Source organism: Tachypleus tridentatus, chromosome 3, assembly GCF_004210375.1.
Source record: "Tachypleus tridentatus isolate NWPU-2018 chromosome 3, ASM421037v1, whole genome shotgun sequence".
Classification (NCBI taxonomy): Eukaryota; Metazoa; Arthropoda; class Merostomata; order Xiphosura; family Limulidae; genus Tachypleus; species Tachypleus tridentatus.
The window spans coordinates 117,317,466-117,389,554 of NC_134827.1; the positions used below are offsets into that span (position 1 = coordinate 117,317,466).

The following is a 72,089-nucleotide window of genomic DNA, read 5'->3' on the forward strand; positions in this document are numbered from 1 at the left end:
GTAGGTAAAATTTTAAAATAGTGTTAGTGACAATAGTTTTAGGTAAAATTTTAAAATAATGTTAGTGACAATAGTTTTAGGTAAAATTTTAAAATAGTATTAGTAACAATAGTTTTAGGTAAAATTTTAAAATAGTGTTAGTGACAATAGTTTTAGGTAAAATTTTAAAATAATGTTAGTGACAATAGTTTTAGGTAAAATTTTAAAATAGTGTTAGTGACAATAGTTTTAGGTAAAATTTTAAAATAGTGTTAGTAACAATAGTTTTAGGTAAAATTTTAAAATAATGTTAGTGAGAATAGCTTTAGGTAAAATTTTAAAATAGTCTTAGTAACAATATTTTTTTTGAAATTTTAAAATAGTGTTAGTGACAATAGCTTTAGGTAAAATTTTAAAGTAGTGTTAGTGACAATAGTTTTAGGTAAAATTTTAAAATAATGTTAGTGACAATAGTTTTAGGTAAAATTTTAAAATAGTGTTAGTGACAATAGTTTTAGGTAAAATTTTAAAATAATGTTAGTGACAATAGTTTTAGGTAAAATTTTAAAATAATGTTAGTGACAATAGTTTTAGGTAAAATTTTAAAATAATGTTAGTGACAATAGTTTTAGGTAAAATTTTAAAATAATGTTAGTGACAATAGTTTTAGGTAAAATTTTAAAATAGTGTTAGTGACAATTGTTTTAGGTAAAATTTTAAAATAGTGTTAGTAACAATAGTTTTAGGTAAAATTTTAAAATAGTGCTAGTGACAATAGTTTTAGGTAAAATTTTAAAATAATGTTAGTGACAATAGCTTTAGGTAAAATTTAAAATAATGTTAGTGACAATAGTTTTAGGTAAAATTTTAAAATAGTGTTAGTGACAATAGTTTTAGGTAAAATTTTAAAATAATGTTAGTGACAATAGTTTTAGGTAAAATTTTAAAATAATGTTAGTGACAATAGCTTTAGGTAAAATTTAAAATAATGTTAGTGACAATAGTTTTAGGTAAAATTTTAAAATAATGTTAGTGACAATAGTTTTAGGTAAAATTTTAAAATAGTGTTAGTGACAATAGTTTTAGGTAAAATTTTAAAATAGTGTTAGTAACAATAGTTTTAGGTAAAATTTTAAAATAATGTTAGTGACAATAGCTTTAGGTAAAATTTTAAAATAGTCTTAGTAACAATATTTTTTTTGAAATTTTAAAATAGTGTTAGTGACAATAGCTGTAGGTAAAATTTTAAAATAGTGTTAGTGACAATAGTTTTAGTTGAAATTTTAAAATAGTGTTAGTGACAATAGTTGTAGGTAAAATTTTAAAATAGTGTTAGTGACAATAGTTTTAGGTAAAATTTTAAAATAATGTTAGTGACAATAGTTTTAGGTAAAATTTTAAAATAGTATTAGTAACAATAGTTTTAGGTAAAATTTTAAAATAGTGTTAGTGACAATAGTTTTAGGTAAAATTTTAAAATAATGTTAGTGACAATAGGTTTAGGTAAAATTTTAAAATAGTGTTAGTGACAATAGTTTTTAGGTAAAATTTTAAAATAGTGTTAGTAACAATAGTTTTAGGTAAAATTTTAAAATAATGTTAGTGACAATAGCTTTAGGTAAAATTTTAAAATAGTCTTAGTAACAATATTTTTTTGAAATTTTAAAATAGTGTTAGTGACAATAGCTTTAGGTAAAATTTTAAAGTAGTGTTAGTGACAATAGTTTTAGGTAAAATTTTAAAATAATGTTAGTGACAATAGTTTTAGGTAAAATTTTAAAATAGTGTTAGTGACAATAGTTTTAGGTAAAATTTTAAAATAATGTTAGTGACAATAGTTTTAGGTAAAATTTTAAAATAATGTTAGTGACAATAGTTTTAGGTAAAATTTTAAAATAATGTTAGTGACAATAGTTTTAGGTAAAATTTTAAAATAATGTTAGTGACAATAGTTTTAGGTAAAATTTTAAAATAGTGTTAGTGACAATTGTTTTAGGTAAAATTTTAAAATAGTGTTAGTAACAATAGTTTTAGGTAAAATTTTAAAATAGTGCTAGTGACAATAGTTTTAGGTAAAATTTTAAAATAATGTTAGTGACAATAGCTTTAGGTAAAATTTAAAATAATGTTAGTGACAATAGTTTTAGGTAAAATTTTAAAATAATGTTAGTGACAATAGTTTTAGGTAAAATTTTAAAATAGTGTTAGTGACAATAGTTTTAGGTAAAATTTTAAAATAGTGTTAGTAACAATAGTTTTAGGTAAAATTTTAAAATAATGTTAGTGACAATAGCTTTAGGTAAAATTTTAAAATAGTCTTAGTAACAATATTTTTTTTGAAATTTTAAAATAGTGTTAGTGACAATAGCTTTAGGTAAAATTTTAAAGTAGTGTTAGTGACAATAGTTTTAGGTAAAATTTTAAAATAATGTTAGTGACAATAGTTTTAGGTAAAATTTTAAAATAGTGTTAGTGACAATAGTTTTAGGTAAAATTTTAAAATAATGTTAGTGACAATAGTTTTAGGTAAAATTTTAAAATAATGTTAGTGACAATAGTTTTAGGTAAAATTTTAAAATAGTGTTAGTGACAATAGTTTTAGGTAAAATTTTAAAATAATGTTAGTGACAATAGTTTTAGGTAAAATTTTAAAATAGTGTTAGTGACAATTGTTTTGGGTAAAATTTTAAAATAGTGTTAGTAACAATAGTTTTAGGTAAAATTTTAAAATAGTGCTAGTGACAATAGTTTTAGGTAAAATTTTAAAATAGTGTTAGTGACAATATTCATAGTAACGTTTTATCCAAAATAAACGTGTTATTATTAAACAAACAGATTAAGTTTAACTACTAATTCAGAAGCCTGTTGTATACGTGATAAAACACTGTCTCAGGTAAGAACAACTTGTGAAAAACTTTAATAAATATGAAAATAATCTCAAAACTGTATGTGTTATTCTGGAGAATGGTATGCTGGGAAGGAAATACAACATTAGATTCTGTATCGTTACTCGCTTTTCCCATCAATCAATGTCGCTTTTGTATAATGCACGTGAAAATGTTTCTACAAGAATTGTCTGTTTTCTTCTTCATGCAAAACTAATCTGTTGAAATAAGCTGCTTTTGTTTTCTTTTCAAACCACGGAGAATGAATCGTTATTTGTTTCAGTTTTTAAATATTTCTTGAACAGCTTTAAATAAATTATTTTAGGGTAAATCTGACTCACGAGACGACGTTGTCTCTACTTTATTACATACTATTCATAGGTAATACACAGTGGTCTATGTACAGTATTTCCATTGCAGGGATCGAACCCTGAATTTTAACATTATAATACCTCAGGCTCAACGCTGAGCCATCGGGTGGTATTTATTTATTAATATTATTTAAGTAAATCTCAAAAGTGTACCAGTAAGTTTGTTTTTTTAAATTGTACTTCAGAACTAAAAAGGAAATATATATACAGTATACTGTGACATCAGTTATTATGAAGGAAATATAAACAAAACAGTGTAACATTAGCTGACGAGCGGATGTGAAACTTGAAATACAACAAGGCTTACATCACAGCCATGGCTAATAAATTCTAGAACGCCATACTGAGAAATGAAGTAATTGCTTTACTGGCAGGATTGTAATGAGTAATATTTTAATAATTAAGTAAAAAGTTTAAATAGTTCCAAGAGAAAGAAAGCTCGTGCGATCCATATTTAGGCCTAACGTTTATAACACGATTTGAGCCACCTCTATATACTCTAAGACATTTTAAAGTAATGGTTCGATGCCACGATGGACAGAATGCAAACAGACAAAATGCGATTTTTTGTGCTAAAACAAAAAGTAAGACTTTTATCTCCTTTATTTACATTTCCTTGCTGTTCTTTGTTAGTTTTTAAATTATCTATTTATTTTGATATTATACTGTACTCTATAAAGGAAACCTTTTGTATACAACGTATAGAACATTTTCATATTTTCCTTCTGCTGATACGTCATTTCTACGAAGAGGGTTTTTCTTCTAAACTCACATAACTTTTGTTTCTCCAATCTAACAGATCAATTTTTCCTAAACAAATCACAGCAAGTTTATCAATTATGATATCCACACTTCCACCTACTGCAAGCCTTCCTATTATTGGTTGTTTAACGTTTACTAATGTTATTTGATTGGTTAATATTTAAAATGATGAACGTGTAAACATGGCATGTCAATTAACTCACAATCTACAAGACTGAAAGGAAGTGGCTTCAACCCTCAACCCTCCTCTTGGGAAAGACGACAAATCTCCAAACCCAGGAGGGGTGCGAGATTAACAAAACTATTTTGTGACTATTCCGGTTCTATTATCAATATTTAACGCCGTATTTCATCATCTAGTACATAGTTTTGTTATATGGACTACTTGAATGCTATGTGCCCCAATTTGGAACTGATATATTATAAGAGAGGCAGCTAGCCACTCAACAGTATCCAAGCTGCTAACCCTTTGGCTACTTTCATCGAATAACGGGATTTTGACTGTCACTTTTATAACACATCCAATGACTCAAAGTACGGAGAGAGATTTTTCTTTTACGGTAATGGAACTCGAGCCACGGATCTTCAGATTCACAATTCGGCATGCTGATCACCAGGCCACGCCCAATCCACTGTCAGAGATCAATCAACCGGTTGCTATAACCAGTGGAACTGACGTTTCTTTTCTTTGGACTTCTCTCTTCAAGCCCGTAGTGGCACAGCGATATGTCTGCGGACTTACAACACTAGAAACCGGGTTTTGATACCCTTAGTGGGCAGAGCACAGGTAACCCATTGTGCAGCTTCGTGCTTAGCTTCCAACAAACAAACTCTTCAACATGGGAATCCGTAACTCTTGTTAGGCTTACCAATTAGTTCCTCTAGAATTAACTTCTGATGAGAGAGAACGACTCGATCAGCGTGAACTGATTTTCATAGACAAGTATTAACATTAGCAGTCAAAGACTAAGAACTGCCATTGTAACTAAACACATTTTCCGCCGGAATAATATTATGCTTCCTATGCTCGTTACAAATATTATTAAAGTCTGATTACTGTTATTTCTATCTGCACATAACATACGTCAGTTTTTTTTCTAAAGTTCTAATTTCTTAGAACTGCTAGAGCAAACCTGTATACTTCCCTATGAACTCCGACACCTTTAGAGATTATTTCTCCTTTTATTTTAACGCTTTTCCAGGTTTTCCAACATCCCAAGAATTACCAGGTAGTAAGGTTTCAAAATGTATGTGTTCGGTTAATTCTTCCCTGAGCATTCTCGAAGAACCTCGGAGTAGTCCCATCCAGAAATACGAAACACAGGATGGCGATTGTGTCTACTCACGTGACACTACGATTTTCGAAGCTCGTGGCTCACTTAAGATAGATTAACAGGTACAAAACTGAAGTCTATACGATGTAAAAACTACACTGACAAACACAACACCAACATAATTTATAGAATACAATGCAACGAGTGCTACGACTTCTATATTTGAGAAACAAGCAGAAAAATAGAAACTAGATTCAAAAAACACAAGAAAACGCCTTCACAAGCTTTTGAACACTGCAAATCAAATACACACAACATAACCATATAAAACATCCAGATATTAAGTAGGGAAACAAATATAAACAAATGTAAAATCAAAGAAGCCCTACTTATACAACTAAAACCAACATAAAGGAACACCTTTATACCTATACTATTAATAACTTACATCTAACTGCAACGCCCCCTACAATTCCGTACCCGTTTATACTCTCGTTCCTAAGACATGTGTCCGTCAACGGTCACATTCAAACTCTCTCTTTCTTAACCTGAAGATGACGTAGGAAGGTCGAAACGTTGTTCTCTCCTTATCAATAAAAGTGTTAATACCAATACCAGCTGTTCTGAGATACGTTTTTATTTCAGGCAGGTTTCTCGTCATCAACGATTACCTACAACTTAACCCAGAAATCGCTGAAGTGCTGTTAAGTGCCGTTGGTTTTTTGAGGAATCCACAGAATAAACACGGTGGTCTTGTAGTAGAGCTTACATATTAATGTACCCGGATGTGCTAACTAAAGAATTCAAATATCCACAGACACTTTCGAAACTTGAATATTTTTTATTCACACGTGAAATAATATTACTTATCATATATCCACACAAAGTTGATAACAGGTTTAATAAAAAAATGTTAGATTACTATAAAAGTTCACCATTATCCATAAAAAAAAATATACATAAATAAACTTTTCAACAGTTATATTTTAAGTCTGTTCCTGTTAGAAACTTACACACAGGATTATTATTATTATTATATATATAGCAGTCTGAATAATACTGGTAAACCGATAACACATCTGAAGAAAACGACTGAATATTTGGTGACCTTGAACTTTTTGATCATGTTGACGTTCACCAATAGCAACAACATCGAAACACAATTCATTCTTTCAAGACCTCATGGCCACACCCTAATCTCACTGACCGCTAAGGTACGTTACACTATTACTGTATCTCACTGACCACTGAGACACATTACAATGGTACTCCCGTCTCAGTGACCACTGAGATGCATTACAACAGTACCACCGTTTCACTGACCACGAGGGCATGTCTGTATACACATTTGTAAATGACAGGAAACCTAAAATGTTGAATCAAATAACATTTACAGTTTGAGTTTGAGCATATGACTTTCAGTCAATATCTTTTAATGTATTACAAACACTGTAAAAAAAATGTTTACATTAGTCTAACTTACAGTTTACGTATTAGGGGACAACTCGTTTTCCCCTCACGTTACTAAAATGCCACTGAACAACATGGATATACTCAGTGTCTTATATTTGTTTTGCTGTTTTTTAAATAAAGGATCGAACACCGAATTACAGCACTATAAGCCCTCGAGATTACAGAAATATAGCTATACCAATGCAAGAGAAACTATCTTTATTTTTCTACATTATGGTTTATAATATTGTACTTCGTTATTTCAAGTTCTGCTTTAGTTCCAGTTATTTTTTAAAGAACTAATAAAATAAATTTTAAATGCAGGACACACACGTGCACAAGGTAAAATATTTCGGTAAATACAAACATCTGAAATCAAGATGAAACCAAAAAAAAAAAATTAATGAGAGCTGATGAGGCTGCAGCCCCAATCTTGTAATTTTTTAAAGATACAAACAATTCCCCTTGATAAGTTCCTAAAAGATACATCAACCCCTCAAAACCTAAGCAGGCTTAATCGGCTCTCGTTGTTAGGGTTAAAACAGACGAAATAATAATAGAAAATTTTTAATAACAATGTAAAAATAAAATGTGATATATTTCAGAATCATGTAATATTGCAGTAAATATTTGTTTAATATGCATGTATTATATTTCTAATGTGATTTACATAACATTTTTATTTCACGTGTCATTGTAAGGAATACTTTTTCTGTCGATTCTACAACTGTATCATTATTTATAAAGAGCTGTCTAAATATACACAATGTAACATAGTTGTTTATCTATTATAATTAAAATTAAAGATGGCCATCATAATACTCAGTTTGTTGATAATCCCCACAAGGTGGCACTCTTGTCTGCACTGGTAGTGAGAATCGAAAACTCACTAGGATGCCAGCGTGCTTGGATTACTTTGTTTTTGAGTTCGGCAATTACGACGCTTGGGATTGGCTGGGAAAGGTCACCTGATGAACAATAAAAAAATAATTTATATTAACTTTTGATCAGAGCACGCTACCTGTACAGATCGTAACTAACTAAATACGTGTATATATATATGTATATAGCTGGTATTTTATTTGGTTATTTGTAGTTAAACACAAAGCTACACTACACCGCAGGTATCGAAACCTGATTTGTAACGTTATAAGCCTTAAGATTTACTGCTGAAGCTAAAATGGGGCTACACTTAATAGTATGTTTAATCATGACACCTACAATACAAATATGTTAATTAAAAACTGAGACTATTATCGTTTATTATACAGAATTAATTTCTTATCGATACATATACAACAACAACTGTCTGGCCAAAATGATACACGTAAAAAAAATTAATAATTTGATGTGGCTGAAATACTTGGAATGAAACTGATATTTGTAAAGAAGCCTAATTCAGTGGCACAGCAGTATGTCTGTGGACTTATAATGGTAAAATAGAGTTTCGATACCCGATGTGGGCAGAGCACAGACAGCCCATTGTGTAGCTTTATGCTTAATGAAAAACAATCTCAAAACAATCAACTAAAACCTCTGTTTTCTTACAAATAAAGAATTCTATTGTTTTCTGTTTTGTCTATAAAAACTCTGCACGTTATTCTGCAAATTGTCGTGTGAAAGAACTGAATGACCCCATCAGCTCTTCTAGTTTCAAAATTACTTGTTACTGTTATAACCAAGGCTATATCCGAGCCACTAAGAGAAAGTTGTTAGCTCATGTGTAAAAAGTCGAGTTTGCTTGCACCACGTTGTTCTAAGGTCCTAGCAAGGGTCAATGAGAAACAGTCTTATGTTCGTACATATTCTCGGTGTCTGGTACCCGATCAGTTATCAACAAACTTGGGTTCAGTTTCTAGTGTCTGATTAGTTATTAGTCACTTTCAGAAAACGCCACCTAGATGTGACTCACCTTGCATATCAGATAAGATCACCTTCTTATCGAACGATCCAGTAAGCAAATAATAAGCTTTGGGCGAGAATCGAACGGTCCTGATTTCGGCGGTATGCGGTTGGAAACATTGGATAACCTTCTTACCAGTGAGGTCATATAGCATACACGTGGAGTTCTGGTGGCCGGAGACCAGCAGTCGACCTGAGGGGTCAACACAAACTGTACAAACCGAACTCCCTGAAAAATAACATAACGTCGTTGTTCTATTAAAGATTATTATCTTTTTAAACTGTAAGAAATATCAAATATTACATAAACATTATTTTTGTTACCGATATACGATGTTAAAAAAAATCCTTTGTAAAGTCAAATTAGCACAAAGATACGAAACACCACAACCAGGTGCACGTTCGAAATATGGACCTTTCGTCTTTTTAAGGTTTGCCCCTCAAGGAGAAAGGTTGAACCTTTCGAAAGCGCCCGATTACAGGGTTTCGATTTTTTTATTCTCATCATTGAATTTAATAGTCAACTTTGCATTATTAACATATATGTTTACTACAAATATTATGAGTACATTTTGAAAAGATGTGTGATAGAACTTGGTGATAGTTAAACATTTTCCGAAGTGTGATATAAGAGCTACATTATTTCATTCTGTGATACCTGTCCACGATGTCTTAAGGGCCACCTCCTGGTGGCTAAGCGGCAAGTCTAAAGACCTATAATGCTTTACAATACTTTCTGCGATATCCGTTAGGGGGATAAGAAGTCCCCACAATAAGAAATCTTTTGATACCTTCTGTGATATCCGTAAGGGGGATAAGAAGCCTCCAAAGTAAAATATATTTTGATACCTTCTGTGATATCCGTTAGGGGAATAAGAAGTCCCCACAGTAAAAGATATTTTGATATCTTCTGTGATATCCGTAAGGGAGATACAAAGCCTCCACAATAAGAGATATTTTGATACCTTCTGTGATATCCGTAAGGGAAATAAGAAGTCCCCACAATAAGAAATATTTTGATACCTTCTGTGATATCCGGTTTCCTGAATAAAATAATTTTATTTTTTACACGAATGACGTATCCTTTTTTTAATTAATAATTAATTCTGTAAAAGAACGAGATATACCATCTACTAGTCCTAAATTAGTATAAATATAACACCATCTTATTGTCTTCCCATTCAGCGATGAGATGGATCAGGTGTTATCTGAACAACTTGGTCACACAACTATGCTCTGTTAAATTCGAACAAAACTATTAGCGCCCCTAATTTAGAAGTGATAGAAAAGGTAACTAACTAATCAAAAACACCCATCGGGCTAACAGTGAGATTGACCAACACATTATAACGTTCTAAGACTGATAGGGTGGGTATTTTCGGTAAAAGCGATTCAAACCCGCAACCCGGAGATTCCGAATAGTTTGTTTTTGTTTTTGAACTTCGCGCAAAGCTACACGAGGGCTATCTGTGCTAGCCCTCCCTAATTTAGCAGTGTAAGACTAGAGGGAAGGCAGCTAACCCTCACCACCCATCGCCAACTCTTGGGCTACTCTTTTACCAATGAATATTAGGATTGATCGTACATTATAACGACCCCACGGCTGAAAGGGCGAGCATGTTTGTTGCGACGGGGATTCGAACGAGTGACCTTCATATTACGAGTCGAACGCCTTAACCCACCTGGCCATACCGGGCCGATTCCGAATGGAACTTCCTAATATAACACGAACAGAATACATTCCAGTTAACACATTAATACTCGAACTGACCGGTAGTTTTTGTATCTTCCATATAATGGAAGGATACTTGTTTGTTTGTTTTGGAATTTCGCACAAAGCTACACGAGGGCTATCTGTGCTAGCCGTCCCTAATTTAGCAGTGTAAGACTAGAGGGAAGGCAGCTAGTCATCACCACCCACCGCCAACTCTTGAGCTACTCTTTTACCAACGAATAGTGGGATTGACCGTCACATTATACACCCCCACGGCTGGGAGGGCGAGCATGTTTAGCGCGACGCGGTCGCGAACCAGCGACCCTCGGATTACGAGTCGCACGCCTTACGCGCTTGGCCATGCCAGGCCCTGGAAGGATACATCATATCGAATCCTCAAATTATATCGTATGGAAAAGTTTTACGTTTTTTATCTGTTCCAAAATTCCGTATAAGGAAGGAACTAACCAAAACATTGAGTGAAATTAAAAATTTATTTAGATCCTAAGACTAATTACTAGGACTAATTACTAAGACTAATTGTAATAGTGATGGTATTCGTGTATAAATTCTCACAGTAAAGCTCCTTGTTTAAAAGTTAAATACTAAAGAGTTCATGGATAATAAAAACTCTTTTTAAATTTCCCGATTTTAAAAACAATCTTTTTTATTTTTTAACTCGGCAATTTTTTTCTATTTGATATCTCTGTCAACTGCTGAATTCATCATGATGATGGATATATATAATTTAATTTCTTAGTTGTCAGGCGAATTTACACATCAATAGAGAAGTTGAAAATAATAATGTCCTTGTTGTCCACCACAGAAATATTGAGCACTTAAATACAAAACATAAGTGTATTCGTGCAATTACTCAATAATACAAGTGGCTTGTGTTTTATCCTGTTACCATAGTAACACATTCAAATGTTTTATCCTGTTACTATGGTAGCATATTCAAATAAAGAAAGCTACCAGCTTTCAGCGTCTACATCTTATTTAGGTCGCATAGCAACCAAATAAACAAAAAGAACAGTAGATTTCGGCGAGCACCTCTTATTTTGTTGTTGCTAAACATAAAACGAGTCAATAAGCTGTCTGTATTTACTTACCCATTGCACTCAAACGTCCCGCTGAGTTAACAGGATGCTATTTTGTTGCTATAGTAACCAGTTAAAAAATAACAGCACGTTTCAGCATGTACACTTTTGTGCTGTTACCACAGTTTAACATAAACTAGTAACACGTATTTAGTCTGTTACCATAGTAACAAGTTAAACTTCCAGAATGTATAACTAGGCTACAACTTCAGTAGAGCAGTTTAATTTTATCTTTCATTTTCGCATAAAAAAAAAACAACTATTTGATAATTAAGAAAATTTTAGAGTTACTTTTGGTATATACTGAAACGATTTGACGATTCTTCCAAGGAGCTTTTCGTTTCGCTTTGTTTAAGTAAAACGAACTGCAAATATTGCAGGTGAAAACACCGAGCAATAAATAAAGCTTTCTCACCTGGTCCAGTACCGGAAGTTGATGGAGCGGATATGACGTCAACGCAGCCTCTGGATCGTAGGTCCCATAGACGAATCGTTCTGTCGTGAGATCCACTGACAAACATGGCTCCACCCCAGGTGTAAAGTGATAGAATTGTACCTGTTATTTGATATTCGTTTAGGTAGTTATTTATTTAAAACAACGATGAATAAACTTCCTACAAGATACGTGAAGTATTTCTGCAACAGACAGAAACTATTTTATTTCACACACACACCTAGAAAAATATCTTCAGAACTACAACACTCCATTACGACATTGCTCATTGTCTATTTATTAATATAATATAAGCACAACTTCATAAGAATAAAATTATAATTTTGTTATCATTACATACAGAACTGCAAATAATCATGGATGAAAGAATGATAAAATACAATTACTGTACCAGGTACAATCACGTGTCAATTGTTTGCGCTATTAATCTCTGCGAGTCATCCAACTAATCAGACAGTGACACGTGGCCATAATAGTCATAAAAACAAAGCCAATGATACTATTCCCAGAGGATGATGATGCATTTATGGTTCTTACTAGAATTCTTGTAAGAATCAAAGTGATAGCTGATGAAGACTACTCCTTGTGATAGATTGAGGCAAAATGTCATGTTTCATTAGAAGATGTAAGAAAACAATAGGATCAGGGAAGATGAAAGCAGGTGCTATTTACTGGTGAATCCAAATTTACCAAGTATAAATTGTTTAGCAGCAATAAACTATGGGGTTTTTTTGTATAGTAAAGAGCATCAAGGCAAACGTATAACGTCTATAATAAAGCATACTGAGGGACCAATATAAGTGTGTGCTGCATCACACCTAATTTTGGAAATCAATGTAAAATTGATGGCACCCTGACTGCCGACAGGTACAGAATGATCTTTTTACCAAGTAGTCATCTCAAGCACGTAAACGAATACGGAAAAATGATAGCTGAACGATGAAAATGTGGCCGTTCGCTTACAAACATGAAGTGATCTTCCCAAACAAACTACATGAATATTAGTAAAGTTATATGAAAAATTAGGTGATTCAATGGCAGTCAAACAACATGGCTGAATTGTGAGGATTGATATAAATCATCTGGAAAAAATATTTTAGAATCGTAGTTTAAAACAAATACTACTGCATTGTAAAATTGATCAAATTATTCACTTTACTTTTATATTATCTATAATAATGTATTTTAATAATGATAAATTAACCATTAAGTTATAATTACCCATTTTTGCAACACTTACAAATGTTTGTCTATAATTGTTTCTAATACAACATATGGCAAAGGAATATTGTTAGCACCACTGTTATTGTATACTATACGTTTGTTACCAATAAGTACAATATAAAGTAAACTTTCACTTAGCCTTCTAAATTTATGTTTGAGAAAAAAAGAAACTGTTATTTAGTTAGTCCAGAAATTGAAACAGAATGTTAGCAATGAGAGGTCGTTATAACAAGGCTCGGAAACGTGTTGTTCTTTTGGGAAATTATCCTTTGTAGTTTAAAGATTTTTTTTTTTTGGGGGGGGGAGATTAGTATCCATTAAATAAGAGGCGTCAAGTGGTGGAAAGTGGGGGTCGTTGAATAATTTGTAATTGTTTAATGATTGTAACTAGGCTTGTGCCTGTGGCTTTAACCTAAAGTTGAGACTGACCGCAATGTCCAGTAAAGGTCTGGAATGTCGTTCCTGTTTCACAGTCGGTTATGAAAATTTTGTTGTCCAAGGATCCGCCACTGATTAGCAAGTTGGATCGGTTACTCAGGTCTTCCATAAAACACAAGTCTCGTACAGTTCCTTTATGCACAGTTAGCTTTCCAACGACACCTGTGGGTCAATAATAGAACCATAACAACACTTGTGTGGCAGTAACAAAACAATAAAACACAGTTTTTGAAATATGATTTTTTTGTTCGGGTTATCTAATCACTTTCTACATAAAAGATGGTTATTTCTTAAAATTGGTACTCCATCTAAGAGGAAGTTCATGTACTTCAAACTTGGCCATTTTTGGAGTACTACCCTTTTGTTACTGCCTTTTTACTGTAGTCTTTGTTGGATTCTATATTCATAAAATGCCAGTTTGTTTATAGTACGTTTATGACCTTTCGAAAGCCGTATTTCCATAAAACCGAAACGAGTATCTTATATTGGATTTTAGTATATATTTTCAGACTTATAGCCCCCAAGGTTTAGTATTAAATTAGTTATAAAGAGACTATTTTCCCCAACGAATAACTTATTGTAATGAAGATCTGAGAGTTATCTTTCAAAGTTACCTAAACACAGAGAAATGTTTTTCATTGGCTCAGTCTGAAAGCTAGTGGTGCAAAATTTGTGACTTCGATACCCGGTGTGGGAACAGGACATTGTTTAGTTGTTGTTTTCTTAGATACAAGAATAATTCTTTCGAGATAGAACGTAATCGTTTGTCAAAAATTAATTGTTTACTGTATACTTATTTAATTTTTAACAAACGGTTGAATTGTCACTTAAACATATAAATTGGTTTTATGTCATCAAATTAAACGCTAAAGAATTTTCATCTGTACCAGTTCCTACGTGGATCGTATTTTAGACGAATGTAAAAGATATTTGAGTTCCAAATAAAAATAAAAAAGAATCGACATTCAAGTTTCGATTATATAACACAACGAATTTAAAGCTTTTATAAACAGAAATTCTGCGGATACAGACACTGATAAAACTATATTTATTAAAACTCTCAACTAAAGAAGTTCCATTGAAGCCCTCATTTCAAAGATATAAAAAGTTTGTTACGAAGGAAGTTTGGAAGTAAATATATTCGATACTTTATTTAGGGGATTCTAGAGAAACGTTTGTTTGTTGGATTTCGGACAAAGCTATACGAGTTCTAGCGATCTCTCAATTTGAAGTAATAGACTAGAGAAAAGGCTGGTAGTCAACATACCCACCGCAATCTTTTATATTACTCTAACTGAACAATGGGATTAACCGTCACAGTATAACGCCCTTACGCCTGACAAGGCAAGCAAGTTCGGCAATGGGTTTGGAGTCCGTGGCCCACAGAATGAGTCAAGTGCCCTAACCATCACGCCAAGCCAAGCCGTAAGGAATTAGAACCAATAACTAAGAATGGTTCTTTAGAATGAAAACTAAGTCATTAATTAAGAGATTGAGGGAAAATAATAGAACCACTAGAAAGGAAGAATGTGAGACTTTTACTTAGGGGATTCGACAGGAACATGTAGAACCCATAGAAAGGGGAATGTACGAAAACATTTAAGACTTTACTTAGGAATTCGACATAAACATGTAGAATCCATAGAAAGGGGAACGTATGAAAACATTTAAGACTTTTACTTAGGGAATTCGACAGGAACATGTAGAATCCATAGAAAAGGGGAACGTATGAAAACATTTAAGACTTTTACTTAGGGGATTCAACGGGAACATGTAGAACCCATAGAAAAGGAAAATATGTGAAAACATTTAAGACTTTACTTAGGGATTCGACAGGAACATGTAGAACCCATAGAAAAGAGGAATGTATGAAAACATTTAAGACACTAACCTAGGATATTCGACAAAGCTATGTCAGATACCACATAAAAGGAGATTCTACGAAAAACTTTGAATATTCTAACTTATGGGATTAGCTAAAAACCTCTAATTTCTAAATTATTAAAACAAGTTGTTAACAAATCGATTCAGTTCTTATGTAAAACGACACGAAACTCTTAGTGACGTCATTTGAATCGTCTTCGTTACACTGAAAATGTATTTACCCTCAACATTGCAGAGTTCTTGATTGAATCTTGTCAGCTTGATTGTCTTGTCATTGGAACCTGTCGCCAGAAGATCACCTGTTCCATTCCAGGCCAGACAGTAGATGGACCCCTCGTGATGTCTCATCCTCTTCAGCAAGACTGCCGGTTCATGAGTCTCATAGTTTTCACTATGTAGAACATCAAAACAAAGAAGTTAACAAGCAACAGTGCATACAGTACCGTTATAATACAACAAACAACAGTGCATACAGTACCGTTATAATACAACAAACAACAGGACGTACAGTACCGTTATAATAAAACAAACAACATGACGTACAGTACCGTTATAATACAACAAACAACAGTGCATACAGTACCGTTATAATACAACAAACAACAGAACATACAGTACCGTTATAATACAACAAACAACAGTACATAAAGTACCGTTAAAATACAACAAACAACAGTACATAAAGTACCGTTATAATACAACAAACAACAGGACATACAGTACCGTTATAATACAACAAACAACAGGACATACAGTACCGTTAAAATACAACAAACAACAGTACATACAGTACCGTTATAATACAACAAACAACAGTGCATACAGTACCGTTATAATACAACAAACAACAGGACGTACAGTACCGTTATAATACAACAAACGACAGTACATACAGTACCGTTATAATACAACAAACAACAGGACATACAGTACCGTTTTAATACAATAAACAACAGGACATACAGTACCGTTATAATACAACAAACAACAAGACATACAGTACCGTTATAATACAACAAACAACAGGACATACAGTACCGTTATAATACAACAAACAACAGGACGTACAGTACCGTTATAATACAACAAACAACAGGACATACAGTACCGTTATAATACAACAAACAACAGGACATACAGTACCGTTATAATACAACAAACAACAGTGCATACAGTACCGTTATAATACAACAAACAACAGGACATACAGTACCGTTAGAATACAACAAACAACAGGACATACAGTACCGTTAGAATACAACAAACAACAGAACGTACAGTACCGTTAGAATACAACAAACAACAGGACGTACAGTACCGTTATAATACAACAAACAACAGAACATACAGTACCGTTATAATACAACAAACAACAGAACATACAGTACCGTTATAATACAACAAACAACAGGACGTACAGTACCGTTATAATACAACAAACAACAGGACGTACAGTACCGTTATAATACAACAAACAACAGGACGTACAGTACCATTATAATACAACAAACAACAGGACGTACAGTACCGTTATAATACAACAAACAACAGTGCATACAGTACCGTTATAATACAACAAACAACAGAACATACAGTACCGTTATAATACAACAAACAACATTACATACAGTACCGTTATAATACAACAAACAACAGTGCATACAGTACCGTTATAATACAACAAACAACAGGACATACAGTACCGTTATAATACAACAAACAACAGGACATACAGTACCGTTATAATACAACAAAAAACAGGACATACAGTACCGTTATAATACAACAAAAAACAGGACATACAGTACCGTTATAATACAACAAACAACAGTACATACAGTACCGTTATAATACAACAAACAACAGGACATACAGTACCGTTATAATACAACAAACAACAGGACGTACAGTACCGTTATAATACAACAAACAACAGGACATACAGTACCGTTATAATACAACAAACAACAGGACATACAGTACCGTTATAATACAACAAAAAACAGGACATACAGTACCGTTATAATACAACAAACAACAGTACATACAGTACCGTTATAATACAACAAACAACAGGACGTACAGTACCGTTATAATACAACAAACAACAGGACGTACAGTACCGTTATAATACAACAAACAACAGGACGTACAGTACCGTTATAATACAACAAACAACAGGACGTACAGTACCGTTATAATACAACAAACAACAGGACGTACAGTACCGTTATAATACAACAAACAACAGTGCATACAGTACCCTTATAATACAACAAACAACAGTGCATACAGTACCGTTATAATACAACAAACAACAGGACATACAGTACCGTTATAATACAACAAACAACAGGACATACAGTACCGTTATAATACAACAAATAACAGGACATACAGTACCGTTATAATACAACAAACAACAGGACGTACAGTACCGTTATAATACAACAAACAACAGTGCATACAGTACCGTTATAATACAACAAACAACAGTACATAAAGTACCGTTATAATACAACAAACAACAGGACGTACAGTACCGTTATAATACAACAAATAACAGGACGTACAGTACCGTTATAATACAACAAACAACAGTGCATACAGTACCCTTATAATACAACAAACAACAGTGCATACAGTACCGTTATAATACAACAAACAACAGGACATACAGTACCGTTATAATACAACAAACAACAGGACGTACAGTACCGTTATAATACAACAAATAACAGGACATACAGTACCGTTATAATACAACAAACAACATGACGTACAGTACCGTTATAATACAACAAACAACAGTGCATACAGTACCGTTATAATACAACAAACAACAGTACATAAAGTACCGTTATAATACAACAAACAACAGGACGTACAGTACCGTTATAATACAACAAATAATAGGACGTACAGTACCGTTATAATACAACAAACAACAGTGCATACAGTACCGTTATAATACAACAAACAACAGTGCATACAGTACCGTTATAATACAACAAAAAACAGGACATACAGTACCGTTATAATACAACAAACAACAGGACGTACAGTACCGTTATAATACAACAAACAACAGAACATACAGTACCGTTATAATACAACAAACAACAGAACATACAGTACCGTTATAATACAACAAACAACAGGACGTACAGTACCGTTATAATACAACAAATGTTGGTACATACAGTACCGTTATAATACAACAAACAGGACATACAGTACCGTTATAATACAACAAATGTTGGTACATACAGTACCGTTATAATACAACAAACAACAGGACGTACAGTACCGTTATAATACAACAAACAACAGAACATACAGTACCGTTATAATACAACAAACAACAGAACATACAGTACCGTTATAATACAACAAACAACAGGACGTACAGTACCGTTATAATACAACAAACAACAGGACGTACAGTACCGTTATAATACAACAAACAACAGGACGTACAGTACCGTTATAATACAACAAACAACAGGACGTACAGTACCGTTATAATACAACAAACAACAGGACGTACAGTACCGTTATAATACAACAAACAACAGGACGTACAGTACCGTTATAATACAACAAACAACAGGACGTACAGTACCGTTATAATACAACAAACAACAGTGCCTACAGTACCGTTATAATACAACAAACGACAGTGCATACAGTACCGTTATAATACAACAAACAACAGGACGTACAGTACCGTTATAATACAACAAACAACAGGACGTACAGTACCGTTATAATACAACAAACAACAGGACATACAGTACCGTTATAATACAACAAACAACAGGACATACAGTACCGTTATAATACAACAAACAACAGGACATACATTACCGTTAGAATACAACAAACAACAGGACATACAGTACCGTTATAATACAACAAACAACAGGACGTACAGTACCGTTATAATACAACAAACAACAGTACATACAGTACCGTTATAATACAACAAACGACAGTGCATACAGTACCGTTATAATACAACAAACGACAGTGCATACAGTACCGTTATAATACAACAAACGACAGTGCATACAGTACCGTTATAATACAACAAACAACAGTACATACAGTACCGTTATAATACAACAAACGACAGTGCATACAGTACCGTTATAATACAACAAACGACAGTGCATACAGTACCGTTATAATACAACAAACAACAGGACGTACAGTACGGTTACAATACAAACAACAGGACATACAGTACCGTTATAACACAACAAACAACAGTGCATACAGTACCGTTATAATACAACAAACAACAGTGCATACAGTACCGTTATAATACAACAAACAACAGGACATACAGTACCGTTATAATACAACAAACAACAGGACGTACAGTACCGTTAGAATACAACAAACAACAGTGCACACAGTACCGTTAGAATACAACAAACAACAGTGCACACAGTACCGTTATAATACAACAAACAACAGTGCACACAATACCGTTAGAATACAACAAACAGTGCACACAGTACCGTTAGAATACAACAAACAACAGTACATAAAGTACCGTTATAATACAACAAACAACAGGACGTACAGTACCGTTATAATACAACAAACAACAGGACGTACAGTACCGTTATAATACAACAAACAACAGGACGTACAGTACCGTTATAATACAACAAACAACAGGACGTACAGTACCGTTATAATACAACAAACAACAGGACGTACAGTACCGTTATAATACAACAAACAACAGGACGTACAGTACCGTTATAATACAACAAATAACAGGACGTACAATACCGTTATAATACAACAAACAACAGTACATAAAGTACCGTTATAATACAACAAACAACAGTACATACAGTACCGTTATAATACAACAAATAACAGGACATACAGTACCGTTATAATACAACAAATAACAGGACATACAGTACCGTTATAATACAACAAACAACAGTGCATACAGTACCGTTATAATACAACAAACAACAGGACGTACAGTACCGTTATAATACAACAAATAACAGGACGTACAGTACCGTTATAATACAACAAACAACAGTGCATACAGTACCGTTATAATACAACAAACAACAGTGCATACAGTACCGTTATAATACAACAAACAACAGGACATACAGTACCGTTATAATACAACAAAAAACAGGACATACAGTACCGTTATAATACAACAAACAACAGGACGTACAGTACCGTTATAATACAACAAACAACAGAACATACAGTACCGTTATAATACAACAACAGAACATACAGTACCGTTATAATACAACAAACAACAGGACGTACAGTACCGTTATAATACAACAAACAACAGTACATACAGTACCGTTATAATACAATAAACAGTGCATACAGTACCGTTATAATACAACAAATAACAGGACATACAGTACCGTTATAATACAACAAACAACAGTGCATACAGTACCGTTATAATACAACAAACAACAGGACGTACAGTACCGTTATAATACAACAAATAACAGGACGTACAGTACCGTTATAATACAACAAACAACAGTGCATACAGTACCGTTATAATACAACAAACAACAGTGCATACAGTACCGTTATAATACAACAAACAACAGGACATACAGTACCGTTATAATACAACAAAAAACAGGACACACAGTACCGTTATAATACAACAAACAACAGGACGTACAGTACCGTTATAATACAACAAACAACAGAACATACAGTACCGTTATAATACAACAACAGAACATACAGTACCGTTATAATACAACAAACAACAGGACGTACAGTACCGTTATAATACAACAAACAACAGGACGTACAGTACCGTTATAATACAACAAACAACATGACGTACAGTACCGTTATAATACAACAAACAACAGTGCATACAGTACCGTTATAATACAACAAACAACAGTACATAAAGTACCGTTATAATACAACAAACAACAGGACATACAGTACCGTTATAATACAACAAACAACAGGACATACAGTACCGTTATAATACAACAAACAACAGGACATACAGTACCGTTATAATACAACAAACAACAGGACATACAGTACCGTTATAATACAACAAACAACAGGACATACAGTACCGTTATAATACAACAAACAACAGGACGTACAGTACCGTTATAATACAACAAACAACAGGACCTACAGTACCGTTATAATACAACAAACAACAGGACATACAGTACCGTTATAATACAACAAACAACAGGACGTACAGTACCGTTATAATACAACAAACAACAGTGCATACAGTACCGTTATAATACAACAAACAACAGGACGTACAGTACCGTTATAATACAACAAACAACAGTACATACAGTACCGTTATAATACAACAAACAACAGGACATACAGTACCGTTATAATACAACAAACAACAGGACATACAGTACCGTTATAATACAACAAACAACAGTGCATACAGTACCGTTATAATACAACAAACAACAGGACATACAGTACCGTTATAATACAACAAACAACAGGACGTACAGTACCGTTATAATACAACAAACAACAGGACATACAGTACCGTTATAATACAACAAACAACAGTGCATACAGTACCGTTATAATACAACAAACAACAGGACATACAGTAACGTTATAATACAACAAAGAACAGGACATACAGTACCGTTACAATACAACAAACAACAGGACGTACAGTACCGTTAGAATACAACAAACAACAGGACGTACAGTACCGTTATAATACAACAAACAACAGTGCATACAGTACCGTTATAATACAACAAACAACAGTGCATACAGTACCGTTATAATACAACAAACAACAGGACATTCAGTACCGTTATAATACAACAAAAAACAGGACATACAGTACCGTTATAATACAACAAACAACAGGACGTACAGTACCGTTATAATACAACAAACAACAGAACATACAGTACCGTTATAATACAACAACAGAACATACAGTACCGTTATAATACAACAAACAACAGGACGTACAGTACCGTTATAATACAACAAACAACAGTACATACAGTACCGTTATAATACAATAAACAGTGCATACAGTACCGTTATAATACAACAAATAACAGGACATACAGTACCGTTATAATACAACAAACAACAGTGCATACAGTACCGTTATAATACAACAAACAACAGGACGTACAGTACCGTTATAATACAACAAATAACAGGACGTACAGTACCGTTATAATACAACAAACAACAGTGCATACAGTACCGTTATAATACAACAAACAACAGTGCATACAGTACCGTTATAATACAACAAACAACAGGACATACAGTACCGTTATAATACAACAAAAAACAGGACATACAGTACCGTTATAATACAACAAACAACAGGACGTACAGTACCGTTATAATACAACAAACAACAGAACATACAGTACCGTTATAATACAACAACAGAACATACAGTACCGTTATAATACAACAAACAACAGGACGTACAGTACCGTTATAATACAACAAATGTTGGTACATACAGTACCGTTATAATACAACAAACAGGACATACAGTACCGTTATAATACAACAAATGTTGGTACATACAGTACCGTTATAATACAACAAACAACAGTGCATACAGTACCGTTATAATACAACAAACAACAGGACGTACAGTACCGTTATAATACAACAAACAACATGACGTACAGTACCGTTATAATACAACAAACAACATGACGTACAGTACCGTTATAATACAACAAACAACAGTGCATACAGTACCGTTATAATACAACAAACAACAGTACATAAAGTACCGTTATAATACAACAAACAACAGGACATACAGTACCGTTATAATACAACAAACAACAGGACATACAGTACCGTTATAATACAACAAACAACAGGACATACAGTACCGTTATAATACAACAAACAACAGGACATACAGTACCGTTATAATACAACAAACAACAGGACATACAGTACCGTTATAATACAACAAACAACAGGACATACAGTACCGTTATAATACAACAAACAACAGTACATACAGTACCGTTATAATACAACAAACAACAGGACGTACAGTACCGTTATAATACAACAAACAACAGTACATACAGTACCGTTATAATACAACAAACAACAGGACATACAGTACCGTTATAATACAACAAACAACAGGACGTACAGTACCGTTATAATACAACAAACAACAGTACATACAGTACCGTTATAATACAACAAACAACAGGACATACAGTACCGTTATAATACAACAAACAACAGAACCTACAGTACCGTTATAATACAACAAACAACAGGACATACAGTACCGTTATAATACAACAAACAACAGGACGTACAGTACCGTTATAATACAACAAACAACAGGACGTACAGTACCGTTATAATACAACAAACAACAGTGCATACAGTACCGTTATAATACAACAAACAACAGGACGTACAGTACCGTTATAATACAACAAACAACAGTACATACAGTACCGTTATAATACAACAAACAACAGTGCATACAGTACCGTTATAATACAACAAACAACAGGACATACAGTACCGTTATAATACAACAAACAACAGGACGTACAGTACCGTTATAATACAACAAACAACAGGACATACAGTACCGTTATAATACAACAAACAACAGTGCATACAGTACCGTTATAATACAACAAACAACAGGACATACAGTAACGTTATAATACAACAAAGAACAGGACATACAGTACCGTTAGAATACAACAAACAACAGGACGTACAGTACCGTTAGAATACAACAAACAACAGGACGTACAGTACCGTTATAATACAACAAACAACAGAACATACAGTTCCGTTATAATACAACAAACAACAGAACATACAGTACCGTTATAATACAACAAACAACAGGACGTACAGTACCGTTATAATACAACAAACAACAGTGCATACAGTACCGTTATAATACAACAAACGACAGTGCATACAGTACCGTTATAATACAACAAACAACAGGACGTACAGTACCGTTATAATACAACAAACAACAGGACATACAGTACCGTTATAATACAACAAACAACAGTGCATACAGTACCGTTAGAATACAACAAACAACAGGACATACAGTACCGTTAGAATACAACAAACAACAGGACATACAGTACCGTTAGAATACAACAAACAACAGGACATACAGTACCGTTAGAATACAACAAACAACAGGACGTACAGTAGCGTTATAATACAACAAACAACAGGACGTACAGTAGCGTTATAATACAACAAACAACAGGACGTACAGTACCGTTATAATACAACAAACAACAGGACGTACAGTACAGTTATAATACAACAAACAACAGGACGTACAGTACCGTTATAATACAACAAACGACAGTGCATACAGTACCGTTATAATACAACAAACAACAGGACGTACAGTACCGTTATAATACAAACAACAGGACATACAGTACCGTTATAACACAACAAACAACAGTGCATACAGTACCGTTATAATACAACAAACAACAGTGCATACAGTACCGTTATAATACAACAAACAACAGGACGTACAGTACCGTTATAATACAACAAACAACAGTGCATACAGTACCGTTATAATACAACAAACAACAGGACATACAGTACCGTTATAATACAACAAACAACAGGACATACAGTACCGTTATAATACAACAAACAACAGGACGTACAGTACCGTTAGAATACAACAAACAACAGTGCACACAGTACCGTTAGAATACAACAAACAACAGTGCACACAGTACCGTTATAATACAACAAACAACAGTGCACACAGTACCGTTAGAATACAACAAACAACAGTGCATACAGTACCGTTAGAATGCAACAAACAACAGTGCATACAGTACCGTTATAATACAACAAACAACAGGACATAAAGTACCGTTATAATACAACAAAGAACAGGACGTACAGTACCGTTATAATACAACAAACAACAGGACGTACAGTACCGTTATAATACAACAAACAACAGGACGTACAGTACCGTTATAATACAACAAACAACAGGACGTACAGTACCGTTATAATACAACAAACAACAGGACGTACAGTACCGTTATAATACAACAAACAACAGGACGTACAATACCGTTATAATACAACAAACAACAGTACATAAAGTACCGTTATAATACAACAAACAACAGTACATACAGTACCGTTATAATACAATAAACAGTGCATACAGTACCGTTATAATACAACAAATAACAGGACATACAGTACCGTTATAATACAACAAACAACAGTGCATACAGTACCGTTATAATACAACAAACAACAGGACGTACAGTACCGTTATAATACAACAAACAGTGCATACAGTACCGTTATAATACAACAAACAACAGTACATATAGTACCGTTATAATACAACAAACAACAGGACGTACAGTACCGTTATAATACAACAAACAACAGGACATAAAGTACCGTTATAATACAACAAACAGTGCATACAGTTCCGTTATAATACAACAAACAGTGCATACAGTTCCGTTATAATACAACAAACAGTGCATACAGTTCCGTTATAATAAAACAAACAACAGTGCATACAGTTCTGTTATAATACAAGAAACAACAGTACATACAATGTTTGTGTGCACGGTACTGTTGTAATAAAACAAACCTCAGTTCATGTAGTTTAGGGTAGGCACAAATTCGCAAGGTTTTCGAGTTACCCCCACATGTATAAAATCGTCCACTCGGATGAAACTCGACAGTTCTGATGACCTCGTCATCTTCTAGTCTGGCGACTGGAATAAACTTAGATTTTGGTTTTGTGTCTTTCTCTCCGTTCTGTGTGTTAGTTTCTGGTCCATGCTGTAACGACACACAAAAATAGACAAATACTGCAACAACATATTTTAAAATCCCTAGTGCTGAACACTAGAAATAATTAAATTATAATTAATTAAAACACTTATTAATTTCCCAAAATATGTCTGTCAAGAACAGTGACTGTATGTCTTAAGACACCTAAGAAACGAGTGCTTTTAAAATTAACCATTATTTCTTTATCAAGAAAGTCAATGACCTTAAATAATGAGTAAAACCGACCAAAAATACCTTTATCTCATTAATCTAATGTCTGTTTATTTCAGAAATTCCTGTAATGCATGTCTTTTTTTTTTTTTTTCGCCAAAGTAACTCGAGGTCTATCTGCGCTAGCCTCCCCTAATTTAGTAGTAATGTACGAGCTATTCTTTACCAACTAACCAACCATCACGTTATAAAATTTTCATAGCTGACAGAGAGAGATGTCTGGTGACGGGATTCGAACCTGCGACTTGTAGATTACGAGTTTAACGCCCTAGTCACCAGACCTTCACGTAAAGCAACGAAAGGCTTATCTGAATCTGTGATGTTGGAAGTGGTTTATTCGAGTGCTGTAAGTGCCTTAATGTGTAACTTACAAACAAAAACATAATATTCTGTTTGGAAAGTTCTTCAGATATATTCAAAGTATTTTCATCCTACAAGTAACTTTATGATGTTCAAATATTTTATTTTCTACCACAGATTTGTTTCAACTGGAATAGACAATTTTCTCTCTGTCAATATATATCTCTGTATGTGCGTGTGTGCTCTAAGGTTTAACTTTGAACTGTCAACTTTGACATTAATACTTCGATGGATGATCACGAAGGAGATTAATCGGGTAAAATGTTTCGCTCTTGCAACCATTACTATACAACAGCCTTCTGACAGTCCACGTACGAGTTTTCTGTTTTCACTGTACAGGCCCAATCGAAAAACTCCAGTGGCCACCAGTTGTCGCTGTATAGCATGCTTTAACTCTTTGCAATGAAACTGATTATCCAATCAGAAATAACTTATATGAAGTCACTTTCAAGACTTAAAAGTTATACAGCAGCATATGAATATATCACATTACCTTTTATTGAGTTTCTTCTACTGGCGAGTTAGTAGAACACAGTAGATATCGAACCCCGATTTTTAACGTTATAAGCTCCCTGACTTACCATTGAACCATGATAAAGCACCATAAATTACTGTGAATATATTATCTTATTACCCACAATTTGCCCCGATAAATTTTAAAGTGGAAGAATCCCCACAGTTTGTAAATAAATTGTATGTATTAGGAAAAAACACAAAAATTTACAATATGACGTCATAATGACTGTGCTGAGATAGATAAACTACCTATCACTGACGAAATGTTAAGGCTCCTATCTATCTATCTATCTTTCTGTCTGTCTATTTGTCTCTATTTGTGTAACTGTTTACTTCGACTTATCTACCTATCTGTCTGTCTGTGTTTATTTATTTGTCTCTATTTGTGTAACTGTTTACTTCGACTTTTTTACCTATCTGTCTGTCTGTCTGTCTCTGTCTGTTTGTCTGTCTGGTAGTTTTATTAAAACATTTAAACGTGCAGCAGTCGCGGGATCGAAACTCTTCTCCAAACAAGCTCACCATTTCAGCACGGAGAACGGGGGGTTGTAATGTGACAGTCAATTCCAATTCGTTAATAAAACAGTATTCCAAGAGTTGAAGGTGTGTGATGCTGATTAAGTGCCTTTCCTCAAGTCTATCTCTTCACAATTATGGACTGCTTGAATAGGAAGTCATCGAGTAGCTTTGCGCAGAATTCCACAAACAAACAAATTGACACATATATCCTATTACATGGCGGAAAATCTAGGGTAAGTCAAAACATAAGCTAAAAATAGCGCTTTAAATTAATATACAACGTGTAAAACATCATATTTTGTTGATGAAACTGAAAAAAATAAAATAAAACGGAATTATAAGCGAGTAAAAAGCTGACAAGACAAAATAGTAGCTTTGGTGATTTGTCACGCCTCGTTTCAGTACCCTAAGGGAGGTTTGGGGGGAAATAGAGCAAAACAGAGTTATGTTAAAACACTTTACAACAATAGAAATAAAGCATGACAATTTTCAGAAGGAATGTCCCGCACATTGGTTAGGAGGTATAACTGTATTTATAACATGTATATTATAAACTCAACCGACAGAGTGCGAACTGACTCTGGACGAGTATGTACGTATATGTACGCACATGAAAGCATAAAATTGTGTAAGCCTTACGTATCATTCAATAAATTAACCGCTTTATATTTTCCGCTATTCTGTTGCTATGAGACGTTTCGTGTAATAAAATAATGAGTACAATTAACGCAACAACAAATATTTTGCAGTTTCTAAGTGCTAATTATAGAACTTACGGCAAAAAACAACTAATTCGTTTGAAATCTAAATTTAGACAACACTTACTTATATAAAACCTTCAGGAAATCGTATTTATAAGAAATAAAATAAAAACTACAAGACGAAAGAAAGATTTCAGGAAGATAAGTACAGATGGCGCTTTAATCTCTCTAATTTAAATTATTTTTTTGTTTGTTTGTTTTGGAATTTCGCACAAAGCTACTCGAGGGCTATCTGTGCTAGCCGTCCCTAATTTAGCAGTGTAAGAGGGAAGGCAGCTAGTCATCACCACCCACCGCCAACTCTTGGGCTACTCTTTTACCAACGAATAGTAGGATTGACCGTCACATTATACACCCCCACGGCTGGGAGGGCGGGCGAGCATGTTTAGCGCGACGCGGGCGCGAACCCGCGACCCTCGGATTACGAGTCGCACGCCTTACGCGCTCGGCCATGCCGGGCCCTCTAATTTAAATTAACGTAATAACATCTTAATTGATCAAGCTCGCTTCTTCAAGTTTTATAAAAATCTTTTAAAATATAAAATATTTTATTTATATAAAATAATAAATAAAAAATAATAATATTTTAAATATAAAATATTTAAAATACGATAATTTGGCACATTAGAGAATAAAATATCAAAATAATGTTCTAATCGCATGAAGTGAAAACAATAAGACTAACCAACATGAGTACTGAATGTTTACAAACACCTTTGTATCCATAGATACTATGTGTAAATAGTCAATAATAGTGTTGTCTATCTCGCTTCACGCTTGAGATGTGATGCAAAATTTCAAGTGTTATACAACACAAATGAATACATTATTTATTGACATCAATTTGTTTAAGTTTTCACTTCGATAAAAAATTACAAAGATTTTTATTTTCATTGTAAAAAATAGCAACAAAAAAACAAGGTGTCGCGCTACAAACCTTCTTGTGATTAGGGTGTTTGGCGTACAAGCTGCGGGTCGCAGGTTTGAATCCCGTCATTGAAGATATTCACCCTTTCAGCTGGGAGGCGTTATAACGTGACGGTAAATCCTAATCTTCGTTGATAAAGACTAGTTGCCTTCTCTCTCGTCTATCGATTCTAAATTAATGACGGCAAACGAAGATAGCCCTTCTAGTATCTTTTATGCGGAATTCAACAAACATTTAAACCCTAGCAGCTTTTTTGTAAACTATTTATTAACTGAACAGTTTCTGGATTTATAATTTATACTGAAACATTAATAACACACAAGTCACACGAAAACAACTGCGAGAAATGTTAGTGTTATGAATTTCGCGCGAAGCTACACGAGGGCTATCTGCGTTAGCCGTCCCTAATTTAGCAGTGAAAGACTAAAAGGATAAGTATTGACAGTCACATTATAACGACACCACAACTGAAATGGCAAGCATGTTCTGTGGGACGGGAACTCGAACCCACGATCCGCGAGTCGAGGGCCCTTGACTGCGAGTAAAAAACATCAATATTACCTGGAGTAATTGTAATCTGGGGTAACTGATGTATGTAACATTGTTAATCATTTCTACCAAAGTTTGGTTACTTCTTTACTCGGTTGTTGTAGTTGGTAAAAAACATAAATAAAACTTCCTATAAATGTGAAATGTGTGGATTCCCCCACTTTCATCCTCAATGATATAGGGTTAAAAATATACCAAAGTCTGAACTTTCAGACACTTACACGGTGTTTAAAGGACCTGCTCGTTGGTCCGTCAGGAATCATTTCACAGCTGTAACTCCTCTTACAGTTATGTAGGGGGCAAAGTCGTGGGTGTTGGATGATGGGTGGAGACTTACATCGGTCCCTACAACGTCTGTGGAAAAATGATGGTCGTGATTCACGAAACGTGTGATTTTTATTCTGGATAATATCCGCCATGTTCTGTAGCTCTGGATTGTTTAGTTATCTGATTAGGCTTAACCTCCTGATAACGTCTTGAAGATACAATATTGAAAAATTCACTTCGCTGATGAACAGAACAATTAATATTTTCACTTCTTTTAGAAGCAGGTTCAAATTCTGTCACTTTTCAAAATCACTGACGAAAACAAAATGAGTCAATGTGTACGAACAATCTGGATTGAAATTACCTTCAGACCAACACTGATTAAAAACACAACCGCAGCTGTCAGAAACCGACCACTGAGTTGGCACACTGGATTCACTATCTCGTTTAAAGAAACCGAATACGGAGTTTATCCACGGGATTTATTATATCGTTGTTTGAATTAGTCCACTGGATCCACTGTTTTATCACGCACCTCATTGTCACGTGACTTTTCTATGATCGTGTTATGGCACTTGAAGCACGTTCATTAGTGTATGCTGGATTGCACAACCGACACAGAATTTGTTTACGGATTTGTTAAGCTCCTTACACCACAAAGGCGTGCCTTTCTCTCCTTGTCACTATGTCAGCTAATAGTCCGCTTAGTAAAATAGTTCTCTTAACTTTGCAGCCGTGGAAAAATTATATAACATACGCAGTGTAAAGTGGAAAAAGACTCACCGTAGAGAATTATGGGAAGGAACAACTATTATCAGGCCTAATGGTTCTGTTTGCTTCGCTGGTTGCACAAGGTCCTCGTAAGTAATGAAGTAATAACAAGGCTGCTGGGTAAATCGGTGAAAGGTACAATCACCCGTAACAAAGTTACTTCACGGCCTTCTTTATATTTGTGTCGTTTCGTACGAGCACTGTTTCACATGACAGCACAACAATGAAGAACACGAACCGCTGGAAAATCACTGCAACTGACAGAACCAAACCTGTATGAAATTTTACCTCCTACGTACCTGAATCAATATACATGACCTACTTCCTACGCACGTGCAAGTGATGCGCTCGGTAACAAAACAAAACGAACATTTGCCTCTCCTGGTTGTCCTCGTCCAAAATATTAAGTTCTGTAACATGTCTTAAGGGCAGATTGTGATAAACAAAGCATCACAATATAAACGGAAACTACCCGTTTATAAGTGCGTCATCACACGCACGTGTCAGGTTCATTAGCATACGTATAAAATTCAGAAGCCTTGAACCCGTGGGAATCTGAGGCCCCACTCCCACACTTCTCGCTTTCGAGTGGCCAACAGAATAACAAAAGCTGTAAAGACAATATGGCCGACGAAAGTCGAATATTTATTAAAAGATCCTGATTGATTATTCTAAAGAATTCCACCACGTGACTGGCTACTTTTTTTTTTTGTTTGTAGTTACGCATGCACAAAGTTGCACAAGAGGTATATGTGCTTTACGCACTACGAGTATCGGTACCCAGTTTTTAGGGTTACAAGCCAGTAGAACAACAGTAAAGATAGCCATACCTGAAACTTAAAGATCACTGACCTCGGTGGTTTATCACATCACACATAAAATGCAGGGTTAGAATTCTAGTCATAGGTTTATAGTTTTCTCTATTTTTTTTACCACAGTTTAACTGCTTGTTACAAGAAACAAGAACTAATTGAGGTTTGCAGTCCAGTTCTACTACCCTGTATCTATCGTGATATCTTTAGCTTAGATCTGGTCACATGGCTAGAAAAACTAATCCTTGCTTTAATATTTTTATTTTTCGCTTTAACAGGAATGTACTCTGTCTGATTACAGTTAGCAGGGGCAATTTTAATACCCAAGAGAGAGAGAGAGTTAAATTTAACACAGACTTTTGATTACGCCTATTATCAACCTCTTTATGCGTCTTACATAATCAAAACAGCGCCATCTACCGGTTGTTGGAAAAGATAAAATAAAATAAAACAAGTTCCTGATCAACCTAAAAGCTTTCTATGAGGACTCCAGCATTTCACGATCTGTAATGGATAACCAATCAGAGAAGAACTGTAAAAACCCGCCAAAAATACCAACCAAGCGAAACTAATTTATACTTGAATCTGAGCCACAAGGGTTGTTATCTGAACGTCAAGGGTTGAAGTTAGAAGCCGGGTTTCGATACTCCATTAAAACGTCAGTAGAGACTTTAATACATTCTAGGTTAATGATTCTTGTTTATTTGATGTTAAAAACAAAGATACACAATGAGCTATCTGTACGCGATGTTTAGTCTTACAATAGTTTAGGCTTACCGCTAAGTCACTGGGACGGTCAAGGAAAGCTCTATCCTAATCGTGTGGTTTGTTTTCAATTTTGGACGAAGCTACACAAGGGCTATACGCACTAGCTCTCCTTAATTTAGCAGTGAGAGACTAAAAGGAAGGCAGCTAGACATCATCACCCACCGCCAACTTTTGGACTACTATTTTGCCAACGAATAGTGGGCTTGACCATCACATCATAAAGTCCCCACAACTGAAAGGGAGAGCACGTACGATGGGACGGGGATTCGGACCCGCAACCTTCAGATTGCAAGTCAAACGCCCTAACTACCTGGCCGACCATTATCTAATGTACAGTCTGACATCTGTTTTTCTTTAGTCTTTCTACAGCAATATTATCTTACTCAGATGATGCGACATCGTATAAATAAAGTAGTATAGGCGTTTCTGTTTTAAGCTTTTCCGATAATGAAAGATGGAAAGCTTTCCAAACATCCCGTGTCCCCGAGGCACTTTTGTAGATAAGTACAAGTCTTTCTGAATATTCCACCGTTATTAATTCATTGTAGCAATCAATTACTGACTGTAAACTTTTACAGATAAATCAATAAATAATCTTCCAACTATTATTGTGGCATGGAGTTTTGCAACACTTTCTCGACGGGGTAGGTGGCACTCAGTGAGTGGTAAGGTTACGTCACACAGACAATGAATTATTGGTAAGGTTACGTCACACAGACGAATTATTCGTAAGGTTACGTCACACAGACAATGAATAATTGGTAAGGTAATGGGTAATTATTGTAAATGAAGTATTCTTAAAAATAACAAAGAACTTGGAGTTTTGTTAACAGTGGCCATAAATAAACAAATGACATGACAGACAAGTCATAAACAAATGACATGACAGACAAGTCATTTTTCCTCCCAACAAACAAGTACATATAGCACCACAACTTAGTGTTTATCTATCTTTAACCCTGTACTAAGTATCATAGCTTAATATTTATCTATCTTACACCAAATATCTTCGTCAGTTTATATATTTTTACGACTACCCCTATTACAAGTTTCGTTGTCTTATTATTTTAATATTTACACACAAATTTTACTGTTGTATTACTTCAATACTTACATTCATCTATTTACTTACCTCAAAAACTGGGTCAAAAGATCCTAACCGATTACTTCTTACAGCTTCCCTTTTCGTGAAGAGACGAAAGTGATTAGAACTGTCGTAGGAAGAACACCCGAACCGAGACATGGTAATTGATCACGTCCGAGTCCGGTGGAATAGTGACACTAGAGGGCTGAGACGACGTATTTGAACCACAAAACGACTGTCAATTGGTCTTAATAGCATACACTCTACATTTACGCTCTTTATACACATCCATGCGAATTCGCTACAGCATGGCTAAATAGATCGGTCTGCGATGCGCCGAAGTTCAAACTAGTGATAATTTAGAACAACAAAACACTTTCACTCGATCGATATGTTTCATACTTCTCACCAAGCTATAGGTCTAGTTTATCTCTCTTTGGTTAACTGAAACGTTGATTAAAATGTGGATTCAACTGGATCTACTTGGAACTTGGACTCTGAGATTAAACAATTTTCGAAATAACAAATTTATTTGTTATGCTATATACAGGGTGGCCCGTAAGTCATTACCCATCCATATATCTTAAGTATCCAGTGTATCTGTCCCTCATTCTCGCTGCATAATATACAGTTGATGCTGTTATTAGGCCTAACCTAGATATTACAAATTTCGTTCTATGGCTTATTGAATGATCATAATTAACATTTAATAATCACTGGTTGAAATGCTACACACGTAACTCTCTCAAGATACCCACCACAAACAATATGATGAACACAGGCCCAGCATAAGTGGAACTGAGAATCTCATCTCCAGGCACGCAACACCTACCTTTGAACACGTACCCAGCAGTCAATGCTGCAAGTATAAGTATCCACTGTTTATTGTCCCGACAAAAAATATAAAAATCCAATGTATAAAAATCACGTGATTAGATTGCGTCACAATATTTAAAAGATGAAGAAAGAAGCTAATTTTATTTAGGTCAATCGCCTGACATTCAGACCTTTGACCCACAACTTAAAACATTGTTTTATTCAACACCAGAGAAAGAGGGGAACAGAAAAAAATGCAGCTAGTTACTTGACCATGCATGTTGTTCCTAACAGAACATCTCAATAGCAATACTGGTTGGTAGGAATCATTATGGTTCCTAACAGAACATCTCTATAGCAATACAGGTTGGTAGGAATCATTATGGTTCCTAACAGAACATTTCTGTAGCAATACTGGTTGGTAGGAATCATCATGGTTCCTAACAGAACATCTGTATAGCAATACTGGTTGGTAGGAATCATTATGGTTCCTAACAGAACATCTCTATAGCAATACTGGTTGGTAGGAATCATTATGGTTCCTAACAGAACATCTCTATAGCAATACAGGTTGGTAGGAATCATCATGGTTCCTAACAGAACATCTCTATAGCAATACAGGTTGGTAGGAACCACTATGGTTCCTAACAGAACATCTCTATAGCAATACTGGTTGGTAGGAATCATTATGGTTCCTAACAGAACATCTGTATAGCAATACTGGTTGGTAGGAATCATTATGGTTCCTAACAGAACATCTCAATAGCAATACTGGTTGGTAGGAATCATTATGGTTCCTAACAGAACATCTCTATAGCAATACAGGTTGGTAGGAATCATTATGGTTCCTAACAGAACATTTCTGTAGCAATACTGGTTGGTAGGAATCATCATGGTTCCTAACAGAACATCTGTATAGCAATACTGGTTGGTAAGAATCATTATGGTTCCTAACAGAACATCTCTATAGCAATACTGGTTGGTAGGAATCATCATGGTTCCTAACAGAACATATCTAGAGCAATATTGGTTGGTAGGAATCATTATGGTCGTGATAGAATATCTCTATAGCAATACTGATTGGTAAGAATCATTCTGGTCGTGATAGAACATCTCTATAGCAATACAGGTTGGTAGTAATTATTACGGTCGTGATAGAACATCTCTATAGCAATACAGGTTGGTAAGAATCATTATGGTCGTGATAGAACATCTCTATAGCAGTACAGGTTGGTAAGAATCATTATGGTCGTGATAGAACATCTCTATAGCAATACAGGTTGGTAAGAATCATTATGGTCGTGATAGAACATCTCTATAGCAATACAGGTTGGTAAGAATCATTATGGTCGTGAAAGAACATCTCTATGGTAATACTGGTTGGTAGGAATTATTATGGCTCGTAATGTAAGATCTCTATGGTAATACTGGTTAGTAAGAATTATTATGGTTCGTAATGGAACATCTCTATGGTAATACTGGTTAGTAAGAATTATTATGGTTCGTAATGGAACATCTCTATGGTAAAACTGGTTGGTAGTAATTATTATGGTTCGTAATGGAACATCTCTATAGCAATACTGATTGGTAAGAATCATTCTGGTCGTGATAGAACATCTCTATGGTAATATTGGTTGGTAGTAATTATTATGGACGTGATAGAACATCTCTATAGCAATACAGGTTGGTAAGAATCATTATGGTCGTGATAGAACATCTCTATAGCAATACAGGTTGGTAAGAATCATTATGGTCGTGATACAACATCTCTATAGCAATACAGGTTGGTAAGAATCATTATGGACGTGATAGAACATCTCTATAGCAATACAGATTGGTAGTAATTATTATGGTCGTGATAGAACATCTCTATAGCAATACAGGTTGGTAGTAATTATTATGGTCGTGATAGAACATCTCTATAGCAATACTGATTGGTAAGAATCATTATGGTCGTGATAGAACATCTCTATGGCAATACAGGTTGGTAAGAATCATTATGGTCGTGATAGAACATCTCTATAACAATACAGATTGGTAGTAATTATTATGGTCGTGATAGAACATCTCTATAGCAATACTGATTGGTAAGAATCATTATGGTCGTGATAGAACATCTCTATAACAATACAGGTTGGTAGTAATTATTATGGTCGTGATAGAACATCTCTATAGCAATACTGATTGGTAAGAATCATTATGGTCGTGATAGAACATCTCTATAGCAATACAGGTTGGTAAGAATCATTATGGTCGTGATAGAACATCTCTATAACAATACAGGTTGGTAGTAATTATTATGGTCGTAATAGAACATCTCTATAGCAATACAGGTTGGTAAGAATCATTATGGTCGTAATAGAACATCTCTATACCAATACAGGTTGGTAGCAATTATTATGGTGGTGATAGAACATCTCTATAGCAATACTGATTGGTAAGAATCATTATGGTCGTGATAGAACATCTGTATAGCAATACAGGTTGGTAAGAATCATTATGGTCGTGATAGAACATCTCTATAGCAATACAGGTTGGTAAGAATCATTATGGACGTGATAGAACATCTCTATAGCAATACTAATTGGTAAGAATCATTATGGTCGTGAAAGAACATCTCTATGGTAATATTGGTTGGTAGTAATTATTATGGTTCGTAATGGAACATCTCTATGGTAAAACAGGTTGGTAGGAATTATTATGGCTCGTAATGTAAGATCTCTATGGTAATACTGGTTGGTAGGAATTAGTATGGCTCATAATGTAAGATCTCTATGGTAATACTGGTTAGTAAGAATTATTATGGTTCGTAATGGAACATCTCTTTGGTAATACTGGTTAGTAAGAATAATTATGGTTCGTAATGGAACATCTCTATAGCAATACTGATTGGTAAGAATCATTATGGTCGTGATAGAACATCTGTATAGCAATACAGGTTGGTAAGAATCATTATGGTCGTGATAGAACATCTCTATAGCAATACAGGTTGGTAAGAATCATTATGGACGTGATAGAACATCTCTATAGCAATACTGATTGGTAAGAATCATTATGGTCGTGAAAGAACATCTCTATGGTAATATTGGTTGGTAGTAATTATTATGGTTCGTAATGGAACATCTCTATGGTAAAACAGGTTGGTAGGAATTATTATGGCTCGTAATGTAAGATCTCTATGGTAATACTGGTTGGTAGGAATTAGTATGGCTCGTAATGTAAGATCTCTATGGTAATACTGGTTAGTAAGAATTATTATGGTTCGTAATGTAAGATCTCTATGGTAATACTGGTTAGTAAGAATTATTATGGTTCGTAATGGAACATCTCTTTGGTAATACTGGTTAGTAAGAATAATTATGGTTCGTAATGGAACATCTCTATAGCAATACTGATTGGTAAGAATCATTATGGTCGTGATAGAACATCTGTATAGCAATACAGGTTGGTAAGAATCATTATGGTCGTGATAGAACATCTCTATAGCAATACAGGTTGGTAAGAATCATTATGGACGTGATAGAACATCTCTATAGCAATACTGATTGGTAAGAATCATTATGGTCGTGAAAGAACATCTCTATGGTAATATTGGTTGGTAGTAATTATTATGGTTCGTAATGGAACATCTCTATGGTAAAACAGGTTGGTAGGAATTATTATGGCTCGTAATGTAAGATCTCTATGGTAATACTGGTTGGTAGGAATTAGTATGGCTCGTAATGTAAGATCTCTATGGTAATACTGGTTAGTAAGAATTATTATGGTTCGTAATGTAAGATCTCTATGGTAATACTGGTTAGTAAGAATTATTATGGTTCGTAATGGAACATCTCTTTGGTAATACTGGTTAGTAAGAATAATTATGGTTCGTAATGGAACATCTCTATAGCAATACTGATTGGTAAGAATCATTATGGTCGTGATAGAACATCTCTATAGCAATACAGGTTGGTAAGAATCATTATGGTCGTGATAGAACATCTCTATAGCAATACAGGTTGGTAAGAATCATTATGGTCGTGATAGAACATCTCTATAGCAATACTGATTGGTAAGAATCATTATGGTCGTGAAAGAACATCTCTATGGTAATATTGGTTGGTAGTAATTATTATGGTTCGTAATGGAACATCTCTATAATAAAACTGGTTGGTAGGAATTATTATGGCTCGTAATGTAAGATCTCTATGGTAATACTGGTTGGTAGGAATTAGTATGGCTCGTAATGTAAGATCTCTATGGTAATACTGGTTAGTAAGAATTATTATGGTTCGTAATGGAACATCTCTTTGGTAATACTGGTTAGCAAGAATTATTATGGTTCGTAATGGAACATCTCTATAGCAATACTGATTGGTAAGAATCATTCTGGTCGTGATAGAACATCTCTATGGTAATATTGGTTGGTAGTAATTATTATGGTCGTGATAGAACATCTCTATAGCAATACAGGTTGGTAGTAATTATTATGGTCGTTATAGAACATCTCTATAGCAAATACTGATTGGTAAGAATTATTATGTTCGTGATAGAACATCTCTATGGTAATATTGGTTGGTAGTAATTATTATGGTTCGTAATGGAACATCTCTATGGTAATACTGGTTAGTAAGAATTATTATGGTTCGTAATGGAACATCTCTATGGTAATACTGGTTAGTAAGAATTATTATGGCTCGTAATGTAAGATCTCTATGGTAATACTGGTTAGTAAGAATTATTATGGTTCGTTATGGAAAATCTCTATGGTAATACTGGTTAGTAAAATTATGGTTCGTAATGGCACATGTCTATGGTAAAACTGGTTGGTAGTAATTATTATGGTTCGTAATGGAATATCTCAATGGTAATACTGGTTAGTAAGAATTATTATGGTTCGTAATGGAACATCTCTATGGTAATACTGATTGGTAGGAATTTTGTAAACTAATAAAAAGACTATCAACTGTTGCTCACTGAAGGAAAAAAAGACACAAGAGATATATTTGTTCTTTTGTTTTCCTCGCCAGGTGCCGTTAGGGTCAAATGTTTCGTACGACTTTTACTCTGGCAATTAATATAACATATTTATTATATCATAGTCATGTTATGTCCTAGTTAATGATTTGTCGTGTTTGTTCTGTTTTGGTTTTTAACAAGCTATAAATAGTTTAACCTAAAAGAAACTAAATGATGATGCTGAATGTGATTTCCTTCTTTGTATTGAATTGTGGGTAATAAAATTCTCAAAATAAAATAAAACCTGATGGTAGATAAATACAACATAAACCACATTTTATTATTCTTGACGTAACCAAATTCGATCATTATAAATAACAGTCCCCCTCAGAAAAGGGGTCGTGGTTCCTCTGTACATGTAACTCAGCTGCTTTTCAGAACCATGTCACGTGACCCCTAGCCGCAATACTTCCATCAGTGGACGGTTAGTAACAGATTTTAACATGACCATATAAGGTAGGTGCTGAAATTTTCTTACATCCTGAATTTCATACTAATGGGATTTCTGTTTCCTTCCAACTACGTTTTACGTAACTAAGAAGCAGACGATCGTTACATACGACACTGTATCATGTCAGTTTCTACCCAAAATGTACTATTATATCAGTCTCTCACTCACTGAATGTGCAGTAATATTTAATTAAATAATTAATTTATATCCACAAATAAACTCTGTTTCTCTTGACGAGTTGTATTTGTGTGCATGTAAAATTACATGTACAAACACTAACATCAGTTGTTTCACTATAACTCTGTATACGATCTATAAATAACTTTATAGATCATTATTAAATAACTCTACAGATCATTATTAAATCGTGAAAGAAGAAGGTCGAAACGTTGTTCGCTCTTCTATGTAAAAGTGTTTTCTCAGCCCAAACGAGCCGTTTTTGCATATAAATTTCTCAACAAGTGGGTTTCTCGTCATCACTGATATGGAGACATGATCCCAGAGTAGGCCCGATGCAGACAGTAATTCTACACGTGGGCCTACTCCCAGACATAATTCTATATGGAGACATGATCCCAGAGTAGGCCCGATGCAGACAGTAATTCTACATGTGGGCCTACTCCCAGACATAATTCTATGTGGAGACATGATCCCAGAGAAGGCCCGATGCAGACAGTAATTCTACATGTGGGCCTACTCCCAGACATAATTCTATATGGAGACATGATCCCAGAGTAGGCCCGATGCAGACAGTAATTCTACATGTGGGCTTACTCCCAATCATAATTCTATATGGAGACATGATCCCAGAGTAGGCCCGATGCAGACAGTAATTCCATTTGCACCCAATCTAGATTGTGAAAATGAAACATGCTGTTGGTGTGAATGTGCTTTATAGTCACTATGAGAAAATGAAATGAAACCTATTCACTGGATAGGTGAAGCAAAAGTGCCTTTGACTACAATGTGTGATACTTTTCACTATAATGTAGGTCTATCTTATCAACCTTTGGTTAGCTTGTGTTCAGGGTTACTGGTGAGGAATGAAATATCCTAAACCAGTAAAATTATAACACAATAACACACGTTGATCAAAGATTACACTGGACCTTCCTTGAACTCAGACTTCAATATTAAACAGTTTTCGAAATACTAGTTTGTTTATTAGATAGTAACAGTACATACATACGTGGCCTAAACAATAACTTTACGTTTATCGTTTACCTAGACAATAGCCTCACACATTCGAAGGGTCCACACACTAATGTTGCAAGTGGACCTGAAACAGGCAGTAATCTTATTTGTGTGTCTTATTTAAGCAATGTCCCTAATAAGCCCGGAGAAAAAGAACTGTTAGCTTAGTAAATCTGGAACCTGTTAGGCCAATTATAGTCAAATAATGAGACCTGAAAACTTAGAAACGTTTAAGAAACGGTCAAGAGACGAAAGCTTCAAAGCCTAGAGAATTTTAGGCCTATTAAGTCAAATATGGTCAATTTGCGAGAGCTGAAATCCTAGAAAATTTCATGTCTGTTAAGCCTAATATGGTCAACAATTAAAAGCTATGAGATTCTTAAGCCTAGTTAAAGCTGATGAAGTCGACTTGCGAAGTCGTATTCTGAACTTTCAATTCCCATTTACACATCAGTAAACTTCCGAATGTCTTCCACCAGCTTTAAAAAAAAACACAAACCTACATTTTTATTTATTTTGTGTTTAAGATCGTTTGAACTAATTTTTATTTAACGTTCTCATCAAATTCTGGAAGCAGAATGTCAACTGTAGTTAAGCGGTGGTATTAGCATCAAAGTGAAAAGTTAATTTATAGAAAGTAAAAAAACAAACAAACAAAATGCGTGGTAACTAAATTATTTTCGTTGTCAGGACGTGAGAAATGTTTATATGCGATATTTTAAACAAGAACACCACTTTAGACGATATTTAGACTGAAGGATTTCGTCACAGCTTCCAATATTTCTGTATTGTCTTCCTATATTTTGACCTGTCAGCTAGAAAGGGAGCCACCATTCAGCGCCACCTATCGCACACATGACTAACTTTAACCGACCAGACCTGGCATTGCTTGGTGGTTTAGGTGATCGACTCAAGATCTGCGAATCGTAGATTCGAATTCCATCATATGCTCACTCTTTAAGTGTTGGAGGTGTTATAATGTTGTGGTCAAATCCCACTGTTCTATTAGAATAGCCTAAGAGTTGGCGGTGGATATTGTCGAACAGCTACTTTTCCTCTAACCTATCACTTCTAAATTAAGGGCAGTTAGCGCAGATAGCCCTCGAATAGCTTTGCTCAAAATTCAACACAACAAACTTATCCTAACAGCAGGATATATTATACTGATCAGCGTTATTTCATGGCTCAAACTTCAGACCTCGCGAACTGCAACCTGGCACCCTAACCACTAGGCCACGCCCATTCCCAAAATTATTTATAATGTAAACAAAGGATAGCCCTTTTAACTGTTTTTTTTAAACTAATCTATTAAATGGCTGACATTTTTAAGTAATGCGTGTTAAACCTGTAGACAGACAGAGAAACAGCTTGTTTCCCTTATATATTCGTTTCACCGTTTTTAATAACCTTATACTATAAACTCTAGCCTCGTTTTGGAAAATGTTACAGTGAGTCAGAACTAAACCAAATTTTTGAGGCTATTACATTATTGTAAGCTGGCCTGGTTAGGTTCCTATTTACTGTGTGACTCAAATCTGCTGGACAGAATACTTTACATGTTGGGTTCAGTCCTAGAAAAAATTACCCGTCATTCACTTGTTTGTTAACTAGTTACCCTCACAACAGAGGTGTGGTGACTCTTAAGTTATGATTTAATCATTTAACAATTCTTAAAATACAAAATGAATACATATGTGTGTATCCTTAACTTGGTTGTACAGTTTGTTTATTACTACAAAGTTAAGCCTTAAAACTACACATTAGTAAAATACGTATTTGTGCATTTTCTTTATGTTCAACATGTTATTTTACACTTTAAATTTTAATAGCTTGTGCTGCTATCTTACGGTTATAAACTAAAATAAGAACGCAATATTCATTGATTGTGAATAAATCTCAGAAAAGTATTCCTGTATCTAAATGATTTCTAAACGTTTTGGCACACTTATTAGGGGTACGACCACACTGGAAGTTTTTACATAAAACAAAAATAATACTAATCAGTGATGTCGAGAAAACCCACTTGTAGAGAAAAATATATATGTAAAAACGGCTCGTTTGGGTTGAGAAAATTTTTAACGTAGAGGAGCGAACAACGTTTCGACCTTCTTCGGTCATCGTCAAGTTCACACACACACACAAAAACCGACTATGACCGAAGAAGGTCGAAACGTTGTTCTCTCCTCTACGTAAAATATTTTCTCAACCCAAACGAGCCGTTTTTAGATATATAAAAAATGTCCTAATTCGGACATACAATGTAAGTTTAAAATCTCAGTTTTGTATAATTTTCAAAGATTGGCAGTTTACTTATTATAACTTTAAATTCCCGGTGAGGTCCATATAGCACTTTTTGTGGCTTTTATAACGAATTTTATAAAATATTTAGTCACCTAGTTACGTCCCTCGTTGACTCAGTGATAAGTTAACGGACTTACAATGCTAAAATCCAGAGTTCGATAGATGGCTTTGCGCTAGAACAAACAAACAAATAAACACTTAGCTGATTATACGTCCGCAGCTTTCTTGGTTACAAGAACCTCGGTAACATATGAAACAAACACAAAAATATCCCCAGCATTGCAATTATTACCGGTAGTGACTAGTACAAAACAGTTCTCTGATATTACCAAATACGTGCGGATAGAGAATTTCTGATAAAAAGGGGATTTTGACCTTTGACCGGGTCATAAACCCTTTTAGAAAATTTAAACTTTTATTATTAGATCTAAAGAAACTTTTTATTGGAAAGGGAATTATTAAATAGAAATGTATTTTCACAGCCCTCTGGTAAAAAAAAAACAAACTTAAAAATACAAAGTACCGGCTTTACATTTTTTGTGTTCCGGTACAACAGCGGTATGTTTAGGTACTTACAGCTTTAAAATCTGGGGTTCGATACCCCGCAATAGCCGCAGGAAATAGCTCTTAAGTCAACTAATTCTACACTTTCTGTAATGCAAGTTATCTACGGACGATAAAACTGTTTGTATTTTATAGTTTTTCTTCTAATTCCAATAACAATCAGTGTGTATGTTCAGAACCAGATTATTTATTAGGCACAGTGCCTAGGACCTTCGAAAACTATGGGTACATGAAAACTTTCCTTAAAAGTTAATGTTTTGTTTAACTTATATGGCTGGCAGGGCCTACGAACAGAATATACCTAGGCCCTACGATCGTCTTGACCCAGCACTGCGTATGTTAAGAACGTTACGAAAACCATTACAAAATACCACTGATTATTGATGTAGATAGCGCACTTTTCTAAGATGACTTCACAAACTAGATTACGTAGTACATAACGTCATCAGGAAAACGTGGCATTAAAAAATAGCTCGTAGACGGAAAAAAAACTAACTTTATTTATCATGCTGGACCGAATACAGGAGAGACGGAGAGGGTTCCATGCTGACAGTTCATACAGCGTTTTGATTCGTTGATGTATTTTGTTGTTTCCACTTTATACTTGGAATAACAGTTTGAAACTAAACACAGGACTTATGGAGTGATTACTGGAACTAATAGAATTAGACAAAGAAGACTGAAGCGAAACGTTAACATGTTAAAATAACTGGTAAGGAAAGCTTAACTCAACATTTAAAACTTTAACTATTATTTTAAAACCTGCTTTTATTACTAGCTTTGGCCCGGCATGGCCAAGCGTGTTAAGGCGTGCGACTCGTAATGTGAGGGTCGCGAGTTCGCATCCCCGTCGCGCCAAACATGCTCGCCCTTTCAGCCGTGGGAGCGTTATAATGTGACGGTCAATCCCACTATTCGTTGGTAAAAGAGTAGCCCAAGAGTTGGCGGTGGGTGGTAATGACTAGCTGCCTTCCCTTACACTGCTAAATTAGGGACGGATAGCGCAGATAGCCCTCAAAAACAAACAAACAAACAAAAACAATTACTAGCTTTCCGTACTAGTTGGCTACAGTACTAACAGAAGCCCCAGGATACATTGGTGTTTCTTGTCTTGTGTTTTCGTCGTCTGACAACTAGTCTTAGATATTTAGCTTAAAAAGGACGACACGTGCGTCCTACAAGTAAGCTCCTGGTAGGTTAAAGGTCAAGGTCACCTGTGTACGAGTAACATATTTTAAATATACTGGACATGATAATTCTCACAGTTATGACACGTTGAATTTGTTAATAATCAGACACGAGACTTACCTCTGTTTCTGTGGGTGGACAAGCCTGAGGGTCATGCAGACACTGACCACTAGATTGGTGGTAATGCACGTGAACTTCCGCCATCTGTAAGCGTAAAGACCTTTGACCTTCAAACAACTCATTTATTCGTGTCCTCGCGTCTGTTTCCTCCATTTAAACGACGGAGAGAAAATTAGGACAAAACTTCTGCACCGGATCAGAAATGAAAACTTTGTTTATCGTCAGGAATATGACAGGTTGCTGTGATACACAGTACGGTCGTAACCCCCACCATCTAAAGTCCTTATAGCCATTACATTTTTAAACCGAAATCACGCTGTAAGTCCAAATAAAGCTAGAAGTCTCACAGAAACAATTAGTCACTGAAACTGTCTCACTATCCAACCAATCCACAGACCCTTAACTCGCACGACACCTATTACTCAACTCGTTTCAAGTGGGGAATAAACGTGGCCTTTTGCAGCTGGGTGTTGCATCCATGAGTGGGTGTGCGGAGCTACTTTCACGTGCGTGATGATGAGACAGAACAAAACAAGTCTGTAGTAAATGTTTCAAATATTTCTGACTAACAACTCGCTCTTATCAACGAAAAATTCAAAACTGTTAACAACGAGAAAGGAACACGTACAATAAAATGTTGCAGGAGGTGCACAACCACCCTGGACGACAGACAAACTAAAACAGTTGCAGCTGCAAAAATAAAACAGGTACCTGGCCTCGTGTATTCTCTGACGTCGCAGGAACGTGAGCTGCGGTGTCCAGTGGGATAGAGAGTTCCCGTGGACTAGTTTCGGGAACGAAAAGATAAACAGCCTGAGGATACAGTGGCACCTAGTTTAACCACTGGTACCAAAGTTTGTTCCCTTTCTTAATGAAAATAATTGAAAACAGTTTTCAATACGAGGGTGAGGATTACTAAAAATAGGTTTTAATAAAAGGGTGAAGATAATTGAAAATTGTCAGCGATGTGACAAGTTTTTGAACCAGTGATGTATCAAGTTTTGGATCAGCGATGTGACAAGTTTTCTAACCAGTGATGTATCAAGTTTTTGAACCAGTGATGTGATAAGTATTGGACCAGCGATGTGTTCTTCAAAAAAGCAATTGTTCAATTCTCCAGGAAAGTTATTATTCAAAACAAGGTGTTCTTCAGACTTTACCCACTTCTTATGTGAACCGTTTCGTTGAAGGGGATGATACGATTGTTTTCAAGGACAAATTGACTCTCTCAGTTCTGGCTCATCTCAAACGTTTTAGTTTAGTAGAATTACATGTTAAGATGGTGAAACATCGTCATGACATGCAATTAGATAGTTCGAGGTTGTCATGCTACACGATTAGATAGTTGAAGGTAACAGCTTAAAGTGTTGAGGTAACAAGTTAAAACCTGAAGTTTACAAACCAGTACTAGATAACAAGGTAGCAACTGAAAATAACAAGTTAACATCTAAAGATAACAAGGTAGCAACTGAAAATAACAAGTTAACATCTAAAGATAACAAGGTAGCAACTGAAAATAACAAGTTAACATCTAAAGATAACAAGGTAGCAACTGAAAATAACAAGTTAACATCTAAAGATAACAAGGTAGCAACTGAAAATAACAAGTTAACATCTAAAGATAACAAGGTGGCAACTGAAAATAACAAGTTAACATCTAAAGATAACAAGGTAGCAACTGAAAATAACAAGTTAACATCTAAAGATAACAAGGTAGCAACTGAAAATAACAAGTTAACATCTAAAGATAACAAGGTAGCAACTGAAAATAACAAGTTAACATCTAAAGATAACAAGGTAGCAACTGAAAATAACAAGTTAACATCTAAAGATAACAAGGTAGCAACTGAAAATAACAAGTTAACATCTAAAGATAATAAGGTGGCAACTGAAAATAACAAGTTAACATCTAAAGATAACAAGGTAGCAACTGAAAATAACAAGTTAACATCTAAAGATAACAAGGTAGCAACTGAAAATAACAAGTTAACATCTAAAGATAACAAGGTAGCAACTGAAAATAACAAGTTAACATCTAAAGATAACAAGGTAGCAACTGAAAATAACAAGTTAACATCTAAAGATAACAAGGTAGCAACTGCAAGTTAACATCTAAAGATAACAAGGTAAACTGAAAATAACAAGTTAACATCTAAAGATAACAAGGTAGCAACTGAAAATAACAAGTTAACATCTAAAGATAACAAGGTAGCAACTGAAAATAACAAGTTAACATCTAAAGATAACAAGGTAGCAACTGAAAATAACAAGTTAACATCTAAAGATAACAAGGTAGCAACTGAAAATAACAAGTTAACATCTAAAGATAACAAGGTAGCAACTGAAAATAACAAGTTAACATCTAAAGATAACAAGGTAGCAACTGAAAATAACAAGTTAACATCTAAAGATAACAAGGTAGCAACTGAAAATAACAAGTTAACATCTAAAGATAACAAGGTAGCAACTGAAAATAACAAGTTAACATCTAAAGATAACAAGGTGGCAACTGAAAATAACAAGTTAACATCTAAAGATAACAAGGTAGCAACTGAAAATAACAAGTTAACATCTAAAGATAACAAGGTAGCAACTGAAAATAACAAGTTAACATCTAAAGATAACAAGGTAGCAACTGAAAATAACAAGTTAACATCTAAAGATAACAAGGTAGCAACTGAAAATAACAAGTTAACATCTAAAGATAACAAGGTAGCAACTGAAAATAACAAGTTAACATCTAAAGATAACAAGGTAGCAACTGAAAATAACAAGTTAACATCTAAAGATAACAAGGTAGCAACTGAAAATAACAAGTTAACATCTAAAGATAACAAGGTAGCAACTGAAAATAACAAGTTAACATCTAAAGATAACAAGGTAGCAACTGAAAATAACAAGTTAACATCTAAAGATAACAAGGTAGCAACTGAAAATAACAAGTTAACATCTAAAGATAACAAGGTAGCAACTGAAAATAACAAGTTAACATCTAAAGATAACAAGGTAGCAACTGAAAATAACAAGTTAACATCTAAAGATAACAAGGTAGCAACTGAAAATAACAAGTTAACATCTAAAGATAACAAGGTGGCAACTGAAAATAACAAGTTAACATCTAAAGATAACAAGGTAGCAACTGAAAATAACAAGTTAACATCTAAAGATAACAAGGTGGCAACTGAAAATAACAAGTTAACATCTAAAGATAACAAGGTAGCAACTGAAAATAACAAGTTAACATCTAAAGATAACAAGGTAGCAACTGAAAGTAACAAGTTAACATCTAAAGATAATAAGTTAGAACCTGAAAATAACAAGTTAGCGTCTAAAGATAACAAGTTAGAACCTGAAAATAACAAGTTAACATCTAAAGATAACAAGTTAGAACCTGAAAGTAACAAGTTAACATCGAAAGGTAACAAGTTTAGCACCTGAAGGTACCAAGGTAGAACATAAAGGTAACAAATTAGCACCTCAAGGTACAAAGGTACAACCTAAAGGTTAACAAGTTAACGTTAAGGAAACAAGTTAGGACCTGAAGGTAACAAGTTTGAATATTCGATACAGATTTCGTCAGTTTTCTATTTATTAAAAATAGGACATGAAATCCAACATTATCTCAGTCGCTATAAGTTTTTAACATAATACATGATCTCTATTCCTGAATATTGTTGGTTGCTATAAGTTTTTAACATAATACATGATCTCTATTCCTGAATATTCTTGGTCGTTATAGGTTTTTAACATAATACATGATCTCTATTCCTGAATATTGTTGGTTGCTATAGGTTTTTAACATAATACATGATCTCTATTCCTGAATATTCTTGGTCGTTATATGTTTTTAACATAATACATGATCTCTATTCCTGAATATTCTTGGTCGCTATAAGTTTTCAACATAATACATGATCTCTATTCCTGAATATTGTTGGTTGCTATAGGTTTTTAACATAATACATGATCTCTATTCCTGAATATTGTTGGTTGCTATAGGTTTTTAACATAATACATGATCTCTATTCCTGAATATTGTTGGTTGCTATAGGTTTTTAACATAATACATGATCTCTATTCCTGAATATTGTTGGTTGCTATAGGTTTTTAACATAATACATGATCTCTATTCCTGAATATTGTTGGTTGCTATAGGTTTTTAACATAATACATGATCTCTATTCCTGAATATTGTTGGTTGCTATAGGTTTTTAACATAATACATGATCTCTATTCCTGAATATTGTTGGTTGCTATAGGTTTTTAACATAATACATGATCTCTATTCCTGAATATTGTTGGTTGCTATAGGTTTTTAACATAATACATGATCTCTATTCCTGAATATTCTTGGTCGCTATAAGTTTTCAACATAATACATGATCTCTATTCCTGAATATTGTTGGTTGCTATAGGTTTTTAACATAATAAATGATCTCTATTCCTGAATATTGTTGGTTGCTATAGGTTTTTAACATAATACATGATCTCTATTCCTGAATATTGTTGGTTGCTATAGGTTTTTAACATAATACATGATCTCTATTCCTGAATATTGTTGGTTGCTATAGGTTTTTAACATAATACATGATCTCTATTCCTATAAGTTTTCAACATAATACATGATCTCTATTCCTGAATATTGTTGGTTGCTATAAGTTTTTAACATAATACATGATCTCCATTCCTGAATATTGTTGGTCGCTATAAGTTTTTAACATAATACATGATCTCTATTCCTGAATATTCTTGGTCGTTATAGGTTTTTAACATAATACATGATCTCTATTCCTGAATATTGTTGGTCGCTATAAGTTTTCAACATAATACATGATCTCTATTCCTGAATATTCTTGGTCGCTATAAGTTTTCAACATAATACATGATCTCTATTCCTGAATATTGTTGGTTGCTATAGGTTTTTAACATAATACATGATCTCTATTCCTGAATATTGTTGGTTGCTATAGGTTTTTAACATAATACATGATCTCTATTCCTGAATATTGTTGGTTGCTATAGGTTTTTAACATAATACATGATCTCTATTCCTGAATATTGTTGGTTGCTATAGGTTTTCAACATAATACATGATCTCTATTCCTGAATATTGTTGGTTGCTATAAGTTTTTAACATAATACATGATCTCTATTCCTGAATATTGTTGGTCGCTATAAGTTTTTAACATAATACATGATCTCTATTCCTGAATATTCTTGGTCGTTATAGGTTTTTAACATAATACATGATCTCTATTCCTGAATATTGTTGGTTGCTATAGGTTTTCAACATAATACACGATCTCTATTCCTGAATATTGTTGGTTGCTATAGGTTTTTAACATAATACATGATCTCTATTCCTGAATATTGTTGGTTGCTCTAGGTTATTAACATAATACATGATCTCTATTCCTGAATATTGTTGGTTGCTCTAGGTTTTTAACATAATACATGATCTCTGTTCCTGAATATTGTTGGTTGCTATAGGTTTTTAACATAATACATGATCTCTATTCCTGAATATTGTTGGTTGCTATAGGTTTTTAACATAATACATGATCTCTATTCCTATAAGTTTTCAACATAATACATGATCTCTGTTCCTGAATATTGTTGGTTGCTATAGGTTTTTAACATAATACATGATCTCTGTTCCTGAATATTGTTGGTTGCTATAAGTTTTCAACATAATACATGATCTCTATTCCTGAATATTGTTGGTCGCTATAGGTTTTTAACATAATACATGATCTCTATTCCTGACTATTCTTGGTCGTTATAGGTTTTTAACATAATACATGATCTCTATTCCTGAATATTGTTGGTCGCTATAGGTTTTTAACATAATACATGATCTCTATTCCTGAATATTGTTGGTCGCTATAGGTTGTTAACATAATACATGATCTCTATTCCTGAATATTCTCAGTCGCTATAAGTTTTCAACATAATACATGATCTCTATTCCTGAATATTCTTGGATTATTCAATTGTTGTTCCTTTTTATAACACTAACTGATCGTAAAACAAATACCTGAACGTTTTAAACAGAAAATAAAATTTAACAGAAGTGAAGACAATCGTTACAAAGCTGATTTGAAGATAACATCTAAGTAAGATATTAAAATCTGTAGATATATTATTTTAAGGATAAAAACTGTTAAAATGTTACTTCTTCTACAATGTCAGTAATTGTGGTTGGAATTTGTTGAAATCTCTATAAATTAACGATAAATGGTAACTTCAATGATATATTGAACTTCACGTAGAATTATTAGTATTTGAAACAGTTTTTTTGGCTAAAAAATTCATAAGAATGAACAAACGTCATTTGTTCTGTGCCACTGAACAATCTGTACAAATATGGATAAAGAGGATTACAATTCATCATTCTATTAATACACACAATAACAATACATTAAGATTGGTCTTAGGGTTGTAACTCTAACAATACATTAAGATTGGTCTTAGGGTCGTAACTCTAACAATACATTAAGATTGGTCTTAGGGTCGTAACTCTAACAATACATTAAGATCGGTCTTAGGGTTGTAACTATTAATATTGGTCTTAGGGTTGTAACTCTAACAATACATTAAGATCGGTCTTAGGGCTGTAACTCTAACAATACATTAAGATCGGTCTTAGGGTTGTAACTCTAACAATACATTAAGATTGGTCTTAGGGTCGTAACTCTAACAATACATTAAGATCGGTCTTAGGGTCGTAACTCTAACAATACATTAAGATCGGTCTTAGGGTTGTAACTATTAATATTGGTCTTAGGGTTGTAACTCTAACAATACATTAAGATCGGTCTTAGGGTTGTCACTCTAACAATACATTAAGATCGGTCTTAGGGTTGTAACTCTAACAATACATTAAGATTGGTCTTAGTGTTGTAAACAGATGTCTCTTCTTTCCCCTTTTATCGATTCCGAGACCGAATTCTCACGAACTCCACTGCTGATTCCATCAACATACCCCTTTTTCTGATTTATCCTGAATCGTGCCAGTCTCCTTTTCTCCTGACTGTTTGCATTAGCAGCCTCTGTCGCTATGCCTAAATTCCCCATTTTCACCTCCTTTGAAGATTTTGCCCTTTTATCCATCTCTACTTTCTCTTTTCCCCATTTTTAATACTATGATCGCTTGCCGAACGAGAGGGTGTAACCCTCTTTAGGCCCTCCAATGCTTCAAGGCATTGCAATATAATAACGTGTGTTTTTGTGACTGGAGGCAGCCTTTCACATCTATATTATTGTGGCAGATACTAACTATAATAACAGAATTCTCAGACGACCCTTCAATCTATTACGTTACGTGTTACGATTTCAAATAGCTTGAAACTGAGTTAAGTTTGAATTCAAAGTTAATTAAAAGTCGAGATGTAGTAACTTTATCATGTATGACAACAAGATTGATACACACAGTTTTCTTTTTTAATACAAACATATTTTAATATGCAAGCAACAATATTTTATCGAGGGTTCCCGACGAGCAAATTGATTCTGAGTTGATATAGGTACAATTCACTTAACGAGGAGCTAGCTAGCTCTTCAAGCGCGAGTTTTTCACCGATGAAATTATATAATGTCTTTGTACAGATACCAGCATCCGACGTGAATCCGCTGTAATTAAATGAGTGTGTAATATTCAAAACGTATAAACATTTTTCGTTAAATATTTTCCCGATTAATAAGTGTTAATGACAGTTATAGCTTTCGAGATTCATGGTATACCAACTGCAGCAAAACAACAATATCTACTGTCTCTTGGCGCGTCAGTTCATGAACGTTTAAACAAGGTTCTAGAAATTTCATTTGGCCCAGTAATACTGAAAATACGCTAGTGCGTTCGTAAAACATATACTGTTGATTCTTACTCTTGAGAATCTTCTACAATTTTAGCGAATAGGCAAGAATTTCGCAATACAGCTTTAACAGTATAATTTACACTAATTTCTAAACATATTTTTATATGAAACAAAAATCAGTGTTAAAATAGATATATAACTGTAAAACCTTCACAGCTGTTACTGCCTGGCTGTAGTCGTCCAAAGATGATGTTTTTTCTTTGCTAACCTTGTCCTTCTTCGCGTGTGTCTCCCTGTGGCTAGTGGTCATCTTTCTTTTCTCTTTATTCCTCTCAGCGGACTTCTTTTATTTTTCATGCTGTTAAGCGGGTTTCGAACATTAATATTATCTTGCAGGATACTGATCTACATCACTTCTCCTGATCATGTCGTTTCGTTTGCTGCCTTTTTTCACCAGTACCCTTTCTTCTGCCACTCACTTCTCTCTGTGTCCTAAACACTTCCCACAAACCGCCCTTGACCCGAAGAGCAGTGGACATTTTACATCTGGATCGTCTGTCCACTGTTACTCTCACGCTCCACTGTTGCTCCTGCGTCATCCAGGTCTCCAGCAAACTCTTCTTAACAATATGGCGGTGGAGTCAGGACTGTTCCAGTCTTGGTCTTGCACTATCTTTGTTGTTATGGGCGGAGTTGTTCTCCCTCTTTACTAGATAGCGCTACCCTCTCTTCGTCTTCGTTTCCTTCCATGAACACCACTTTCGGGAACCGAACCATCATCCTCGTTATTACAGTGACGCTTCAGACACTGTGGACTATACACAGCTCTCATTCATAATGCTAGCCAATGACTGTTTGCCCTCGGATCACTGCTGCTGATGTCTGCCATGTACGCGTGGTTCTGATAACGTCATTGATGCTATCTTCGTGATGTCCGCCTGGTTCTGATGACGTCATTTGACGCTATTTTCGTGATGTACGCCTGGTTCTGATGACGTCATTTGATGCTATCTTTGTCTCCTTGCTTTGTTCTGTTCTCAAGTCCTGGAAGTTTTCTGGTTTTGTGGGGGTATTTTTGTTATTTTTTCTTAAACCAAGTAAGCCCGCTTTTGATGTAGGTTCTCACCATCCTATCAGTTTTATTGGTGTTTTCAGTAGGACTTTTGAATATATTCTAGCTGTATGGCTACACAAATCCATTACCGCTCACTGCCTGCTATCCAGTCGTTAAGCTGGTTTCTGTTCTCAGTTCTCCACCAGCGATCAACTTCTGAAGTTGTATGATTTTCGAACCAATAATTTTAACTCTCCTGCATGTTGCTCTTTGATTATCAGCGTGTATTTAACTCGATCGTGTTTTACCCTACAAGTTTTTATTATTCTCTCTTTTCTAGAAAAATATTTGTTTTGACGTAGTCTTATAGTCCATTCTATACTTTGAAATGTACTAGGAAAGACAGATTTGAGCAATTAGTTAATTTAATAATAGGCCAGAAGTGTACGTTATCGGTTTCGGTGAAAAGTTTGTTTATTTGGAAGCTATTAATGTTATCTATAGACCGTAAATCAAGCGCCATAATAATTTATGATTGAACTAAGGGGTTTACACAAGTAAAAATATTCTTACTGTCAGACATAGCAGTAATTTAGAGAGTTATGTGCAACCCTTAGAGGGAATAATTCGTCAGATAAAGTGATGAGACCTCGTATTCTGTAAGATATTTTACTTCGTTAATTTCTATTTTACGTTTATTTAAATATTTTTATTAAACTTTACCACTGCTTTTCTGACAAATGATCAACAACTCAAATCTTAAAGAATTATATGTCAACTTCGCAAATCATTTAAAATGTTTCAATTTTATTGACAACTATCTGAAACAAATTTTAAGTTCCAAAATATTATTTATCAAGCTTCACAATTGAATAATTTGTTTTCTAGAAGTTCGCACAAAGCTGTTAGAGGTCTTTCTGCGATAGTCTTATATGGTTTTAAAGTGATGGATTGTGGGAAAGATAGCAACTTAACTCCACCTACCGTCAATTCTTCAGACACTTTTTCCTGACGAATAGATGAACTGAGTACACGTTATAAAGAACCCAAGGAAGAAAAAGCGAGTACTTCTGGTGACGGGTTTTCATCATACAATACCCAAACTGCTAGTACAGTAATTAAACCAAATGGATATCCCAGACAACCTTTACTATCCACTTACTAAAGTTATATGGCTTTGTTGTTTGGTACAAACAACACAATGATACTGTTAAATTACTCTAGTATATTGTTAACAAAATAAAACAATAATTATTACTTGTCCATGCAATCTGTCTGTTAAATGTTTGTAATTTAGGAAGCCGTGGCATATGTGGATTGTGCTGCCATCTAACCAAAGAATAATTCAATGACAAAAGTAAAAGGGTATTAATATAAGATGTCACGGTCTAACTCTCACTTTTTGTCTACAGATGACAACAAATCCATGTAAGTTTAGTTATAGATTTTACCATCCAGAACTTGTAACAATCTGTTTACGTTGTTCTTAAAGCAAGATCCCAAACACTGATATTGATATTAGCATATTACATTGCGTGCAACTTCTATAGCAAATATTTACGTCGTTCGCAGACTTACTGTGGCTTCTATTGAACTAATTAGGCTTAGAACTTTAGTTCCATCGTCCTATTGTTTCAGTTGAAAAGGTTTAAAGTCATTATTTATGATATAGTTTATCCAGTCCTCGATTTTATATTAACCAGTTTTGTCTTACATTGTTTGTGATAATGACTAGTTCGTTATTTTATAATATCTAAGGATGGATAAGTCCTAAAAATCCTACCTTTGTTACAATTCGACTCGACTCCCAACGTCAATCAATCCATTCTTTCTCTGCAAAAATTGTTTAAAATTGAATTCCACGATCTATCTTTGATATTTTAGATTTTTCTTGTTTACCTCATCAGAAAAAAAAACAAACTAAATCGTTACACTGTATACCGTTGTAGGTGTTATTGGTTATCCAACTAAGATTCATTGAAAAATTTCGAGATATTTAATATAGTTGTGTCAAATAAAATTACTTCGAGTCTAGCTTATTTTAAGACATTTAGACTTTAATAGGTGGCGCTAAAATAGAACATCACACTTTTATTTGTTGTCAATTCAACTATACCCTTTAAAATCTGCCTGAAAGAGACTCGTCTTTTCTTGATAATTAATACTTTTCTATGTGAAATATTTTAGAATGTGTTTTCGTCTACTGCTAACCAGTTGTGATTATATTACTGTTATTGGACATTATGTCTAATGTAGTTAACTTCCATTAAGACGAAACTTATTAATTATTCAGTAACCTCCTATCGTATTAATAATCTCCGAAGGATAGTAAATTCACCGTCAATACGTCATCCTGTCCACCTGCCACTGTGAAATTAACTTGTGTCGGATAACTCTACACACCTGCAACTCAGGAAAATCTGGCATTACGTGCAGGTGGCGCACATGACCCAAAAAAGGTTTTATATTGCTTTTAAAAATGCTCTTTCCTGTAACATTTCACGTGCAACGTTTCTTCTGTAGGTTTTTCTTACACAAAACTAGCTTCGTGTTCAGAGTTCCATTTTTATCTTTGCTTTCTTTCTTGTTTAATATATATACGTTTTTTATTGTTAGGCTTAAAATTCACCGTTGCCTTAGTGCGGTACGGTTTTGTTGAAACAACAGCCACCTGCTTGATATTTCCCTGGAGATTCATTTTACTGGTTCGGTTATAGCATGCAACCAAAAATCCAGAGTCAAATCGAGCTACTGATGACTGCGTATAGAAGAAAGACCCACTGTATCAGCATGAACGAAGATTCTGTTTCAGGTGCTAATGTACTGCCTTTAATAACAGAAAACAGGGAAGCGACCGCAAAGCAGAGCCAGTTCTTCTTAGCGTTTCGTCCGCTTGCTTTTGCAGCGAAACTTTGCGGCCTTCTTCCACTGGGAGACGTGCTCACTCACGATGTTAACAGTTTGTATTTCTTGTGGAATTCGCTTTCCTTCTTCTATTCTTGCATCGTTGTTATCTGTCATTTTATTTTAGGTTCTATACACATCTATTTCAATGTCTATTCCGTGTTTCATACACATCAACAGGGTGCTCTTGTGACATCGATACTGACCAGTGTCCATCACATTCTTCCGTTCCTAAGCAGTCTCACTATGATTAGTGCGACTTCTCAGTTTCCCAAGTATTGTCAAAAGTGGTTGAAAGTGGAACGGAGGGTGGGGCTTCACGTGCATGCTGTCAGCCTTCGTAGATACGCCATTAACTTGCTCTTTTGTCCTGCACTGTTCCTCACGGTTCCTCTTATCTTACGTAGTATTGCTGATGGCTTGAGTTTGTGGACAATTCCTCTGTTCTTCGCCAACCTGTATACCACCACATCCATTTGCATCCCTTTCTGTGTGCTACTGTTTCTCTGTGTGGCTCTAAGGCTTAGCTTCACCAAGTTTACAGAGATCTTGGATACCACCTTGCTGGCTTCCAAAGAAGACATCAGTACAGAAGTCGAGGGACTCAGAAGAGATCACGCCTTCTTATGTAGCCTAGCCCGGGAAACTGACGCCATGTTTAGTTCCTTAGTGTTTGTTACCGTGCCCAGCGTACTGTGTTGTTTTGTGGGTCAGCTGTGTTTTGCACCCAAGTCACCAGGAAAAAATGTCTTCTACTTAACCGCCGAAGTTTTTGAGATTGTACTGGTTGTATTGTTCTCTTTGGCTATAGTTCTTGTAGCAGATAGCGTCACTAAAACGGTAAGCATTTTTGAGATATAAAACATGTTTATAGCACACGTGCCAATACTTATGAGTTAAGTCGTTACAGTCAAAACATAATTCAAGCAAGTGTTCACGTGCGATTTAAGAAGCAAGAAAAATAGCTTTCCAAAAAGAGTGGAATATAAAACATACTATCGTGTGAAGTAACTATTCACTACCAATCGTAAAACAACTACCACCAAAACTTCCCCAGTTCAGAAATAGAATAACTCGCTTTACGTAAACTGTGAATTACCTTTGTTGGAGATCTTATTGAAGTGGTTCACAACTTCAGAGTAGATAAAAGATTTGTTAAACAACTGATTGTTAACTTTATTACTGATAAAACACTTGTAAAACAACGCTTTGTTAACTTCATTACTGTTAAAACACTTGTCAAACAACGGTTTGTTAACTTCATTACTGTTGAAACACTTGTCAAACAACGGTTTGTTAACTTCATTACTGTTGAAACACTTGTTAAACAACGGTTTGTTAACTTCATTACTGTTAACACTTGTCAAACAACGGTTTGTTAACTTCATTACTGTTAACACTTGTCAAACAACGGTTTGTTAACTTCATTACTGTTAACACTTGTCAAACAACGGTTTGTTAACTTCATTACTGTTGAAACAATTGTCAAACAACGGTTTGTTAACTTCATTACTGTTGAAACACTTGTCAAACAACGGTTTGTTAACTTCATTACTGTTGAAACACTTGTCAAACAACGATTTGTTAACTTCATTACTGTTGAAACACTTGTCAAACAACGGTTTGTTAACTTCATTACTGTTGAAACAATTGTCAAACAACGGTTTGTTAACTTCATTACTGTTGAAACAATTGTCAAACAACGGTTTGTTAACTTCATTACTGTTGAAACAATTGTCAAACAACGGTTTGTTAACTTCATTACTGTTGAAACACTTGTCAAACAACGGTTTGTTAACTTCATTACTGTTGAAACACTTGTCAAACAACGGTTTGTTAACTTCATTACTGTTGAAACAATTGTCAAACAACGGTTTGTTAACTTCATTACTGTTGAAACACTTGTCAAACAACGGTTTGTTAACTTCATTACTGTTGAAACAATTGTCAAACAACGGTTTGTTAACTTCATTACTGTTGAAACACTTGTCAAACAACGGTTTGTTAACTTCATTACTGTTAAAACACTTGTCAAACAACGGTTTGTTAACTTCATTACTGTTAACACTTGTCAAACAACGGTTTGTTAACTTCATTACTGTTAACACTTGTCAAACAACGGTTTGTTAACTTCATTACTGTTGAAACAATTGTCAAACAACGGTTTGTTAACTTCATTACTGTTGAAACACTTGTCAAACAACGGTTTGTTAACTTCATTACTGTTGAAACAATTGTCAAACAACGGTTTGTTAACTTCATTACTGTTGAAACACTTGTCAAACAACTGTTTGTTAACTTCATTACTGTTGAAACAATTGTCAAACAACGGTTTGTTAACTTCATTACTGTTGAAACAATTGTCAAACAACGGTTTGTTAACTTCATTACTGTTAAAACACTTGTCAAACAACTGTTTGTTAACTTCATTACTGTTGAAACAATTGTCAAACAACGGTTTGTTAACTTCATTACTGTTAAAACACTTGTCAAACAACGGTTTGTTAACTTCATTACTGTTGAAACAATTGTCAAACAACTGTTTGTTAACTTCATTACTGTTGAAACAATTGTCAAACAACGGTTTGTTAACTTCATTACTGTTGAAACACTTGTCAAACAACGGTTTGTTAACTTCATTACTGTTGAAACAATTGTCAAACAACGGTTTGTTAACTTCATTACTGTTAAAACACTTGTCAAACAACGGTTTGTTAACTTCATTACTGTTGAAAAACTTGTCAAACAACGGTTTGTTAACTTCATTACTGTTAACACTTGTCAAACAACGGTTTGTTAACTTCATTACTGTTAAAACACTTGTCAAACAACGGTTTGTTAACTTCATTACTGTTGAAACAATTGTCAAACAACGGTTTGTTAACTTCATTACTGTTGAAACACTTGTCAAACAACGGTTTGTTAACTTCATTACTGTTGAAACAATTGTCAAACAACGGTTTGTTAACTTCATTACTGTTAAAACACTTGTCAAACAACGGTTTGTTAACTTCATTACTGTTGAAAAACTTGTCAAACAACGGTTTGTTAACTTCATTACTGTTGAAACACTTGTCAAACAACGGTTTGTTAACTTCATTACTGTTAAAACACTTGTCAAACAACGGTTTGTTAACTTCATTACTGTTAAAACACTTGTCAAACAACGGTTTGTTAACTTCATTACTGTTAAAACACTTGTCAAACAACGGTTTGTTAACTTCATTACTGTTGAAACACTTGTCAAACAACGGTTTGTTAACTTCATTACTGTTAACACTTGTCAAACAACGGTTTGTTAACTTCATTACTGTTGAAACACTTGTCAAACAACGGTTTGTTAACTTCATTATTGTTAACACTTGTCAAACAACGGTTTGTTAACTTCATTACTGTTAAAACTGGTCAAACAACGGTTTGTTAACTTCATTACTGTTGAAACACTTGTCAAACAACGGTTTGTTAACTTCATTACTGTTAACATTTGTCAAACAACGGTTTGTTAACTTCATTACTATTGAAACAATTGTCAAACAATAATAATGTATATAGAACTTGTAGATAATATAACATTGTAGGTAGAGCTTTAATTAATATGTAGATAAGACTAGTTAATATGATATTATAGGTAATTTCACAGCATAGCCAAGTTTTATAACAAAAACATTGAACTTCTGTCCTTTCCAGAGTACTGAATGTTTGCTTTGTCTTCATAAAGTCAGGACCCTCAATGTTTGTCCAAACAGCAAGTTTGAGGTAAGCTTAAAACAATACACGTTTTCTAGTCACACGTTCTTTGTACTTACGAACAAAAATACAAATTTATTTTATCGATCAGACTCTTCCATAAACCACATTCACTAACACAATACTTCAAGAAGGTTCGAACCTGAAGATAAGTCCAAGACACCCACTCGCGCTAGTCCTTGTCACGTTATAAACTTTTATTCCGCTTACTTGTGAGTAGGGTTTTATTTCTTTGTTTTGTCACTGGGGTATAAACAAAGTTCAAGACACCGACTGTTAAACTACAGATTAAATTTTGATGGAAACTGTGAAATAAAGTATTGGCCAAAATGTTCCCGTATTTTACAACAATTAAAATCGAAAGACGGAACACAATGCACTTAACACTGGTTTCATTAAAAATCATACAATTTTATCAAACAACTATTTGTTTTGGAATTTCGCACAAAGCAACTCGAGGGCTATCTGTGCTAGTCGTCCCTAATTTAGCAGTGTAAGACTAGAGGGAAGGCAGCTAGTCATCACCACCCACCGCCAACTTTTGGGCTACTCTTTTACCAACGAATAGTGGGATTGACCGTCACATTATAACGCCCCCACGGCTGGGAGGGCGAGCATGTTTTGGCACGACTCGGGCGCGAACCCGCGACCCTCAGATTACGAAGCGCACGCCTTAACGCGCTAGGCCATGCCAGGCCTACAAACAACTATAGAAATATGTGTAAATCAGCATTTCACCAACCACAACAAAACCTTACCAAAACTTACATAATGACAAAACATAACACCAAATTATTATAAACAGCGTATGTAATTTTATACCAGTTCATATTAAACATCCAGCACTTGGTCGGTCATCCTGGTACTCTAATATTCTCCGCAAAGCAACGTGACATGCTGTCGGTAAGGTTATTGATGTACTCCACTGTGATTTCATCTTAATTTGTCACTAGAAGGCGTTGCAACTCATCTGCTGGTTTGGGGTTCGTAGATACCATTTTTCCGGCTCAGATCTGCTTAACAGTCTTCAATGGGATTACAATCTAGTGAGTTACAATCTTGTAACGTCATCCTGGTTGAGATGGTTCTGAACAATCTGCGCATTATGTACCGTAGCATTGTTATTCTGGAACACCGGATTATTTCTAAACCTTGCCCTAGCATATGGAAGAAATATCGTTTCCATGAATTTTGTAGGAGGCACCAGTCACGTTTTTCTGAAGGATACGAAGAGCAGTTTTTACCTTGATGAATAGCTGCCCAAACATGCACTGCACCACTTTCCGTGTGTTTCCTGTGGGAAAGACAGACTTCCATAAAGAGTTTTCTAAATAAACGATGAACACGAATCCCACTGGCAGCTTTAACAAGCCAGAAGCAGGACATGTTGTTTCCAGTGTCCTAGCTGTAAGCTGGCATGCTGTCCTGCCCAAATAACACAGTGATGACAGTGAAGTGTGATTAATATTGGTTTAAAGATAGCCTTTCTTGCAAAATAACATTTTTTGGTTAGTTTGTTTTGGAATTTCGCACAAAGCTACTCGAGGGCTATTTGTGCTAGCCGTCCCTAATTTAGCAGTGTAAGACTAGAGGGAAGGCAGCTAGTCATCACCACCCACCGCCAACTCTTGGGCTACTCTTTTACCAACGAAAAGTGGGATTGACCGTAACATTATAACGCCCCCACGGCTGGGAGGGCGAGCATGTTTAGCGCGACGCGGGCGCGAATCCGCGACCCTCGGATTACGAGTCGCGCGCCTTACGCACTTGGTCATGCCGGGCCTTTTTTTGGTTAGTCTCCCATTCATTCTTCTTCTATGTACTTCAGAATGAATGGGCCTGGCATGGTCAAGCGTGTTAAGGCGTGCGACTCGTAACCTGAATTTGTCGACCTTGACACATTAACTTTATCAAAACATGGTCATCTCTGGTAATGGTTTTCCAGCAACTACGAGTAGACGTTTCTGGAACATTTCCGGTTGTTCGATGATGTTTCAGAATTCTGGATACAGTACACTACAGGTACTCTACTGTTCTAGCAATGTCCATACCATTTCTGAACAGCTGAACAATTTGACGCTCTATAACTTCTGGCACATGACGAGGCATGACTCAACACCAACTACAGAGAAGTATTCTGAACAAAACATTGATATCTTTCGAAATAGATTATACCTTTTACACAGAACAGGTATGTATATGTATTGACAAACAAATGCTCAAAACAACTTACATCGACCAGAAGAACAACTTGTACATCTTTATCCAATCATACACTATTTTCTCTATTACTACTCCCGGCCTGGCATGGCCAGATGGTTAAGGCACTCGACTTGCAATCCGAGGGTGGCAGGTTCGAATCCCCGTCACACCAAACGTCTTCGCCCTTTCAGCCATGAGGGCGTTATAATGTGACGGTCAATCCCACTATTCGTTGTATAATAGTATATCCATATTATTTTATCTTTACTTAGAGGCTTATACCGGTTTCAGCAGTAGAGATTTTTAACGTTATGTGGTTAGCGCGTACAAATAATATTATGTAACATAAATCTTGTTCCTATATAGTATGTGTTATTTCTTAATTGCTTACGTTGTTAAAAAAACAGACAATGGTCATTATTCCCTTCAAACTTTGCTTTTATGACCTGGATAATGAAATTTAGAAATTAACCTATTTTCTATGTAAAAACGGGCAAATTTGCACATTTTTATTTACATAAGGTCTGAATAAAACAACATACGAATCAAGATTTACATGTACTTATACTAAAGTTATACAAAATGTTTAGAAGTGAGTAGTTTTTGATATTTGCGACTGTAATGTAAGTCACTTTCATGTATCAACTCCCAAATATAGTCTCCCATCATGTTTTCCTTACACGCTTCTTGTTAGCGGCCTTCAAAGTCCAGCATATCATGGTGGAAGCGCTCGCCTTGCTCCTCTGAGTATACTCACATTTTCTCCTTGAATTTATCAAGATGAGCGTCAAGGATATGCACTTTCAGGGACATCCTGCAGCTCATTTTGCCGTAGTTCGGGCTACAAGCAATTCCAGTTGCCTCGGACAGACCGGATACATTGTGGCAGAAGCAGAGCCCAGCTTGACGAATGAAGAAGCTTGAAAAATGTCTGTGATACTTCCTCTGACTTACGACTTGCACACTTTCATCTAATAAATCCCACTCCTTGAGCCTAGATGTCAAAAGCTCGGCATTCAACTTTGTTAGACCAAGATCTCTGATCAAGTCATTGAGTTCTCTTTGGTTGGGGTAGTATGGGTTTCTCTCACCAGCTGCACCTCTGAAATTGTAATCTGGATCTTCAACGTCTACCTCCTCTTCTGATTTGCTGCACTCTTCTGAGGATGGCTGCTTTCTCTCTAGCGGAGTGGGTACAGGGAGCTCAGGGCAGTGTGGCCCTGGGGCGATGGATAATGGAAGGCCCAGATACATGATAGCAGATGCATTCTTGCCAGCCCGACATTTGGAAGGGTCGACCATGCAGAAGCAGCAATTGCTTGAGTGGTTAGTGAGTTCACACCAAATTCTTGGAATAGCAAACTTCATGGCTCTCTCTTCCCCTCTGTACCATCCTGCAAAAGAGTAAAATAAAATTGTTATTATAAAGAATAAACTTGTTTCATCCACAACTAATGTGTAAGAGGCACATGCAAAATATTTTATATGTAATATTTTTCTATACTATAGGAAATTTAAAAACAAATAAATTAAAATATATTTAAATTTTAAAAGGTCTAAGATTTGTATAATATAAAATCTGACTATACAAGTAAGCCAAAATAGTCCGTCTTACCTTCTAGTTTTTTTGCAGTGCTCGCAGGTAAAATGAGGTGTCCAGGGTTTGTCTTGATCTCCGACAAACATGCCGAAATATGTCTTTTTAGGCTTCACACATTTTAACAGATGCTGTCACAGAGTACGTTTTGCTCTTGTCTTGATAAATTGGCCACATACATAGCAGAATGCGTCTGGAGAATGCTTGCAGCTTCTTGATGCCATCTCTGATAAAATCATATAAGTCTACGTGTTCCCTTAAGCAGCTGGAACAAAACAGAAGTGGTGAGTGGTGAGCCCCCGTAAATATATTAATACGGAAAGTTCTAGAAAATTCTCGTAAGTTGTACAACATTCTAGAAAGTTCTTGAAAATTCTTGTAAGTTCCAGAAAATTCTCTATCAGCTACTCATCACTGAATCTACCTGGAATGTTCTGGAAAATGGGGAAATTTGAAAATTCGATTACCCAGGTCACAAAAGCAAAGTTTGAAGAGAAAAATAGGTCTTTTCCATTTACTTTAGGCATAAGCAATTGGGAAATAACACTTTATACCCGGGAACAAGAAAACGTAAAACTTTTGTTACATAATGTAATTTATGAAATGAATATTCAGAAATGAATATGTTTTCATTACAGTTATTGATTGGTTATCGAGTCAGCCAGTTAGTTAATTCAGTAATGTAAATTCTGAGCTTGTATTTTCAAGGAAATACAAGAGATTCGAGTACAGTATGTGCGAGACAATTAATAAGTGGATTTTACTATTTCTCTTAGTTATAACGAAGTGATTCATTTCTTCGACTCAAAATTATACATATACACTGTTTTATAAACTAACGATAGGCCTAATTTCATAACTAAATAATGATTTAGTAGATATTGCATTTTTTAGTGCATACGACACGATCAGGCCTAACTCATGTTTCTTATCGTTCAGTTTGATTCTTAAACTTTCATGGAAGATTTAACTATTATTTTCCACAGTCTCAAAGATAAAAAATAATATAACCTTGACAATACTGTTGTAGGGTACATTTTTAATGACTTATTTTTAACTAAGTAAATCTTAAGTTACTTAGTATATAAGGAAATATTAGTGATCGAAAGACTTTAATGTAATCATGTGTTTAGACACTCCTTAAATACTATAATAGATGAAGTATTTAGATCGGTGTTATCACGTATATTCTGATAAATGATCGATTATCCATGAAGTTGTGCAAATAAGTTTATTTGTACGTTTGTAACAGTACCATCAGGGAGGCACATCCGTTAGGTGTACTTAGTAACTTAGGCCTAAAAGTTATAACATAATACATGTCATGGTGTGAACGTCTTTTACAAACTGTAGAAGCATAGTGGTTATTAAATATTATCTTAAGCCTATCATATTTTTAACACTACCTTGTTAATTTAGTCCCATGTGGGTTTTCAACTATTAGAAAAATGTATAATATAGAGTGGAGCGCCGTTAAGCCGCGGCATTTGGGGGTTCAACCTGCTTAACCGCGGCTTAAACCTTTGTGACTGAAAAGCCGAAGTCGCCAATAGCTCCGCCGAGGAACCTCATCCAGGTCATTGCATGATTATTGTAATATTAATGTATAGACTATTCAGATACAATTGACAAGTGCCGTTCTAATACAAACGACCAATGCATGGATTAACTTTAACATATGGAGAGGTGTGATTCGGTAACAGTGGCGGCCTCCATAAAGCTGACATAGAGAGCGGATAAGGTAGATTAACGGTCGATTTCTATTGTAATGCATTTTATTTATTTCCCAAATTAAAGCAAATCCTTTTTTCAAATATCCTCTTGAAGTTATAAAGCCAGGATTAAATTCGTAAGCCGCGTTTTTACACGTTCTTAAATTAGCGGTGACAAGACTTACTACAGCGGTTTAAGCGATTTCGCGGTTTACTGGTCCGCGGCTTAATGGCGCTCCACTATACTAATAGTGTTTCAACCATACTGTACCTATCATATCAAAAGAATGTATAATATACTAATAGTGTTTCAACCATACTGTACTTGTCATATCAGAAGAATGTATAATATACTAATAGTGTTTCAACCATACTGTACTTGTCATATCAGAAGAATGTATAATATACTAATAGTGTTTCAACCATACTGTACCTATCATATCAGAAGAATGTATAATATACTAATAGTGTTTCAACCATACTGTACCTATCATATCAGAAGAATGTATAATATACTAATAGTGTTTCAACCATACTGTACCTATCATATCAGAAGAATGTATAATATACTAATAGTGTTTCAACCATACTGTACCTATCATATCAGAAGAATGTATAATATACTAATAGTGTTTCAACCATACTGTACCTATCATATCAGAAGAATGTATAATATACTAATAGTGTTTCAACCATACTGTACCTATCATATCAGAAGAATGTATAATATACTAATAGTGTTTCAACCATACTGTACTTGTCATATCAGAAGAAAAATATATAATATACTAATAGTGTTTCAACCATACTGTACCTATCATATCAGAAGAATGTATAATATACTAATAGTGTTTCAACCATACTGTACCTATCATATCAGAAGAATGTATAATATACTAATAGTGTTTCAACCATACTGTACTTATCATATCAGAAGAATGTATAATATACTAATAGTGTTTCAACCATACTGTACCTATCATATCAGAAGAATGTATAATATACTAATAGTGTTTCAACCATACTGTACCTATCATATCAGAAGAATGTATAATATACTAATAGTGTTTCAACCATACTGTACCTATCATATCAGAAGAATGTATAATATACTAATAGTGTTTCAACCATACTGTACCTATCATATCAGAAGAATGTATAATATACTAATAGTGTTTCAACCATACTGTACTTATCATATCAGAAGAATGTATAATATACTAATAGTGTTTCAACCATACTGTACCTATCATATCAGAAGAATGTATAATATACTAATAGTGTTTCAACCATACTGTACCTATCATATCAGAAGAATGTATAATATACTAATAGTGTTTCAACCATACTGTACCTATCATATCAGAAGAATGTATAATATACTAGTGTTTCAACCATACTGTACCTATCATATCAGAAGAATGTATAATATACTAATAGTGTTTCAACCATACTGTACTTATCATATCAGAAGAATGTATAATATACTAACAGTGTTTCAACCATACTGTACTTATCATATCAGAAGAATGTATAATATACTAATAGTGTTTCAACCATACTGTACCTATCATATCAGAAGAATGTATAATATACTAATAGTGTTTCAACCATACTGTACCTATCATATCAGAAGAATGTATAATATACTAATAGTGTTTCAACCATACTGTACTTATCATATCAGAAGAATGTATAATATACTAATAGTGTTTCAACCATACTGTACCTATCATATCAGAAGAATGTATAATATACTAATAGTGTTTCAACCATACTGTACCTATCATATCAGAAGAATGTATAATATACTAATAGTGTTTCAACCATACTGTACCTATCATATCAGAAGAATGTATAATATTCTAATAGAGTTTCACCATACTGTACTTATCATATCAGAAGAATGTATAATATACTAATAGTGTTTCAACCATACTGTACCTAGCATATCAGAAGAATGTATAATATACTAATAGTGTTTCAACCATACTGTACCTATCAGAAGAATGTATAATATACTAATAGTGTTTCAACCATACTGTACTTATCATATCAGAAGAATGTATAATATACTAATAGTGTTTCAACCATACTGTACCTATCATATCAGAAGAATGTATAATATACTAATAGTGTTTCAACCATACTGTACCTATCAGAAGAATGTATAATATACTAATAGTGTTTCAACCATACTGTACTTATCATATCAGAAGAATGTATATTATACTAATAGTGTTTCAACCATACTGTACCTATCATATCAGAAGAATGTATATTATACTAATAGTGTTTCAACCATACTGTACCTATCATATCAGAAGAATGTATAATATACTAATAGTGTTTCAACCATACTGTACTTGTCATATCAGAATGTATAATATACTAATAGTGTTTCAACCATACTGTACCTATCATATCAGAAGAATGTATATTATACTAATAGTGTTTCAACCATACTGTACTTATCATATCAGAAGAATGTATAATATACTAATAGTGTTTCAACCATACTGTACCTATCATATCAGAAGAATGTATAATATACTAATAGTGTTTCAACCATACTGTACCTATCATATCAGAAGAATGTATAATATACTAATAGTGTTTCAACCATACTGTACTTATCATATCAGAAGAATGTATAATATACTAATAGTGTTTCAACCATACTGTACCTATCATATCAGAAGAATGTATAATATACTAATAGTGTTTCAACCATACTGTACCTATCATATCAGAAGAATGTATAATATACTAATAGTGTTTCAACTATACTGTACCTATCATATCAGAAGAATGTATAATATACTAATAGTGTTTCAACCATACTGTACTTATCATATCAGAAGAATGTATAATATACTAATAGTGTTTCAACCATACTGTACTTGTCATATCAGAAGAATGTATAATATACTAAGTGTTTCAACCATACTGTACCTATCATATCAGAAGAATGTATATTATACTAATAGTGTTTCAACCATACTGTACTTATCATATCAGAAGAATGTATGATATACTAATAGTGTTTCAACCATACTGTACTTATCATATCAGAAGAATGTATAATATACTAATAGTGTTTCAACCATACTGTACTTATCATATCAGAAGAATGTATAATATACTAATAGTGTTTCAACCATACTGTACCTATCATATCAGAAGAATGTATAATATACTAATAGTGTTTCAACCATACTGTACTTATCATATCAGAAGAATGTATAATATACTAATAGTGTTTCAACCATACTGTAGCTATCATATCAGAAGAATGTATAATATACTAACAGTGTTTCAACCATACTGTACTTGTCATATCAGAAGAATGTATAATATACTAATAGTGTTTCAACCATACTGTACCTATCATATCAGAAGAATGTATAATATACTAATAGTGTTTCAACCATACTGTACCTATCATATCAGAAGAATGTATAATATACTAATAGTGTTTCAACCATACTGTACTTATCATATCAGAAGAATGTATAATATACTAATAGTGTTTCAACCATACTGTACTTATCATATCAGAAGAATGTATAATATACTAATAGTGTTTCAACCATACTGTACTTATCATATCAGAAGAATGTATAATATACTAACAGTGTTTCAACCATACTGTACTTGTCATATCAGAAGAATGTATAATATACTAATAGTGTTTCAACCATACTGTACCTATCATATCAGAAGAATGTATAATATACTAATAGTGTTTCAACCATACTGTACCTATCATATCAGAAGAATGTATAATATACTAATAGTGTTTCAACCATACTGTACTCGTCATATCAGAAGAATGTATAATATACTAATAGTGTTTCAACCATACTGTACCTATCATATCAGAAGAATGTATAATATACTAATAGTGTTTCAACCATACTGTACTTATCATATCAGAAGAATGTATAATATACTAACAGTGTTTCAACCATACTGTACTTATCATATCAGAAGAATGTATAATATACTAATAGTGTTTCAACCATACTGTACTTATCATATCAGAAGAATGTATAATATACTAATAGTGTTTCAACCATACTGTACTTATCATATCAGAAGAATGTATAATATACTAATAGTGTTTCAACCATACTGTACTTATCATATCAGAAGAATGTATAATATACTAATAGTGTTTCAACCATACTGTACTTATCATATCAGAAGAATGTATAATATACTAATAGTGTTTCAACCATACTGTACTCGTCATATCAGAAGAATGTATAATATACTAATAGTGTTTCAACCATACTGTACCTATCATATCAGAAGAATGTATAATATACTAATAGTGTTTCAACCATACTGTACCTATCATATCAGAAGAATGTATAATATACTAATAGTGTTTCAACCATACTGTACCTATCATATCAGAAGAATGTATAATATACTAATAGTGTTTCAACCATACTGTACCTATCATATCAGAAGAATGTATAATATACTAATAGTGTTTCAACCATACTGTACCTATCATATCAGAAGAATGTATAATATACTAATAGTGTTTCAACCATACTGTACTTATCATATCAGAAGAATGTATAATATACTAATAGTGTTTCAACCATACTGTACCTATCATATCAGAAGAATGTATAATATACTAATAGTGTTTCAACCATACTGTACTTATCATATCAGAAGAATGTATAATATACTAATAGTGTTTCAACCATACTGTACCTATCATATCAGAAGAATGTATAATATACTAATAGTGTTTCAACCATACTGTACTTTTCATATCAGAAGAATGTATAATATACTAATAGTGTTTCAACCATACTGTACCTATCATATCAGAAGAATGTATAATATACTAATAGTGTTTCAACCATACTGTACCTATCATATCAGAAGAATGTATAATATACTAATAGTGTTTCAACCATACTGTACCTATCATATCAGAAGAATGTATAATATACTAATAGTGTTTCAACCATACTGTACCTATCATATCAGAAGAATGTATAATATACTAATAGTGTTTCAACCATACTGTACTCGTCATATCAGAAGAATGTATAATATACTAATAGTGTTTCAACCATACTGTACTTATCATATCAGAAGAATGTATAATATACTAATAGTGTTTCAACCATACTGTACTCGTCATATCAGAAGAATGTATAATATACTAATAGTGTTTCAACCATACTGTACTTATCATATCAGAAGAATGTATAATATACTAATAGTGTTTCAACCATACTGTACCTATCATATCAGAAGAATGTATAATATACTAATAGTGTTTCAACCATACTGTACTCGTCATATCAGAAGAATGTATAATATACTAATAGTGTTTCAACCATACTGTACTTATGGCTCTTGAGGCCGGCTGGAATACAACACACACATAATTGGAGGGAATACTATTTACATAGGCCATCTGTTACAACTATAACACTTACAATTACTAACTTTTCCAGATTCAACTATTAACCCTCGAAG

At 34.2% G+C, this 72,089-nt stretch overlaps 2 protein-coding genes across 3 annotated transcripts in view; one reads left to right on the forward strand and one right to left on the reverse strand.

Moving 5' to 3' along the window:
* Positions 1-6,092: 6,092 nt before the first annotated feature.
* On the reverse strand, positions 6,093-34,661 carry LOC143247842 (WD repeat-containing protein 47-like). Of its 2 annotated transcripts, none has more exons than XM_076496379.1 (7): positions 33,953-34,661; positions 26,154-26,347; positions 15,661-15,830; positions 13,547-13,717; positions 11,855-11,995; positions 8,636-8,854; positions 6,093-7,691 (listed from the first exon to the last, which is right to left on the reverse strand). In XM_076496379.1, exons 1-7 carry the CDS (start codon positions 34,061-34,063, stop codon positions 7,546-7,548), a joined length of 1,152 nt encoding a protein of 383 aa, XP_076352494.1. In that variant the 5' UTR covers positions 34,064-34,661; the 3' UTR covers positions 6,093-7,545. The 2 variants fall into 2 exon arrangements, with proteins under 2 accessions (XP_076352494.1, XP_076352493.1); XM_076496378.1 differs by lacking the exon at positions 33,953-34,661 and adding an exon at positions 30,424-32,246.
* A 21,931-nt stretch (positions 34,662-56,592) lies between these two features.
* LOC143247841 (uncharacterized) overlaps positions 56,593-72,089 on the forward strand; it is a 16,104-nt gene continuing 607 nt past the window's right edge. The window contains exons 1-3 of the mRNA XM_076496377.1: positions 56,593-58,154; positions 61,002-61,070; positions 72,068-72,089. The exon at positions 72,068-72,089 is cut by the window's right edge and continues 68 nt beyond it. Coding sequence (XP_076352492.1) covers positions 57,129-58,154; positions 61,002-61,070; positions 72,068-72,089 — 1,117 coding nt within the window. The 5' untranslated portion in view covers positions 56,593-57,128. The remainder of the gene's footprint in view (positions 58,155-61,001; positions 61,071-72,067) is intronic.

What these genes read in the sequence shown, in the direction of transcription:
- LOC143247842 (XM_076496378.1), bottom strand. Translation starts at nt 30,621, where the DNA reads ATGGCGGATATTATCCAGAATAAAAATCACACGTTTCGTGAATCACGA. An exon ending in CCTAAACTACATGAACTGAG is followed by an intron (nt 15,831 to 26,153) that starts GTTTGTTTTATT and finishes TGTTCTACATAG; the next exon opens with TGAAAACTATGAGACTCATG. An exon ending in AGAACTCTGCAATGTTGAGG is followed by an intron (nt 13,718 to 15,660) that starts GTAAATACATTT and finishes ATTGACCCACAG; the next exon opens with GTGTCGTTGGAAAGCTAACT.